The sequence below is a fragment of the Cyprinus carpio genome, chromosome B22 (genome assembly GCF_018340385.1).
Source record: "Cyprinus carpio isolate SPL01 chromosome B22, ASM1834038v1, whole genome shotgun sequence".
NCBI lineage: Eukaryota > Metazoa > Chordata > Actinopteri > Cypriniformes > Cyprinidae > Cyprinus > Cyprinus carpio.
The window spans coordinates 4,246,228-4,318,316 of NC_056618.1; the positions used below are offsets into that span (position 1 = coordinate 4,246,228).

General features: G+C 37.2%; 2 protein-coding genes and 1 pseudogene across 4 annotated transcripts; all 3 read left to right on the plus strand.

Annotated features, from left to right (window-relative positions):
- Window positions 1–882: 882 nt before the first annotated feature.
- Window positions 883–19,997, plus strand: LOC109097078 (golgin subfamily A member 6-like protein 6). Of its 3 annotated transcripts, XM_042749365.1 has the most exons (9): window positions 883–1,034; window positions 1,147–1,294; window positions 1,860–1,936; window positions 2,259–2,318; window positions 2,532–3,059; window positions 3,150–3,725; window positions 4,337–5,665; window positions 18,662–18,903; window positions 19,561–19,997. In XM_042749365.1, the coding sequence occupies exons 1-9, from the start codon at window positions 884–886 to the stop codon at window positions 19,837–19,839; spliced, it is 3,390 nt and encodes a 1,129-aa protein (XP_042605299.1). In that variant the 5' UTR covers window position 883; the 3' UTR covers window positions 19,840–19,997. The 3 variants fall into 3 exon arrangements, with proteins under 3 accessions (XP_042605299.1, XP_042605297.1, XP_042605298.1); XM_042749363.1 differs by having other exon boundaries at window positions 18,662–19,991; XM_042749364.1 differs by having other exon boundaries at window positions 2,541–3,059; window positions 18,662–19,991.
- A 16,688-nt stretch (window positions 19,998–36,685) lies between these two features.
- On the plus strand, window positions 36,686–39,952 carry LOC109047097 (annotated as a pseudogene).
- A 20,129-nt stretch (window positions 39,953–60,081) lies between these two features.
- LOC109074915 (protein NLRC3-like) lies at window positions 60,082–66,009 on the plus strand. The gene is given in 7 exon segments (XM_042749120.1): window positions 60,082–60,169; window positions 60,756–60,866; window positions 62,992–63,096; window positions 63,508–63,592; window positions 63,776–63,971; window positions 64,052–65,134; window positions 65,137–66,009. Coding segments are annotated over 6 exon segments (2,262 nt in total). The 5' UTR covers window positions 60,082–60,169; window positions 60,756–60,822; the 3' UTR covers window positions 65,886–66,009.
- Window positions 66,010–72,089: the final 6,080 nt, after the last annotated feature.

Consider the following 72,089-nt stretch of genomic DNA (forward strand, 5'->3'; position numbering starts at 1 on the left):
AACATGAATTAATTCTCACACTTTAATAGTATTTATAACTCCTAACAGGCTGTGTGACTATGATAAATTATTACCTCAAAATGTACGTCAGTATGTAGTTTTCCCTATTTTAATTTTTTTGCTTTGCTTATTGTTTTGTGTGCAGCTGTTGTCACTCTTGGTGTAGGTTGCCGACCCCTGACCTATAGGATGCATAAGCAATGGTTACAGCCAGCGAGTATAAAAAAGTGTTATGACCATCCATTTCACATTTGCCTTATCTTTCCATCCTTCATAAAAGCATTATCCCAAAGCCCCCCCCCCAAAAAAAAAAAAACACAAATAACACCAATAAGGAATACCTTTTATTTTACTTCTGACTTATGGTAGATGTCAAATAGTATGATTTACGCGTTCAGTACTCACTGGAGAGTAGACTGGAGGATTGTGGCAATAACATGCATGTTGGCACTGTACTCTGTGAGAGTAAAAAGAAAAAATAAGCAGAACAACACTTGCCATTCAAATATGAAATGAAGAAACTCTCTAAAAAGTCTCAAACTACAGCTGATATAAAATAATGTGAACAAGATTTATAAATGTGCTCAAACCTCTCCATAGACGAGTTTCACGCAGGCATTTCCAATCTGCAAGAGAAACAATCAAAATAACTAGCACACACACAAAAGTCTGAGCTCTTTAAACAAAGAGAATAAAAAGCATAACGTTACATGCGAATGTTACTACTTACATCTACCTGACCGTCAATAAGTACATTAGGCCTACAACATATTAAAATTAATTGACATTAGCTAATAATTTAACTTTAAATGTTGCAACGTTGCACGATTGATGAACAATAATAACTAGCGATTATTTAACATGCCTTTAATTCGTGTAATGAATGTACACTGTACTGTCCCCCTGCTGGACACATCAGGAACTACAGGGGGGTAGATCTGCTCCAGGACTGCAGCCTCCTCGTGCAGAGCTCAGCGGGTGGAAACACATCAGCACATTCGGCACATTCGCGATAGAAAAGCGGAGCTTTCACGGTATGGTATTACAACTGTGAAATTACAAAGACAAAATACACATTCTGAGACATGAACTGAAATTAACTGTGAATTGTATTAATATTAAATCGTCCTCTTTTTCACCTCAAAGTTTTGGGGAAGCTGTGCCTCCCCCGCCTCCCCCGACAGGCACCTCTGTTCCCTGTACAGGGAAGCACGACTCATAAAAACTTCTTCCTGCTGGTATTATTTGAGCAACATGGAAAGAAATGCCTGAACGATGAACTCTCAAAATACAGGTATCACATACTCTCTTAATGTTTGTGATATGAAACTTAATTATGAGGTGCAACATTAAATAATGACTTTAGTTCATTTATGAATGTAATAGCTGTAACATTTTCACTTTCATCTTCTGTCCCAGAACAGCAAAAAAAAAAAAAAAAAAAAAAAAAAAAAACTTTCAGTGTTTAAAAGCAGGATTATTGTCTCTTGTGAAGGGTTTTTGGTTTAATAACAGCTGCATAAATTCTGCACGTGGAGATAAAAGTGATTCAACATTTCACAGCATTCTTTCAATCATTTGGATAATTGAGTTCAATCTGTTTTCAGTAATCCAGAGAGTGTCATATTTCTATCACATGAGTGATTATCAGAGTGTGTTTGTTCAGTGATTCACAGCAACAGCTTCATGATTCAAGCTACTGCAGTTAAACAGAAAACTGAACGACAAACAGCAGGCACAAGAGCTATAGAACAGTGATGAATGAATGAACAGAGACTGTGTGAAAATCACTGACATCTCTTAAAGGATGATAAACAGAGACTGTGTTACTGTTTAAAAATTACTGACATCTCTTACAGGACGATAAACAGACACATCAAGAGTCAGAGAAGATCATCAGAACAGAATATTAACATGTCAACCTCAGAAACCACAGGTAAAAATCACAGTCACTTCATTGTTTAAAATGATTCTAAAAGAACATCTTCATTCAATTCTGTCAATAAAAATTTCCATTCCTTGAAGCACTTTATTTACGTCCAGAGGCAATATACATCATATCTAAGGAAATCCATTTATTTTTGCATATTTGGTGAATATAATCAAAATTATTTTCATCTCCTCAACAAACTCCAAACAGATTTATTCTGATGAGACTTCTAAGCATCTCAGACTTTCACTTAGACCACTTCTGCAGTTTTAATAATTTGTTCAGAGATGTTTTCTGTTGGGTGATGAAGGTCTTTTGTTTCATACAGTGATTGTCGTCCACAATCCTCCTTGTAGGAGAAGGCGGAGCCATGAACTACCTCCTCTGTGTGAGTCTTTATACATGAATGTATGTGTCAAAATGATGGGCAATTTATCCCCATCAAAACACAAGTGATTAAATGTATCTTCTGCTGCTGGATTCTGGTTATTTTGATCTGTGTTGTTGGATTAGGGTAAAGATCCTGGCATCATAACATGTTACATATCACATGTGTTACTTTATGATGTGAGGATTGTGAACATTGAATGTCTGATTTGAGACTTTGCAGTGAGGATTGTTCTTCTGGGTTCGAGCGTGTCAGAAAACAGTCTGGTGGGGAACTTCATCTTAGGACGAGCAGCGTTTGACTGTGAAGCTCCTCCAGATGTTGTAGAGAGAGTCAGAGGAAGACTGAAGGACAGAGACGTGATGGTCATCAACAGTCCTCAGCTGCTCCAGAGGAACATCTCAGATCATCAGATCACTCAGACAGTGAGAGAGTGTGTGAATCTGTCTGATCCAGGACCTCATGTGATCGTTCTGCTCCTCAGACATGAGCCGTGTTCAGCAGAAGATCAGGAGCATGTGGAGAAGGTGCTGCTCTCTTTCTCTGAGCAGGTTTATCAACACACCATGGTGCTCACAACACAAGAGCCCACAGAAACCAGTGACATCCTACAGAACATCATTCAGAAATGTGCAAACAGACACTTCATTCTTCAGAGGAGCAGCTCTCCTGATGATCTTCTGCAGATGTTTGAGGACATTGTGAAGATGAATGATGGACGACACCTGGATTGTGCTGAAGGTTCACAGTATTTCACAATGGATGATATTGAGTGATGCTATTTGATGTTTATATAGATACATTAACATTTTTATTTTCTTCTGTTCTCAGTTTCAGAGTGTGTGAAGCTGAATCTGGTTGTGTGCGGGAGTGACGGGACATTGAAATCCTTCATATCAGATCTGATCTTGCAGCACACAGACAGAAGATCAGACATGGAGCTTCGTGTAATAGAGCTTCCAGCTCTGATCCGTCTCTCTGAGGAGGAAGTGATGCGTCAGACTCTACGCTGTGTGTCTCTCTGTGATCCTGGAGTTCATGTGTTCATCCTCATCATCCCTGATGCTCCACTAACTGATGAAGACAGATCAGAAATAGAGGAGATCCAGACGATCTTCAGCTCAAGAATCAACAAACACATCATGATCCTCATAAAGCAGGATTCAGAGCATCAGACAGCAGAACTAAATGAAGAAACACAGTCTGTCATTGAGAGATTTGGAGGACGACATCATTTCATCGACCTGAACACACACGTGTCTGTGTTGATGGAGAGCATTGAGCAGATGCTGGAGGAAAACAGAGGAGAGTTTTTCTCCACAGAGACATTTCTGGATGCGCAGATGCTGAAATTTGAAGAGATGAAGAAGAAAATTCAGTCACTAGAGACACATGTACTGTTACAAGGTAATGAGCAAACATCAGTTTGGGTCTTGAACTACAGAGCATGTTTCGAAATAGATTTTTTATTAAAGTAGAGTTTGATTCTATATTAGAGCTTTATACATTTGTATTTTAAACAAAAGAATTCAACATTTTAAAGTTCGAAAATTCAAAACTCAATTTAAAAATTCAAAGCTTCAGTGTTCCACAGGAAATTAAGATTATTACAAAAGTCAATCTGATAATTTTGGCCAATCACTGAAGTGAAGTGTTCAGTGAATCTTAGTAATTTTACAGTCTGAATCATTTGTGTTTGAAAATAAATCTATGAAATGCTTCAAAATAATTCAGCTTCAAAAAGTTAAAAAAGTAAAAAATGTTTCCTGATCCATATTAAACATGCAGCTCATAGTGAAACTCATTTGTTGTGTTGCATATTTCCTCTAAAATATTTGCACTAAAATGGTAAAATATAAAAAGGCACACCGATATGTCTCTTCTGATAGAGTGGCATGTAAATCTGACTTCCTACATAAATAGCAAGCAGATAGCAGACCTTTTTTATGTTACAGAATCAAATTTTGTCCCGAAAAAGAACTTTAGGCTTTAAAACTAATGCATTTCCTCTGTTACAGGTTCAACAGAGAGAGAAGATGATCTGAGGATTGTGCTGCTGGGAAAAACTGGAGTCGGAAAAAGTGCAACTGGAAACACCGTCTTAGGAAGAAAAGCATTTAAAGCAGAAACATCTCAAGAGTCGATTACTAAAGAGTGTCAGAGAGAAACATCTGAAATCAACGGCAGACACATTACTGTGATCGACACTCCAGGACTGTTTGATACTGAACTCAGTATTGAAGAAACCCAGAGAGAAATCACTAACTGCATCTCCATGATCCTGCCTGGACCACATGTGTTCATCATCGTGCTCAATTTAGGACAACAATTCACTCAAGAAGATGCAGCAGCTGTGGAGATCATCCAGGAGAAGTTTGGAGAGAAATCTTTAATGTTCACCATGGTGCTCTTTACCAGAGGAGACGATCTGGAGAACAAAACCATTGAAGAGTTTCTGGGAAAACCTGGATCTGCTCTGAATCAGCTGATTGAGTCGTGTGGAAACAGATATCATGTGTTCAATAATGAGACTGGAGACCGGACACAGGTTACTGATCTACTGCAGAAGATAGACAACATGCTGAAAGAGAACGGAGGGAGTTACTACTCATGTAAGATGTTCAGAGAGATGGAGAGACAAATACAAGAACAACAGAAGAACATACTGATGGAGAAAGTGGAGCAACTGAACAGAGAAAAAGAAGAACTGATGAACAATCAAAAAGAAGAGATGGAGAGAATGAAGAAGATGATGGAGAAAGAAAGACAGAATCATGACAAAGAGAGAAAAAGAATAGAAGAAGAATTTAAAGAAAGAGAAGAACAATATAGAAGAGAGATTAAAGAAAGAGAGGAACAAGACAGAAAGATACAAGAGGAGATGAAGAGAGAACGAGAGGAATGGGAAAAACAGAAACAACAGGAAAGACAAAGAAGAGAAGAAGATGAGGAGAAATGGAGGAAGAAAGAACAGGAAATCTGGGATGAATATAATAATGTACTTAAACGAGAAAGAGAAAGAAGTCAGAGAGAGAAAGAAGATCTTCAGTTCAGACATGAAGAAGAGAGAGAGAGAATGAAGATGATGATGGAGAAAGAAAGACAGAATCATGACAAAGAGAGAAAGAGAAGAGAAGAAGAGTTTAGAGAGAGAGAAGAACAATATAAAAGAGAGATTAAAGACACAGAGGAACGAGACAGAAAGATGCGAGAGGAGATGAAGAGAGAACGAGAGGAATGGGAGAAACAGAAACAACAGGAACGACAAAGAAGAGAAGAAGAGGAGAAAGAAAGACGTAGATTCTTTGAACTTTATACAGAAACTCCTGAGACTCAGCACAAAACCAGTAAGTCAAAACAATAACCAAACAATTTTGAAATTATTTAGCAAAAAAATACATTTTGGGGTGTAAACAATGCTTTTATTGCACTATAGTTTTTTTCAGCAGTTTATGTGGTTGAAAGAATAATTAAGGATTATTGCTTCTATAGTACACATCATAATACACATCATACATAATTCACTCATATGTACCTGATTTAGAGCTGAGTTTCTGATCATTTGGTAAAGCATGAAGGGTCACCATTTGTCCTTTATGAGCTTTGCATCTGAAAAAAAATAGCACATGCCGTCATCATGAAAATTGTGAAAAATATAGCAGCTAAATATCGGCAGAAAAATATACCTTGATAACCTGGCTTCTCTTGCTTTGCAACATAGTTGACAAGATGGGTGTAACAATATAAACTCCATAATTACGGGAAGAAGGAGGCGGGAACCGGCGAACACTCAAATAAAACTTTAATAACCAAAATAAACATAAAACAGCGTGACAGCCCCTCACGGTCGACTGCCGCGCACAAACAAAAACCAAACCACAAAATAAAGCCCAGGCCTGGTCCTCTCTCGTCCTTGACTGTCGTCGCTCCTCTTTTGTATCCTCCCGATCTCCTCCGTGGGACTCGAGACCGGTGAGTGGAGCAGGTGTAGCTCATTTCCCAATCACTCCACCGCCCTCGCTCCGTTCCCACGGCTCTCGGCCCCGCCCCACTCGTCACATACCCCATCGCCCCTCGCAGGCCGGGGGGTACTCCCGAGACTGCGCTCTACTCCCCCCCCACTTCCCTCCGGGGGGACCGCTCACGGTGGCTGCGGGGACCTGGGGGAAGGACAGACAGACGAGGCGAGAGAAAAGGAGATGGAAGGATGAGGAGCGACAGAGACGATAGAGGGGAGAGAGAAAAAAAAATAAAAAAAATAATCCGGGTCCCAGACACGCTGCCGCTCGGCCCTCCACCAGCTGGGTGAACTCTTCCGCGGTGCCTGGCGGCGGCACTGGACGGCCCTCGGTGGACGGCACGACACTCCTCTGCCGCCCGGTGGACGTTGACGGCTCCTCCGATTTTGGGCAGCCGGCAGGAGTCCCCCCGTTCCCTGCTCCTCCTCATATCTTGGAATGGCAGCAGGCTCCGGCCCCCTGGCGAACGGCGCCGACTCCTCCGCTCCCTCACAGACGGCGCGCCCCTCCACGTCGCGGGCGGCCGGCAACGAGTTCGTCCGTCCCCAGCAACTCACTCCAGCCCACCACCTCGAGCATCCACGGCGCCAGACTGCTACGCCCTGCTCCAGCCCACCGCCTCGAGCGTCCATGGCGGCACATACCTCGCCGCTCCAGCCCACCGCCTCCCGGGTTTCGGCACCAGTGTAACAATATAAAACTCCATAATCATGGGAAGAAGGAGGCGGGAACCGGCGAACACTCAAATAAAACTTTAATAACCAAAATAAACATAAAATAGCGCGACAGCCCCTCACGGTCGACTGCCGCACACAAACAAAAACCAAACCACAAAATAAAGCCCAGGCCTGGTCCTCTCTCGTCCTTCACTGTCGTCGCTCCTCTTTTGTATCCTCAATCCTCCCGATCTCCTCCGTGGGACTCGAGACCGGTGAGTGGAGCAGGTGTCGCTCATTTCCCAATCACTCCACCGGCCTCGCTCCGTTCCCACGGCTCTCGGCCCCGCCCCACTCGTCACAATGGGTTATGACATTTGTGATGTAGAAATCAAGGCCATGTTTATGAGTCTTTGTTAAACTACAGTTTTAATGTGAAAATGGTGTTGACTGATGAATTGGCACATGGTTTGTCTTAAAGCATATTAACAACACCACACAGACATATAAACAACATTAAAACATGATTTTCACTTCAGGGATTCTTTAAATGTCTGAAACATAAAATAAACATTATGTGGTTAAAACATACTGAACAGTTGTTATATACAGTTGTTATATACAGGAGTCTTTTCAGATGCACACTTCACTTCACCTCAACGCCAGGCAAGAGTCAAATAAGCGCAGAAAAGGTACAGGTGACGAGGAGCTTCAGTAGAACTACAGTGAACTGCAGTCAGATGAGATGTTGTCAGGCCAATATGTTAGTAAAAATTTTAGAGTGGCCTTTTATTGTGGCCAGCCTAAGGCACACCTGTGCAATAATCATACTGTCTAATCAGCATCTTGATATGCCACACCTGTGAGGTGGATGGATTATCTCGACAAAGGAGAAGTGCTTACTAACACAGATTTAGACAGATTTGTGAACAATTTTTGAGAGAAATAGCCATTTTGTGTACATAGGAAAAGTCTCCGATCTTTAAGTTCAGCTCATGAAAAATGGGGGCAAAAACAAAAGTGTTGCGTTTATAATTTTCAGTGTATTTAGGTCCTAGGGAATTGAGTGATTTATAAACGAGTAAAAGTATTTTAAAATCAATCCTAAATATCTGGAGGCCAGTGTAAGGACCTGAGGACTGGTGTGATATGCTCAGATTTTCTGGTTCTAGTCAGAATCCTGGCAGCAGCATTCTGGATGAGCTGCAGCTGTGCAAGGGTCTTCTTAGGAAGGCCGGTAAGGAGACCATTACAATAGTCCACCCTGCTGGTGATAAAGGCATGAACAAGTCTTTACTGGAAACCAAACATCTAATTCTTGCAATGTTTTTGAGATGATAGTATGCTGATTTAGTTACTGCTTTGACATGACTACTGAAACTAAGGTCTGTCTCCAGAGTCACACCAAGATTCGTGACTTGATGGTATGCATTCACCTTGAGAATGTCTTTGTTTTGTTACGTCCCAGGACCTTGCTAAGTGGGAGTGTCTCTTTTGTGTATGTGCCTTGTTTATTTTTGTTTTCTCTCTCCTTCTCTCTCAAACGCTGATAAGGACTAACAGGTGGAGTTCAATTAGTTGGTAATTCTGCTGATGACTGCACTATCCTATTGGCCCACTAGAGGAAATGTTTGGAGTTAAAAGGCAGAGCTGAGATGTCTGGAGTGTGGAGACTTGGAGCAAGAGTACCTTCTGCTGACTTTTCTTGTGTTTGGGGTTGAATTGTTGATAGAAATGTGTTAAAGGATTTCTTTTAGTCCTCTTGTGGGAGGACTCGCTCAACCCAAATGTGAGTTTTATTAAGACCAAGATTTATTTTGTTTCTTTTTTTCTCTTTTTTGGGGGGAGGCCGTAGGGAGGTGTTTGACATTTATTTTGTTTATACTTTTTGTTCTGTTTAAGATCAGCAAGGGAGTTAGTGTAATCTTCTGTACTTTCCCCCCCCCCCTTTTTATTTGTTAGGTTAGTTAGGTTGCTTTTGGGAGTTAGTATGTTTTGTTTGTTATGTTGGCCTTGACCCCTCCTGAAATTCTGTTTGCTTCCTTGCGTTCAATCAATTTTATTCTGTTTTGCATCGATCATGCTATTGTGTTTGAGTCAGTAAAGCTCCCTCCATTTCTCCACCACTTTCTTTATCACTCCTTCCCATCCCTAGGACAGTGCTTCCCAAACCTGTCCTGGAGGACCCCCTGCCCTGCATGTTTTGTATGTCTCCCTAATCAGACACACCCAATTTAGTTCTTGCAGTCTCTACTTACGAGCTGATGAGTGGAATCAGGTGTGTTAGATAAGGGAGACGTATAAAAGGTGCAGGGCAGGGGGGCCTCCAGGACAGGTTTGGGAAGCACTGCCCTAGGAGGTATGTAATAAATTGTGTGCTCGTCAGCTTGTTTGTTTTGCTGCTTTCTTTTGGTGGAGGAGAAGACATTGATTATGGATTTAGATTCAATTTCATTTACTCTTTGTCGTACTGTTGAGGTATTTAACAAGTGCCGTAAAGATGACTTGTTACGAGAGGCTGACTTTTTTAATATTTCAGTATCCAGGGACGCATCTAAATGTATTATTAAGACTGAATTGCAAAATGTTTTGTTAGATCAAGGAATTTTACCTGATGAGTCTTGGGAGGGTGGGAGTGGAGACAAGACCCCTGTTATTGGGAGTTCAGATGTAAAGTCACTCCCTGTTCCTGAGATGAAACCAGGTGGGCTTCCATTGCCAGTTAAATTGAAAGAATTATATCTACTGGTTAAAAAGCAGGAATGTGATAATCAGATGTTGCTGTTGCGGGAGCTTGAATTAGAGATTGATTGTGAACGAGAGCATAGGTCGGTTGCTCCACAGATCTTGTCTGATAATGTTCCAGTGACCCCTTTGCCTGGGTGGTCTCCGGCAACATCTGTCTGCTCCAGCTGCTTCAACTCCTGGTGATGGAGCAGGGGGAAGGAGATGTTGATGTTAGCAGGTATATTTTCTGAAACAAAAGTAGATTCCTGTTTCACTACATTTGAACGTGTAGCTGTGAAACTTATGTGGCCAAAAGATATGTGGACTTTACTCCTACAATGTAATTTGGAGGGTAAAGCCCAGTAACTTTGCTCTTCCTTGCCTATTGAACAGTCATTAGATTATTACGTTGTTAAAACTGCCATGCTTCGAGCTTATGAATTGGTAGCTAAGGTATATCGGCAGAAGTTTCGGGGCTATGTGAAAGCAGCCAAACAAATTTTTGTAGAATTTGCCAGAGAGAAGTATAATCTCATTGACGAATGGTGTTCTAGTAAAGTGTCCACATTTGAACAACTTTCAGAGTTAATTCTGGTGGAGGATTTTAAAAGTTGTTTGCCGGAGAATATTGTTGTGCACATAAACGAGAAAAAGGTGATTAAGCTATCTGATGCTGCTGCTATCATGCGATGAATTTGTGCTAATGCACAGAAGTGTTTTTCCTTCTGTGCCCCAGAGTAGAAACCGATCTCCCGCTGATGATTACCATTACTGATTCGGTTCGTGCAGGTCATCCAAAATCAGAGAGTTTCCACAAGCCTGATTCAAAACGTACGGGTGACCAGCGTGTATGTTTTTATTGCCTTGACTCAGGGCATTAATTTCGGAATGCAGGTCTTGGAAGCAGAAAAACTTAATCTACGAAAGCTAAAAGTGTTGCTTTTGTCAACCCTTCTGAGAATAGTGATAGGTAGGGCTGCACGATATGAGGAAAAGCTGCGATGTGCGATAATTGTTTAATATTGCGATAAATATTCAAATGTGAATGTTAGCTATACTGTTCCCATGTCTTAGTGTTTTAATAGGTTCTTTGCGAACATAGAACCTAAACAATGAATAGCCTATTCCCACTGAATAAAGAAATCAAATAGATAATTTTTGACATGCTTTTATTGAACAAATTGCACATAAATGAGGAATTATAACTATAAGAAATTAAGGTCCTTTTTCTCCTGCTCCTTTTTAAATATTTCCTTGTAAACTCAACAAAAAACATCTCTCTTTGAATAATACAAATGTGGGGAAAATAACCTTTATAATTAAATAAATAAATAAAAATTAAAATGGCCATTTAAAATAACTGTAATGGATCTCACTACTACAATCCTTAAGGGCTCATAAAACCAGCAAAAAAATATCTGCCCCTTAGGACAAGTGTCTGCCTTGGTTATCTCTATAGGGCAAGTTCTTGGCCAAGAAAACCAGCATGTTAACTTAGTTAGGTTTCAAACATGTACGTAGACATGTTACCACATTCCCTGAAATGCTGAAGAGCCTCTCTGAGGGAGAACTAGTCGCATGTATACAAAGATACTTCCAAGCAAGTTTGGTCAGCTTAGGGTAGGTGACCTGGTGGAGTTTCCACCAGGCCAAAGGGTCTGCTTCACTGTGAATGATGGGGGAGAACAAGTAGCTGTTAAGTTCAGCTTCAACAGCTTGCTCCAGATGCATGAAAGATGCTGTTGGAGTGGGGCTTGGATTTGTTTTGAGCAAACTGCCCAATGATCGCTTTGTCTTTTTTTCGCTGGGTGGCTCCATGGTCTGGGCCTCTGTGTTCTCAGAAGGTGTCCCTTCCTTCTGTGCTGAGTCTTTCATTTCTGACATGATCCTGCTCTTGATGTCCTCAACTTTTTCAGATCAGGAATGACCTCCCGATCTCAATTCGAACAGCTGAGTCTTTACTCATTTTCAAAAAACATCTAAAGACTCATCTTTTTCGCCTGCACTTAACCAACTAATACTAGTTCTTACCTTTTCTTTTTCTTGTCTATCATATTAATTTAATAAAAAAAAAAAAAACCCTGGCTATGTGTTCTGTACTAGACTGAGACTTGTCATAGCACTAGTATACCATTGTTGTTCTCTTGTTGATCTGATTGTTTCTACTGTTCTCATTTGTAAGTCGCTTTGGATAAAAGCGTCTGCTAAATAATTAAATGTAAATGATGTAGGTGACCTTGAACCTGGGGTCCATGAAGGATGTGATGTCCAGAAGTTCTTGTGTTCCTGGGTCATCATACTTTGTATTCATGTAATCCAGGATTTTCACTTTAATGGACTTGGTTAAATCTGTGTCATCTTCCTTTTCTACCAGAACCAATGTCTTTAAACGATGAAGTACGGGTTTCACATATGAAACACTGACATAGATTTCCCCGGAAAGAGCATCAGTAAATTCCTGCAAAGGGCGTAATGCCAGGTTTACAGACTCTTGTACATCCAGGTCCTGCCAGGAGGGAACCAGATGCCGTGTTTTCCGGTCTGCCGATAGGATATCAGAAATGGCCCGCCGCTGCTCCAAGACCCTCTCAATCATATTTTGCCTTGAGCCCCACCTAGTTGGACATTCTGTGATGAGTGAGTGCTCAGGGAGGTCGTGTTCCTGTTGTGCTTTTTTCAGTGCCGTCTTCTGCTTCCAGCTGTGGGAAAAATGTCCCACCAATTTTTTGCACAGCCCAACAGCACGGTCAATGTGGCTGTCATCCTTAACAGCATTTCCTGGAAAGAAGATAAGAAATAAATTGTTACAAACTATTGAAACTACCAGTAATCATTGTAGCCAATTATTTAATTATTATTGAATTATTTATAATTAATAATAATTTAACTAAATTAAATTAAATTTAATAATAATTAGATAAATGCTGACCATGCAGTGGGGAAATACAACTTAAATTAATATTCTTAACTCTACAAGTGCTCAGTGTTTGCTATTGTTTATTTCAACTTAATAATATTCAGTCAGTTGCCTACATGACATCACATGCTTTTCCCCGCTGAGAACTCAATCTTTGTCAACACAGTGCAATTGACAAAAATTAAATTATGCAATGAAAAGGCAAGCATAATCATCTTATGACTAATATGGTCTGTTGTTCGGGTAATAAAATAATACTTGCAATAGCCTACAATAGTACCATTTATTACATGGCTTGGTTGAATTCTAATGTAGAATGCGGTCTGTTATTTCTTGATAACAGCCGCTGCTAAGTATAACACACCGTTGCCATGAAAAACATAGTGTTGCCATGGGCACACAGGTTTCTAACCGTAGAGACGGAGCATACTATTTTCTTTAGTGGAAGCAATACAATCATTTTTAAATCAATATACTCCTTTTTAAATCAATATTTTGTGTCAAATTATTTATTTGGAAGGTAGCCATGTAATAAGCAGGATAATGTAGAGCGAGGCGGTTGTGGAATCTGGTATCTTCGGTCCAATTTGGTTATCAGGCTCACAAAACCGTCTTTAGTCACTATGTTTATAGGCATCATGTCCTTCGCCAAATAATGATTTATGGCCGCTGTGATTTCTCTGTGGCGTTTAGATGTTGTGTCATAAGGAATCACACTCGCAAAACTCTGAGAAATTGACTGTTGTTGTAGTGATGGCACAGTTTTAGATTTGCTACTCGACGTTTATGGTTTTGTTGTTTGGCTAGTTTTGAATTGTTCGTGTAGGTCTTTATGATTGTATTGCAGGTGGTGATGGAGATTGGTCGTGTTTCCTCTTGAAGTTGCCACCACTGTTCGGCATGTTTTACACAGTACCTGTGTTTGTAACGCATCATCTCTCCTAAATCCAAAATAATTCCATATAGCTGAAGTGCTGTTCTTTTTCACCACAAGGTCTTCGTCAGCCACCACATTTTCCTCAATCTTCTCTCCTTCCTCTGCCATCATATTTGCTAACGGCACAGTGTTGCAACTAAATTGACACCTCACAAATCAATCTGAGTTTAGCTGACACTTCCTGGGGCTTCACCTGATTGGCCAAATAGCATGTCTTCAGGGCTAAACGTGATAGGTCAAACGTTTATTACATGCGCTTGGCGCATGTAATAAACTGTTTTCCCTTTTTTATTGTGTCAGTCTGTCTGTTGCGATGTGTTCATCGCGTGAGTTGATGATGATGAAAATTCAATGTATCGTTCAGCCCTAGTGATAGGTTGAGTTCCGCTTCTGTGTACCAGCCTTTTCTAATGTCTGGTTTTGTCTTTTTTTCTGCTGACTCTGAGTTAAGACCAATTACAATTCTCAGGGACACAGGCACCGATCAGTCTATTAAATTCGAGTGTGTACTGCTGTTCTCTGCTGCAACATATACTTGCTCCGATGTTTTAGTAGGTGGCATTGAACTTGGTTGAGGTAAGTTACCACTGCACACCGTTTGTCTAACCTCTGATCTCATTTCAGGAGTTGTTGTGCTGGGAGTGCATTCAGAGCTGCCTGTGGAGGTAGTTGGTCTTGTGCTGGGCAATGATTGGGCCGTTGGTAGGGTTTTTTCTAGCAAAGATGTTGTCGAGACACTTGAATCTCCAATAAAGTCTGATGTTGCTAGTTTGTTTCCCTCAGTTTTTCCTTCTTGTGCAGTGACTCATGCACAGAACTGGAAGTTTGTAGATGTTACTGACTGGTCAAAATCATTTATGAATTCCTCTCTAGAACTTGAGGAATGCAAGTTATTCGTTACTCCGAGTAATTCAAATTCCGGAGTCTGATGAATTAAATCAAACCAGGGAACTGTGTCCTCTAAGAGTTGGAAGGGAACAGTTAGCAGCTGCCCAAAAATCAGATCAGAGTTTGAGGGACTGTGTTGATGCAGCAGTTGATCTAATTGAAATGCTTAAAGCCAGCGTTGCTTTTTTGGGGGGACAATGGTATTTTAATGCTTCGGTGGAAGTGTAGTATCTCCAATAGAGAGGCTAGCTGGAATGCATTATTTAAGATAGTTTTACCCTCTGGTTACTGAGACCAGGTTTTAATATTGGCTCACGAGAATGTGCTTGCAGGTCATCTGGGTATTAGTAACCCTTTCAAGAGGGTTTCAGAGTATTTCTTCTGGCAGAGTATGAAATCCAGCATTTCAAAGTTTTGTCGGTCTTGTCATGTACAGTATGTCAGGTGGCGGGGAAGTCTAAAGCAATGATTACCCCAGCGCCATTACAACCAATTCTGGTGATGGGAGAACCATTTGACAGATTGATTCTTGATTGTGTCGGCCCGTTGCCGAGGGCTAAATCAGGCCATCAGTATATTCTGATGATGATGTGTGCAGCGACACGGTTCCCTGAAGTGATTCCCCTGCGATCACTTAAAACCAACATTGTCGTAAGGGAGTTAGTGAGATTGTTCTCGGTCTTCGGTTTGCCAAGAGTAATACAGATGGACTTAGGGAATAACTTTACTTCCAAATTGTTTAAAGGCCTATTGACAGGACTTGGGGTAAGTCATGAAACCTCAAGTGTCTACCACCCCCAGTCACAAGGTGCAATTGAGCAGTTCCACCAAATGCTCAAGTCCATGCTTTGTGTGTATTGCCTTGCTTCTGGCAAAGACTGGGTGGAGGGGCTGCCTTTGTTAATGTTTGGAGCATGTGAGTCTCTGCAAGAGTCATTATGGTTTAGGTCAGCTGAACTTGTTTTTGGTCACACAGTTCATGGTCACTTGAAATTGCTCCATGAACAGCTGGTCTCTAAACCTTTGTCACCAGTGACTGTGCAGGAATATGTCAGTTCTTTCCATGCACGTCTTCAGAAGGTTTGTGAGGTAGCTAAAGAACATCTGGCTGTCACACAGGCTAGAATGAAGGTTCGTTATGACGAGAAAAGTGTTTCCCGTAAATTTCAGCCTAGAGATTCTGTGATGGTTCTACTCTCTGTGCCTGGGTCTGCCTTGCAAACCAAGCCTCCTGTAAGGCTACTGGCAAGTTCCTTAGACTGCTCGGGCATCAGAGATTTCTGCTTTTGTGACTCCTGACAACTTCCTGCAATATAAGGTCATGGACTTTGGGATGCGAAACGCACCAGCTACGTTTCAGAGGCTTATGCAGCAAGTATTGTTAGGAGTTACTGATTGTGAGGCTTACTTGGATGATATTGTTGTCTATTCATCTATGTTAAAAGATCATGTTGAAAAGTTCAACTGTGTGTTTGATAGGTTGGCTGCTGCCAATCTAACTCTAAACTTCGCCAGGTGTGATTTTGCCAAGGCTGTTGTTATCTATTTAGGCAAAAAGGTTGGGCAGGGAAAGGTATGTCCTGTGGAGGAGAAAATATCTGCTGTTGTTGAATTTGCCATTCCTACAACCAAAAGAAAACTGCATAGATTCCTGGGGATGACCGGCTACTATAGACGTTTTTGTAAAAAACTTTGCCTCTGTAGTTTCCCCACTTACAGACCTTCTTAGTACCTCTAAGAAATTTGTTTGGACTCCAGAGTGTGCTCATGCTTTCAAAATATATTTTGTGTAATGCACCAGTGTTGTCTGCTCCAAATTTTGGCCTCCCGTTCAAATTACAGGTGGATGCTCTTAGAAGTTTTCAAGGTGCCAACAGAGGTTTAGCACTATTGAAAAGGAGGCATTGGAACTGTTACTAGCGTTGCAGTACTTTGAAGTGTACTTGGGAGGTAACTGTAACCTAATCATTGTTTACACTGACCATAACCCTCTTGTTTTTCTGTCACAAATGGCTAATTCGAAACAGAGATAGTGATAGTCCAGGAATACCATCTTGATATTTGCCATAAGGCTCAGAGAATGTTGTGGCTGATGCCCTGTCCAGGGTCCATTCAGTGGAAAGTTAGTGGCTTATTGATTTTTGAGGTTAGGTTCAGAAACTTGTAGTGTGCCTACCTTTGGAGTGTCTGTTTTGTGTATGTGCTTTGTTTTTGTTTTCTCTCTCCTTCTCGCTCCAACACTGATAAGAACTAACAGGTGGAGTTCAATTAGTTGATGATTCTGCTGATGACTGCACTATCCTGATTGGCCCACTAGAGGAAATGTTTGGAGTTAAAAGGCAGGGCTGAGATGTCTGGAGTGTGGAGACTTGGAGCAAGAGTACCAAGTTGATAGAAATTTGACTTGTTGATAGAAATTTGTTAAAGGATTTCTTTTAATCCTCTTGTGGGAGGACTCAGTCAACCCAAATGTGAGTTATTTTCTTATTTTGTTAAGACCAAGATTTATTTTATTTATTTTTTCCCAAAGCCGTAGGGAGATGGTTGCTGTCTGACCTCTGCATAACTTGGGGATGTGCTAATCGCCTTCCTGATATTACTGATCTTCTCAGAAAAGAAGGATGCAAACTAATTGCATTTGTTGTCAGAGGGCATTTCACTGGGAATCTGACTTGGGGGCTTTGTCAGTCTGTCAACAGTAACAAAAAGAGTGCTAGTGTTGTTTAAGTTCCTGTTTATAAGGTTTGAGAAGAAGATCTGTCTAGCTGTGGCTAGTTTCACATTAAAAGCATGAAGGCTGTCTTTATAGATGCTACAGTGATTTTTAAGTTCCGTCTTCTGCCACATCCACTCAGCTTTTCTGCATTGACTTTTGACATACTCTGCATTGACATACTCTGTACTGTTGTTGATTTTCTCCAAGCTGATTTCTGTCTGCCAGTCTTCTTGCTGACTTTCACAGGAGCAATGCCATCAATTACATTTTTTAACTTTTGAGTTAAAGGAATCAAGGAGAAGATCAAAAGAGTCTGTAGAAATGTTTGGTGTTAAAGACAGTCAATCTGACTTGACTGAATTGACTTGATATAGCCTCCATAAATAGCACACTAGTGTTCTCATTTATCCATCTCTTCTGACAGAGACAGATCTAGATTCAGTGGTAGCAGAGATCAATATATCAAAAAAATAAATAAATACAGAAGTGATCAGATAGTGCTACGTACTTAATAACAATGGATTAAATGTTTAGACCTCTACTAATGAGTAAATCTAGAGTGTGTCCACGATTGTGTGTGGGTCCATGCACATGCTGATTCAGGTCAAAAGTGTTTAAAACAGTTATCATTTATTTTGTAGTTTTGTTTTCTGCATTATCTATATGAATATTAAAATCCCCTGCAATAGCAAAACAGTCAAACTCTGAGGAAATCATTGATAGCATTTCTGTGAACTCTTCAACAAAGGCTGGAGAGCATTTTGGAGGCTTGTAAATAATGATAAACAGAATACGTGAAGCACCTTTCAGCACAATCCCTAGATATTCATAAGACAAGTACTGACCAAATGACGCTTGCATTGATAGACATTTTTAAATAGAGCAGCTACACCTCCACCTCTCCTAACAGTCTAATGAAAGTAAAGTTAGGAGGGGATGTTTCATTGAGGACTGTTGCACTGCAGCTGTCTTCTAGCCATGTTTCATTTAGAAACATAAAATCCAAGTTGTTTGTGGTTATTAAGTCATTGATTAGAAATTATTTATTTTTAAGTAAGCGAATATTTAAAAATGCTAATTTGAAGGCATTGCATTTTGTCTCAACAGCAATATTAGTGTGATGCATAATAGGCCGCAGATTAGATGAGTTAGCCCTTCGGCTTGAGAAGGTCTTAGACTTTCTATCACGTGATAAAACAGAAATAGAGAAAGCTACAGGCACACTGGGTTCCCGCTCATTCTGTAAACATGTATCATTTACATGAAGGGTAGTAGACTGTAGATTTAGGATTTTCGGGTTCATCCCAACTCCGTTGAATCCAAGGTACTTGTACTTTGTCACTGCTATGCTGCAGTCTTCAACATCCTCATCACCTTTTCTTACGAACTACAGAGCTGGACTTACTTGTTAACACTTGTTGGTCAGGGTCCCAAATTTAATTAATTGTTGTTAATCTGTAAACTCTTTTATTGTCATTTTCAGATGATGAAGATTCCGCATCAGATCCAGGAGGTTTAAGAATCTTGCTGTTTGGGAGAACAGGAAGGGGAAAGTCTACAACAGGAAACACTATCCTCGGAAACAGAAGGTTCCAAAGTAGACACAGTTCGCGTTTGGTGACCACTGTTTGTCAGAAGGGAGTTGGTGAAGCTGATGGTCGATCAGTAGCTGTTATTGATACTCCAGGACTCTTTGACCCCTCACTGACAAAAGAACAAGTCGTGGAAGAAATAATGAAATGTGTTTCACTGTCAGCACCTGGACCACATGCGTTCATCATTGTGCTGAGTGTGGGAAAAATGACTCCAGAGGAGAAAGACACTTTACACATGATAAAGATGATCTTTGGCTCAAAAGCAGCAGATTTCTGCATTGTTCTCTTCACTCGAGGAGATGATCTGAGAGGACAAACAATACAGCAATATGTAGAGAGATGTGATGAACTCAAGAAACTGATCAGTGACTGTGGAAACAGATTCCTGGTTTTTAACAACACAAGAATACGAGATCGGACACAAGTTACTCAGCTGTTCAGTATGATAGAAGAGATGAATCATGGTCAATATTTCACTAATGAGATGTTTGAGAAGGCAGCGATCTCCATTGAACAGAGAATGGAAATGATAGAGGAGAATGAAAGAAAAAATCAGGCTCAATTTGAAGAATTAGAAGCCAAATATGACAGGGAAGACATGAGTATGAGAATGAGACTAGAGGAGAAAAAACAATGGACAGATGAGGAAAGAGAGAGACTGAAGAACAAGTTCAGAGAAAAAGAGGAAACATTCAGGAGAGAGTTTGAGGAGAAAGAAAAATCAGATCAGAAGAAACGAGAGACGGAGGATCAGAAACGATCAGAAGACGAGAAACAGCAAATAGATGAATATCATCTGAGAATAGAGGAGATGAAGAGAGAGATAGAAGATCAGAGAATACATTATGAAGAAGAGCTAAAAGAAAGAGAAGAAGAAGATAGAAAGAGAGAGGAAGAATATAAACAAGAGCAAGAAAAGATGAGAAATGAGCAGGAACACATCATGACAGAGTTAAGAAAAAAAAAAGGAAGAGGAAATAAAAAAGAGAGATTCAGAGGAACAAATGAGGAAGGAACAAGAAGAGAAAGAGAGAGAAGTATGGAAGAGAAAAATAAAAGATGCTGAAAATGACAAAGAGACTCAAGAACAAATTAAACGACAGCAGAGAGAATGGGAGGATGAGAAGAAACGACAGATGAGAGAACGAGAGGAAGAGGAAAGAGAGAGAAAAGAAAAACATGAGAAACAGCTGAGAGAAAAACAAGAAGAACTGGAGAACAAGAGAAAGAAATTTCAAAGAAAGAGAGATGAAGAAGAACAGATGATAGAGGAGGAGAGAGAGAAACAGAAAAGAGGGAGGGAACATAAGAAGAAAGAATATGTAGAAAAGATAAATGAAATGAAAAGACATTATGAGCAGCTGGAGCGAGAGAGAAAAGAGGAGTGGAGGAGAAGAAAACAAGAGAATGAAGAGAGACGAGTGGAGAAGAGAAAGAGATGGGAGAAAATGATGGAAGATGTGAAACGAGAGCAAGAGGAGGAGATCAAGAGAAGAGAAAGAGAGGAGAGAGAAGGAATAGACAGAGAAGAAAGAGAGTGTGATGAAATGAAACAGAAACATGAAGAGGAAATAGAGAAGATAAAGAAGAAACATCAAGATGAAGCCAGAAAACAAAGAGAAGAACTGAATGATTTTTTAATGAGGAGAGAGGGGCGGGTTGTTGATGTTATCAAGGACAGACTTGAACAACTAAATGAAATTAAAAGTTTAAGAAAGGAGCTACAAGAAAAATGTCACATTATGTGAAACATGAAACGGGTGCAGTGACTTTGGTTTTCAAAAAACACAATGGACCAACACCAGCAGATGACATTGCACCCCAAATCATCACAGACTGTGGAAACTTAACACTGAACTTCAAGAAACTTGGGCTATGAGCTTCTTCACCCTTCCTCCAGACTCTAGGACCTTGGTTTCCAAATGAAATACAAAACTTGCTCTCATCTGAAAAGACGACTTTGGACCACTGGGCAACAGTCCAGTTCTTCTTCTCCTTAGCCCAGGTAAGACGCCACTGATGTTTTCTGTGGTTCAGCGAATTCCTTGACACGTCTGTGTGTGGTGGCTCTTGATGCCTTGACCCCAGCCTCAGTCCATTCCTTGTGAAGTTCACTCAAATTCTTGAATCGATTTTGCTTGACAATCCTCATAAGGCTGCGGTTCTCTCGGTTGGTTGTGCATGTTTTTTTTCCACACTTTTTCCTTCCACTCAACTTTCTTTTGACATGCTTGGATACAGCACTCTGTGAACAGCCAGCTTCTATGGCAATGAATGTTTGTGGCTTGCCCTCCTTGTGAAGGGTGTCAATGATTGTCTTCTGGACAACTGTCAGATCAGCAGTCTTCCCTGTGATTGTGTAGCCTAGTGAACCAAACTGAGAGACCATTTTGAAGGCTCAGGAAACAACTCAGGTGTTTTGAGTTGATTAGCAGATTGGCATGTCACCATATTCTAATTTATTGAGATAGTGAATTGGTGGTTTTTTGTTAAATGTGAGCCAAAATCATCACAATTAAAAGAACCTACTTCTTCACTACTTCAGTCTGTGTGCATTGAATTTATTTAATACACAAGTTTCACATTTTGAGTTGAATTACTGAAATAAATGAACTTCAAAATTCATGTTTTTAATATGAGTGCGTGCAATGTAAGCTATAGAACAAAACATTCAAGTATCACCTTTTTATGTTTTCCACAGAACTTATTTCACTGATAAAATTGAGAAACCGCATTATAAAAGCCCACGGTGAATTAGTCTTGTAGGTTTTGACGCCATATCTGCAGCACTGCATTAAAGCAGCTGTCTGTAGTTTTTAATACAGCATTATAACACAGCGTGTGTTTAACATGTATACAGTATTGTCTACATTTAGACTCATATGAAAGCAGACCTTTTATGATCACTAATAGGGATTTTTAGGTTGAATTAATGTATAATGCAAAACAGTAACTCTAATATACATATATGTTGAGTTTTTATATTTGGATAGGGTCATATTATTTGGGCTGGTTTTGTTACACAGACCTCAGAACTCTGTCCAGCAGAGCGTTTTAGTATAAAGTCAATTCAATGCCACATATATTTACAGAGGATCTTCAGCTCAAGAATCAACAAACCCATCATGATCCTCATAAAGCAGAATTCAGAGCATCAGACAGCAGAACTAAATGAAGAAACACAGTCTGTCATTGAGAGATTTGGAGGATGACATCATTTCATTGACCTGAACACACAAGTGTCTGTGTTGATGGAGAAATTAGAGCAGACGGTTGAGGAAAATAGTGGTGTTTTCTCCACAGAGACACTGTTATAGATACAGATGGAGAAACTGAAGGAATTTGAAGAAATGAAGAGGAGAATCCATTCATAATCATCAGACATGGTTTCAGTCACAAGGTAATGATCAGAAAATCTGCATGGATTAAACAAAATTCACTCAAGAAGAACAAACAGCAGTGAGGATCATTCAAGAGATGTTTGGTGAAAACTCATTAATGTATATCATAGTGATCTTCACTAGAGGAGACTTTCTAAAGAGGAAAACCATAGATTGTTTTTTGGGAAACCCTGGATCTTCCCTTAAAAACTTGATTGAAGTGTGTGGAAACAGATTCCATGTGTTCAATAATAAAGAGACTGGAGACCGAACACAGGTTACTGATCTACTGCAGAAGATAGACAACATGGTGAAAGAGAACGGAGGGAGTTACTACTCATGTAAGATGTTCAGAGAGATGGAGAGAGAAATACAAGAACAACAGAAGAACATACTGATGAAGAAAGTGGAGCAAATGAAAGCAGAAAAAGAAGAATTGATGGAGAAACAGAAAGAAGAGAAAAAAGAAGATGAAGATCGAGGAACATCATGACAAAGAGAGAAAGAAAAGAGAAGAAGAATTTATTATCCAGTCGGACTCGGGCCGAGAATTCTCATAAGCTGTTGAACAAGGGCCAGGCCCATGCAGGGCTCTATTCGTTCCCTCGTTTCAATTAAAAGTTCCCCCCAGCTCGGCAGGCCCCCAAACTGCCCGGGCCCATATGCACCTGCATACCCTGCATATAAGACGCTACGCCATTGCATGCACCCAAACTTCCACTTCCACGCTCATCGCAGCAGGTGCCGGCAGAGATAAAAACATGTTGTTGTTTTTTTAGCACCTTTAACCTATTACCGGGCAGAATATTAATAACCAATGGAATATTTCACTGCGCTCATGTCGTTGTGTTGAAAACATGATGATCATTTAAAATGTAGCCTAATGGAATTCCCATTGGATGATCCATCAAAAATCTTTTACAGAGATATAAATAAATAAATGAGTTAGTTTGCCAGATAAAAATACAATTAGGCTACGTGTAAAATGTCATTGTTAACTGTGTCTGATATAAAAACTACTCTAGTCATAGTGCTATAAAATGATAATTAGCAAATAACACATATACTGAATTTCCGTTATGTTTTGTTTATTTTTAGTAAAATCAAATGTGACCTTGTTGTTTGTAACTATGACAATGTCTGCCTTGAGACCACACAAAACACTTCCACTACGAGAGAAAGCGGCAGCCGCACTGCGATTCCTGGATGTCATCATCTCCATATGATTATCTCCACAAAATGATCTCGTGGCCACAGCATATTATCACGCTCCCACGAGTAAATATGACATTCCTGAAAAGAATGAAATTATTCCTTATGAAATTATATCTTTGTGAAGCCAAACACTCAGGAACTCTCGCAATGATTTGATCAGATAGGAAGATCTGGAAGAAAGAACATTTGCTCTTCGGTCCCTTCAGCCATCCTTCCCCCCTGGACACATGGTCCAAGTCACTAAAAGTTGACAGAGAAATGCCAAGAACTCAAGTTGCTATGCTCACATAAAACATTTACTATATCTTCAGGATTCATGATCATAAACTTTTCATGTTTGGTGTCATTTTAAAGGTCTCTGTACGATTGGTAAATTGGTCTCGATTTCACAGTAGTCACTTGTATTATAAGAAAGATTGAAAACTTTTCTAGAATTGTGTTCTGCTGAGGAGGGGGTGTGCTCCCCTTTAGGGGTCTGTGAGAATGTTTATCTCCAGCCAGGTGTGACCTTTCATCACCGAACCTAACAACCAAATGGCCTTTTTTGTTTGTACAACTGATTTGAAGATTTCTTTGTTGTCTGTATACAAGGGAAGTGACAAAACACTTCTTTGCGATTCTGTAGCCAGAAAGCTTGTAGTATGGACTGTGTCCACACACTCTATATTATGTATTTTCCTGAAGTCAGGTATGCATCCTTTACTCCTATGTAGATTGGCATAATACATTATTTACCTGACTGATAATAAATTGTTATATTTGACTCATTCTGATGTCTTCTGAAATCATTTTTCAAGTAGATTAATGTGTAGTGGTATTTTCTGCAAATCTGCATTCAGGACAGATCATACTGAAGCACCAATGGATGAACCATGGGGAACACCATTAGGGGCTTCTGATTTCTGTCACTGGCTTAACACGATGCATCTCTGGTAATAGAGAAAAATACACTTTTTGTTATGAGCATGCAGGGGGCAGCTCACTTAAAGTTATTATAATCAACCTGCATCCTCTGAGTAAGTTCAGGACTGATGAGTTTGTGTTCATGGGTTCACTATCAGCTGAGAGTAATTCCTGTGCGATACCTGGTCCCTAATGAACGAATAATTGAAAGTATGGGATTTCCAGAATACTGAAATATCTAAATTAATAAACGATCGATATCTGTGATCAACATTTGATAGAAATATTGCCCAAATTTAATTGTCACATGAAATTGGAGTCAGATTCTACACGGAGCTAGACTAAAATTCAAACTAAATCCTGATAAATTCAGAAACACAAGTAAAAGACTGAATACGCATTAAACCTTCAACCAGGCCGCTGGATTGAGCTTCTTGGGCTGGTGGGTGGATTCTTACATTCCCAAAAAATAAATATCTTGTGGCCCTGATGTATTATCACGATTACATGAGTAATATGTTGTGGCCACTACAAAACCAGCCTAAGTGAACCGAACATGTCTGCTCCAGTTACTGTAAAAGCATTGTTTGACTTTTCTGAGATCATCTACTCTTCCTTGTGGATAACCTTTGACCTACTTTCTGTACGATCTGAATTTCTGCAAATTGAATTTGATGTTCCAAATTTCTTCTTCATTTTGAAAACTTGAAGCTTTATTTTTAAAGGGGTCATATGATGCTTTTTTAAAGATCATTATTTTGTGTATTTGGTGTAACAGAATATGTTGACATGCTTCAATGTTAAAAAAACACATTATTTTTCAAATACTGTACATTATTGTAGGTCCTCTATGCTCTGCCTCTCTCAAACGCGTCGTTTTCTACAAAGTCCCTCCTTCTGACAAGCACATGTCTGCTCTGATTGACCAACTGACCCAGTATATTGTGACTGGCCAGTCACCGCAAGCACTCGTCGGAAATGTAACGCCCTTTTCCATAATCACAAGCTTCATCTTTCAAAATAAATGTAAAGACAGTTAATAATTTCCTTAGTTTTACCATCAGTTCAAGCCCGAAAGAGGAACAGAGTCTCGTGACAGACAGTGATGAAGCTCATATGTGTTTGCAGTACACAAGCCACGGACGGTTAAGACAGCTGACTCCACTTTGTGACCCCCCCCTCTCTCTCTCTCTCTCTCTCACACGCGCGCACGCCGCGCAAAACTCCACATTTGAACATTCAATAGCAAATACTAAAACTAATAACAAAACATACTTACAGTAGCTGATTCAGGGGTGCCAGATTGTCGTAGCAAAGTCAGAATGACCTCCTCTCCTAGGTTCACGAAACGGTCGTCTATAAAATGCATTGCTGTTCTGTTGTAAGTAATCTTAAATATTCCTAAATGGATCTACTTTCAGAAGGCCAAATAAAGTGCTTTTGCTTTCACCTAGATACACACAGAATCTCCCTGACATGACTGCTTCAACAATAACTGGGATTACTGAAAGTCAAGTCAAGTCAAGTCACCTTTATTTATATAGCGCTTTAAACAAAAATGATTGCGTCAAAGCAACTGAACAACATTAATTATGAAAACAGTGTGTCAATAATGCAAAATGACAGTTAAAGGCAGTTCATCATTGAATTCAGTGATGTCATCATGCAGCTCAGTCCAGTTTAAATAGTATCTCTGCAATAATTTGCAATCAAGTCAACGATATCGCTGTAAATGAAGTGTCCCCAACTAAGCAAGCCAGAGGCGACAGCAGCAAGGAACCAAAACTCCATCAGTGAGAGAATGGAGAAAAAAAAAACCTTGGGAGAAACCAGGCTCAGTTGGGGGGCCAGTTCTCCTCTGACCAGACGAAACCAGCAGTTCAATTCCAGGCTGCAGCAAAGTCAGATTGTGCAGAAGAAATCATCTGTTTCCTGTGGTCTTGTCCCGGTGGTCGTCTGAGACAAGGTCTTTACAGGGGATCTGTCTCTGGGGCTCTAGTTGTCCTGGTCTCCGCTGTCTTTCAGGGCTGTAGAGGTCCTTTCTAGGTGCTGATCCACCATCTGGGCTGGATACATACTGGATCCGGGTGACTGCAGTGACCCTCTGACTTGGATACAGACTGGATCTGGTGGATACGGTGACCTCAGAATAAGAGAGAAACAGACTAATATTAGCGTAGATGCCATTCTTCTAATGATGTAGCAAGTGCATCGGGTGTTATGGGAAGTGTTCACGGTTCCGGTTTACCTAATTAATGCAGCCTAAAAATCCTTTAACGGATTTGGATATTAGAAGCATATTAGTGTGTTATGTGTAAGCCAGGTTAAAGAGATTCTTTAACCCTCTGGAGTTGATTAACGCGTATACGCGTTATGAGACATTTTGTCCTGATAACCCCGAAAAGAACTTAAATTACACTTTCAGTTTTGATCGTAGAAATAAGAGCAATACATTGATTGAATCTGTAAAGGGTCTACTTTTTTTGTATACAGACATAATAACAAGAAAACTTTGTGCATTTATAAAATAAAGATAACAAACAAGGAGTGCTGTCTGCAGCCTTTGTCTGCGGTGATCTTCATTTACAAACGCGTCATTAAAATGAACTGTAACTCAGTGAATACTCAACGAAGAGACATGAGAGAGATATCTATAGAAAGCTTGACAAGTGCTGCTGAAAACAAATATTCTGTGATAAAGTAATCAATATGCAAAAAAACAATGCGATGTCTGTCTTTCACGTCTCCCTTCATTATCTTCTAATGTGACCACGCCCTTTTGAGATGATAATGTTTCACTGAAGCGCGCGGCTTGAATACGCCCACACAACAGAAGACAACGCAGCAAGACTGTTCAAGGTTTTTTATTTTACTGTTTGCTTCTCGATGAGAGGAATAAGACATAATTCACCCCAAAAAGATGTGATGTGGATTACCTCAGGATTTGAGATTTGGATTTCCTCAGAAAAAAAAAGATTGAAGTGCTTTATTCAGCAGAGATCATAAACACGAGTAAGTCTCTTTTTATTTATTAATATACTTGTATTAGGTTTCACATACTGTAATGTGTAAACATTTTACTAGTTAGACTTTTTCCAAACTATAATTCCTGACTAAATGTATAATCAAGTGAAACATTATGAAGTTTCAATAACAATATACACTACTATACCATTCAAAAGCTTGATGTAAATAATATAAATGTAACAAATAAATGTAAATGTAACAGATGTAACAAACAATGCTGTTCTTTCAATTTATCCCCCTAAAAAACCTGAAAAAAATATTCTCAGCTCTTTTCAACATTCATGATAGTTGACGTCTTCTCGCATATGACTTTTACCAACAAAAAGTGTCTTAGAAAATTTTAATCAATATATTGTTTTCTGTAAGTGAGTAAACAAGATGATTTTCACATAATTTAGAAAAAAAAGTTCTAGGCTACAAGCTCCAGTTCTCAAAAGTCCCAGGAACCAATGTTCTGTATGTGTTTTATTGCCTTGTTCAAGTGATTTAACATTTTTAGTTTTTAACTAACCACGCATAAAATTTTTTTTTCTCAAAAACACAATCATGTACATACATGCTGCTCACATATTATTATAGCCCAGTTTGTGCTGATTACAGTGAGATTAGACTTTAGCCATTTAGATATTTATAAGAAACTGAAAAAAGCACAAATGTCAGGGAATGACAAAAGGTCCAGGCCCCCAAAATACCCTTAGACCTCAGAGGGTTAACTATGGCACAGTAATATAGTAATAATTTACTACTTTTTCCTGTTTTTGTTTCTCCATTTTTTCCTGATCATTTGGAATGAGAATTAAAATAAAACCACACATGCAAATAAGTTCAAACATCCATTCAATATCTATTATTTCCTGAATATTACTGAAGAACTGATAAAAAAGTAGGCTACTGTTCACATATGTTTTACTACTATACTGTATAGTATAGTAATATAGTAATAATTTAGTACTTCCTCCTGTTTTATTGTCAGCTTCCTCTTTTCTGATCAGTTGGAATGAGGATAAAAAGACACACACACACACACACACACACAAAACATGCAAATAAGTTCAAACATCAATTCAGTATCTACTATTTCCTGAATATTCTGAAATTCGAGATGGCCGCCCACTGATGACGTCATAATATGCAAATTAGATGAGTATATTTACACCGCACATAAACTTTCGATCATGCCCAACATTTTTTAAATTTACAGTAGATCTCTATCTTTAAGCCCTTTCAAGCCAAAGCTTTTGAAATCTTGATGTCAAAACTGGCTCCTAAAGGGTTAAGAGGATCCTCAGTCCATGTTTTTTGCGCTGCAAGTGTCTAAAAAGACAAAGCATATTCCGCCGCAGTTTTCCTTCCCTGGGTCAGTGTTAACAGAGGCATAGCAATGGGGCAAGCAAGACAGGCAAATGCATAGGGCCCCGCATTTTAAGGGGGACTCCAATGGCCGACCATTTAAACCAACAGGAATGTGAATATAAATAGCTAAAACAAGCAGCGACATCTCTCCATCCTAGAGCCCTGCACGGGCAAATTTACGCCCTAACCCGGCCCTGGCCCGAGATGCTCAGACCCTATAGTCCGGACGGACATGTCTGACATCTTATCAGAATTACCGGCCTGAGTACGACCCGAGCTAGTCTCCCCCCACCCCCCTCCCAAAACAGCTTATACTACTGTTCCAGCAATTAAAACAGTTCAGTTTTATATGTAATGGCAAAGTGATTATATTTTGGTTCGTTTTTTATTAAGTTAATTTAGAAAAAGGTTTGGAGCATTTTTTTGTTTGTTAAATATACATTTTTATTTTAAGTAACGACTAAGCGGCCAGCGGCAGACAGTGAGCCTATGATTGATCAATTTAGCTTTCTTAAATCATCATGACTTGCCTAAAAAAAATCTATAGATATATAACAGTTCAAGCATATAACAATTTTTAAACATTAAACCTAGATAAATGTACGCTGTATCCAATATTTTGCAAGCTAAAGCTCTTTGCAGGATATTTATGCGCCAGCGCAATCACTTGAATTTTTTTTCTCAGTGAATACACCATCATTTTTGCTAATAAAGGTAAGAGTAATACATCATTCGTAACTGTATAGTGTCTTCTTTTATTTGTGTGCACTCACAATATCAACAAAATGTTAACGTTGTGCTTTTATAAAAAAAAGTAAACAAACATGATGCACATTCTTTCTTGTCTTTAACAGAAACTCCACGAATACCTGCCTCACAGACATGATAAATATACATATTAAATTACTACTTAATGAAATTAAACAAATCAAAACTCCTTCATTATACAGGTGCTGGTCATATAATTAGAATATCATCAAAAAGTTGATTTATTTCACTAATTCCATTCAAAAAGTGAAACTTGTATATTATATTTATTCATTACACACAGACTGATATATTTCAAATGTTTATTTCTTTTAATTTTAATACTTATAACTGACAACTAAGGAAAATCCCAAATTCAGTATCTCAGAAAATTAGAATATTACTTAAGACCAATACAAAGAAAGGATTTTTAGAAATCTTGGCCAACTGAAAAGTATGAACATGAAAAGTATGAGCATGTACAGCACTCAGTACTTAGTTGGGGCTCCTTTTGCCTGAATTACTGCAGCAATGCAGCGTGGCATGGAGTCGATCAGTCTGTGGCACTGCTCAGGTGTTATGAGAGCCCAGGTTGCTCTGATAGTGGCCTTCAGCTTTACTGCATTCTTGGGTCTGGCATGTTGCATCTTCCTCTTCACAATACCACATAGATTTTCTATGGGGTTAAGGTCAGGCGAGTTTGCTGGCCAATTAAGAACAGGGATACCATGGTCCTTAAATCAGGTACTGGTATCTTTGGCACTGTGTGCAGGTGCCAAGTCCTGTTTGAAAATGAAATCTGCATCTCCATAAAGTTGGTCAGCAGCAGGAAGCATGAATTGCTCTAAAACTTCCTGGTATACAGCTGCGTAGACCTTGGACCTCAGAAAACACAGTGGACCAACACCAGCAGATGACATGGCACCCCAAACCATCACTGACTGTGGAAACTTTACACTGGACCTCAAGCAACATGGATTGTGTGCCTCTCCTCTCTTCCTCCAGACTCTGGGACCCTGATTTCCAAAGGAAATGCAAAATTTACTTTCATCAGAGAACATAACTTTGGACCACTCAGCAGCAGTCCAGTCCTTTTTGTCTTTAGCCCAGGCGAGACGCTTCTGATGCTATCTGTTGTTCAAGAGTGGCTTGACACAAGGAATGCGACAGCTGAAACCCATGTCTTGCATATGTCTGTGCGTAATGGTTCTTGAACCACTGACTCCAGCTGCAGTCCACTCTTTGTGAATCTCCCCCACATTTTTGAATGGGTTTTGTTTCACAATCCTCTCCAGGGTGTGGTTATCCCTATTGCTTGTACACTTTTTTCTACCAAATCTTCTCCTTCCCTTCGCCTCTCTATTAATGTGCTTGGACACAGAGCTCTGTGAACAGCCAGCCTCTTTTGCAATGACCTTTTGTGTCTTGCCCTCCTTGTGCAAGGTGTCAATGGTCGTCTTTCGGACAACTGTCAAGTCAGCAGTCTTCCTCATGATTGTGTAGCCTACAGAACTAGACTGAGAGACCATTTAAAGGCCTTTGCAGGTGTTTTGAGTTAATTAGCTGATTAGAGTGTGGCACCAGGTGTCTTCAATATTGAACCTTTTCATAATATTCTAATTTTCTGAGATACTGAATTTGGGATTTTCCTTAGTTGTCAGTTATGATCATCAAAATGAAAAGAAATAAACATTTGAAATATATCAGTCTGTGTGTAATGAATGAATATAATATACAAGTTTTACTTTTTGAATGGAATTAGTGAAATAAATAAACTTTTTGATGATATTCTAATTATATGACAAACAGCTGTAATCATAATCCGTAAAGATGCACTTCTCTCTAAAGACGTGTCTATTGAGTTGGTGAGTCAGGATCGGCAACTTCATCCTTGCGACACAGACTCAGAAAACACTAGTTTATTAGTAAATAATTCAAGTATCTCCTTACTGTTTCCCCCTGACACATTAATGGTGATTATTTTTGCCGATGCTTAGTGGCAAGCTTCACCCCTGATTTCCACTGCGCACGTCTGCGGCGCATTATGGCTCCGAGGAGGTTTTGTTACGTCCTCCACGCAGTGCCAACTCACACCAGAAGCGGATCAGAAGCGCAGCGGTAGGATTCGCGAGACCATGTGATTTGCCTGTTCAACACTACAGTCTATGGTCCAACATAGTTTTTCTTGATTTTTCTGTGTTCTAACATGGTTGGCTAAATGTTAATGTTTTGCCCGGTTTAATTCTGTTTATTCCACTCCTACAACTCCTGCAATTAAACGCCACACCACATCCTTTTTTAATTGTCCTTGTAAAAAGGATCTGTGGTGTCATATAATAATGTGAGGCTTTTTAACTTTGAGGATGAACCTCTCGTCATCTATTTCTGGCCTCCTAGCATGAATATAGTAATGTGAAATACGATTGGGAGTCTACACGGGGTGTTTATTTTGAAATGTACATGATTTTTTGACTTTTATTTTGTACTGTATTTGCTGTGCGGTTTGGATGCGGCATGTGTCAAAAATAGACTAGGCGCCTATCTTTAGCAACGCGGCACAGAGAGCCGTTTCTGGGACACTTTTAAAAAGTGCCGCGGCGCATCTGGTGTAAACACAAGCATTGACTAAAGTGGCCGCGATCAGCTTCGGTAGCCGCAACGTGTCTCGCTAAGAGAAATGCACAGGCTGCAAATACATGGTTTGAGTGTGCACATCCGAGTGAGAGAGCGTGAGTCCTGTTTTGTGCAGTATATACTATTAGTTGTGTTTTGTCCACATTTTATATGTTGTATAATTATATCATTTGGTAACAAAGATAAATTAAAAAAAATAATAAAGTATTTTAGAAGGGCCTCACTGATTAATTTTGCCGGGGGGCCCCACTTCATGTAGGTAGGCCTCTGAGTGTTAGCAACTGTTCATCTGCACTCCGACCATCTCACTAAAGAAAGATTATGAATGTGGGAAAAGGAGATTGGTCTTCACTCTAGTGCTCTACTGGTGAGGAGTGAACAAACAAAGGAAATCCTCCCCTCCTCTGTTGCATACAGAGCTGGGCCGGGGTTTCCCAATAACGATTGATCTGAGAGTTTAAGAGCGTTTTCTACAAGTCATTTTATGATCGTTCGTTATTGTTTCACTTGCGTTACCCAAAAATGCACTTAACACAATCGCAGGTAGCTGTGCTTTAAGTGCTACTTAGGAGTCGCTATCCGTTTGTCAAGTGCTGAAATGTCACCTTATAGAATGGCTCTTAATTGTAGTACACGATCGTTTATTGACGTTAACCTAATGCTGCGTTCCAGACAGACAACTTGGATATATAACTATACTATAATACAATACAATATTATATTATATTACAGTGTATAATATTATACTTTACATAATAATATATAATGTACTTTATATACAGTATAGAGAGAGAGAGAGAGAGAGAGAGAGACGTTATTTCTGGATCTAATACATAGCTGGTTTTCGTGCACTTCAGCAAGTCATTGACTTATTTTTTCCCCCAGTCTTTGAAGCATTTCTTACATTACTTCTTTTATTCATTTTTTATCAGTCATTTAATTTAGATGTGTATTTCTATTTTTTTCTGCCCCTTTTAATTATTTCATTTATAAATAAAATAAAAAAAAAGAAAGAAAACAAGTAATAAAGTGTAAAGTACAATCAAATCCTTATATTATAATCACATTGCACTTGAATCAAGTTAAAGGTGTAATCTGCCGATTGTCCTGCAGGTGACCGCATAAATCTGTCTTCTTACGATGCACTTCACTTTACGATTACTCCAGAGCACTCGTAGATCTATGATGATTTTCAAGTGCTACTTAAGTTACGATGCTTTTGGGAAACAGACCATAATATTAAGATCAGTCGTACGATCGTTTTTACAAACTTCTTAGGCTTACGAAGCTTTTGGAAAACTCAGCCCTGGTTGTTGTTTAACGAACAGGGTGCATTGGTGAAGAAATCCGTTGCACTGAGTCCAGTAACAGAGCACAAGACAAAGGGGCAGGCAGCAATCCAACAAGAGAGAGAGAGAGAGAGAGAGAGAGAGAGAGAGAGGAAGGCAAAGTAATAACAAAATCCAGTTCAAAGAAAACAGGAATAACGCCCAGAAATGTGCTTTTGTTTATATTCCACCATTTAGGTGCTCCCCTGAAACCCAAATATCCACCTATTTTCTGAACGCAAAATACATTAAAACATGAGTAAAAGGAGTCTGCACCTTTGTCATCAATATCAAGTGGTGGAGAAGAGAAAATTACTGCTAGACCTCCTTCAAAACTCTATAAATAAAAGCTTATAAACTCATAAAAATCTCATGTCCATAAAGAAAAAAGATTTTATAAAGGTTTTTTTTTTTTTTTTTTTTTTTCGAATTTTACATGCACATGGTGGGATACATTCAGAAATGGCATCAAACAATGGCTTGGCTTGCAAGGTGAGTATCAGAGAATAGTAGAACCATACAAACGTTGTCTAGAAATCCAGTTTGACAGTGTTCCCCAAGAAACTGGGTTTCATCAAAGACGATAAGATGTGCATTCTATTAACAAAAATCATAATCAGGATCGGAATCACGTTTATTGCCAAGTACTGTATGTATGCATATACAGGGAATTTGTCTTGGTAAATTGGTGCTTGACAAAGACAAAAGAAAAACAAGAAAATAAATAATAGAACAACGAGGTAAACAATTTTAAAATAAGACAAGTAAAAGCTATACAATAAGAGCAGAAAAAATTAGGAAGATACAAATATAAAATACAAAATAAACATTAACTCTACATTTGTGCAGAATATGGTCCTTTTGCTGGTTTATCCTGGTCCTTTGACAGCACATGACCAACATAAACCAGAATCCCAGCGTCAAAACATACCCAGCAAACATTTGGACGTTTATTGACCATTGAAAAGACGTCCCTCCGACACGTCCCGTCATGGTTGAAAAATAGTTCCAAAATTAAAGTTGAACAGACATCTTTGACGTCATCTGGCCGTGAATTCCACGTCTTTTCTGCACATCCCTGGACGTCTAAATGTGTCATCTTCAGGATGTGTAAATGTGTTGCTGCATAGTTTATGTGTATATATATAAGCCTGCATATAAAATAATCACACACCCATTGTGTAACATCGTGAAAGGCAATCAATTATGTCTTGAGGTTTAACACATCTTGACAAAGGTTCAAGATCGGTCCAGTCAGACCTCAACGTCCATATACCGTTTTAATCACATGTACATCACAAACAAGAACACATTATTTGTGGACATAAGCAAATTCAGCACATTTTAAAACATTTTATTCATCATTGTTTCCATGAGCAAATAATATCGGGCTAGGTTGTTATGCAACAGCTGTGCCTTAAATATTTTAACATTCCTATTTTTAAAGCCCAATTAATTAAAAATTATATATATATATATATATATATATATATATATATATATATATATATTCTCCATTCGATATTGTGCTTGAATTCATTAGGCTAAACAAAATATTTTATTCGTGTCTCGCTAAGAGAAATGCACAGAAAAGGAGATTGGTCTCCACTCTAGTGCTCTACTGGTGAGGAGTGAACAAACAAAGGAAATCCTCCCCTCCTCTGTTTAACGAACAGGTTGCATTGGTGAAGAAATCCCTTGCACTGAGTCCAGTAACAGAGCACAGGTCAAAGTCAAAGGGCAGGCAGCAATCCAACAAGAGAGAGAGAGAGGCAGGCAAGGTAATAACAAAACCCAGCATATGCTGGATTTTTTCAACAGGGGCAGTCGGAGTTGTGTGTGTTATGAACCAATTAATGAAAAGCTTTTGAATGAAAACAAAATGGCCCTGGTGCCTGCTTGCTTCACACCCGTGACTAAATCTGATTGGTTGTCATGCATAAAGCGTGCGGTGCACGTCTGAACTTCCATTTACTACAGTAGTTTTGATGTGCTCTGATGTGGGTTAATGTGAATTAAAATCCAAATTACAACTGTTAAATCACATAGAGCGATTCTGTCTCTTCAGAGGATTTGGATGAAACAACTCGATTCATATGGATACTTTTGCCACGTTTTAATTAACTTTTTGAAACGTGAACCTGTTCGATGGACACAAATCTCTCCGGTTTCATTCAAATATCTCAGGTTTTGTTTCGAAGATGAATGCTAGTTGAAACAACGAGGGCATAAGTAGCCTACTAATTGTTGACAGAGTTAGAAATGTATTTTTGTACAAACTATTAAATTAAATAGAAAATGTATGTGTCACATGTTTATTTTTACCCAGCTTCTTCAAGCTTTAAGTCATTTAACTGTCATGTGTACAAGTATCATATACAAAATACAATGAAAAGTTTTCTTGAAAGCTTCTCCACAGACTACAGACAAGACAGAATACAATAAGGTGCCGTTCTATTATTCAACAGTATAGCGCCACCCTCTGGATGAATCACACAAAGACACGAAACATCTTCCTAAAGCGCGTCTGCAGCAACGACGCAGAATCTGAATAGTCATGAGCTGCTATATAACACTTACAGAAGAAACCACATCTTCCATATTTCATTTCAAGTTTAAATTAGTAAAATAAATGGACGCAGAAAGATCAATTGTAATAAATTTAAAATAATTTCACTTCAATAAACAGTCTATAAAAATGATGCCTCTGCAGGCGGGGCGCAGGTCATTTCTCGTCTATCAGTGTTTCTCTTTCGATTCTGATTTGTGTTGCTGTTAAAATGGCATCTGGTAAGAATCAAATTGGATATAAATTAATGCAGAAACGTTTCCTCAATGATTTATGAATGATTTATGAAATATTAGTCAACAGAAGACAGTTGTTTACTTAATTTAGTATGTTAAATAATATTTCACTGCGCTCTTATATTAATGTTTAATCGTGTCATTGAACACCAGGAAGAAACTAAACTTCTGCGTGAGGTTTCTTTTATTAACCTACGATTTTTTTTTTTTTACTCTTATCTTTTTTTTTTTTTTTTTTTACTTGTGGCAATAGCCTGATTATTAATATTTTATGTGGGCTATAGATCATAATCAAAACTCAAAATCATAATTTCACTAATCAAATTTGTGTTGATCTTTGTAATGTTCTACACTCAGTCAGTTCAATTAGTAATTGCAAATATGGTTAAGTCACAGCTTCTCACTGCACAAATGTTTTTATTTTTATTTTTTTATCATTTATAATGGCTAAACAATCTGTTCTCTCTCTCTTTTTGTGCGTTTGTTTCTTTTCTTTAGCAGCAGCAGGTAGACACAGTCCATTTCATGATCGTCCTAACAGTAAGTAAATGAAATCACTGGCAGTAATATCAAGATGTGTTAAACATTTATGAGTTGTAATATTGTGTTGTAACTGTTAAACTAGCCTATAGTTTACTAAAAAATGAAAATGATTAGTCTCAGCGTCAGTTTTTACTTTCACAGCGGATCGACTGAGATTAATTTTGGTCATTATATTTTGGATTTGTATGTGATCCCTTGACTATGTTCCTTTCGTATTGTCTGTGTAAGCATTAATTAATAAAGATAAAAAAAAGTGCACTTCACTTTGGGACAGCTGTCCAGTGTGACGCGGCTCATCTCGTTGGATTCGCCTCGCGGTGATGACGTCATCGCTCCCGCGCGCTTCACTGGGAGTTTTCTGAGGTGAGTAACGTTAGTTCGCTATTTCACGTAATTGTAAAATACACTTTACACCGTTTGTTTGAGCAACATTTTAACATAATCATATCTGAATTATTTTCATCAGGTTCGGTGCTCTTTATGTGTCTGCTAACACTAATATAAAGAGAGTTATACATTTTAAATCGATCGTCATCATCAGTTGTCTGTCTCTCTTCACATAGAAAACGGTAAGATGTAGCGAATTACTTTGTTGTTATGAATGCAGTAAATAAAATTAGAAATGTGTTCAGATGCATAAGGACAAATCACAATGTTTGATAAAGATGTGTTTCTATCAGCAAACACTCAGAATAAAGTGATGATCTGCTGCTGATCCGTTCATGTCTTGAACTTGTTTAATGAGTGTTTATGTAGTCTTTCTTAACAAAGTATACATCAACATGGAGAGACTCATCTCTGTGTCAACAAATGCACCACAGCTCCCTCTGAAAGGTACCTGATTTTCAGCGAGAAATCCCAATATTACACGTCAGCTGATGAACCATGTAAGAAATCCTCTTTGTCTTTTCATGATAATAGATCCTGTTTTCACCTCATTCTTTATACTGATGACTTCAGATCTGATTTCATTGACACATTAAGATCATTTTCCATAATTGCTGTAGGCCCATCCACAGACTTACACTGTGAACTTGTGTTTCAAACAAAAGATCATTTTATTGCTGTCAACAGACTTAAGCAAACAACATATGTTTATTCTTTATTTTTTTTTATTCTTACATTGTTTATATTTGGTATCTTTTAATTGTATGTGTTTTTTTCTATATTTCTCTGCCTGAATATTAATGAGAGAAAAGATTGATAATAATAAATAATGGATTTATTGATTATTATTATTTTATTTTATTTTTTTCAGCCTACAAGTACAAGGATCAAAGCATCAGGAAGAAGAGACAGAGTTTATTGAAGGACAGAGAGAACATGAGAGATCCAGAACCCTGCAGAATCAAACACACTGAAGAACAAACAGGTTGCTGTTTATTCTTCATCTTTTTTTATCAGAGAGGCTGAAGAACCATTAGGTTATAACACATTTCAGTTGTTTAGTGTCTGTAGAATGAAAAAACATAAACCAATTGTTATTGTCTGCTGAAACATGGCATTGCACTCGTCTTGAAGGGCTGCCCTCAGGTCATTGAGGTTCTGGGGTGCAGGGTTACAACCCTCTACACCACGACTCCACTGATCTCATAGGTTTTCTATGGGATTCAGGTCTGGAGAAAGTGCAGGCCATTCAATTTAAAGCACCCTAGCCTCCAGCAGCCGTTCCCTGATGATGTGACCTCGATGAGCTGGGGCATTGTCATCCTTGCAGGTCGTCTAGCTGCTGTTTCGAATGGTCTGACGTGACACTCGTGTGCCTGGAGTTGAGTGGCATTCATAATCTGGTTCCACAGGGCACTGTTCACAATGAAGCAGTCATCAGCATGGGATGTGGTCAAAGGACATCCACTTCTATGCCTTTCTGTGACTCTTCCAGTCTCTCTGTTGTAACCTGCTGATGACACTCTGTCACACTTTAAGCTCAACTTCCCTCTGAGAACATCCCATTTGAAGCCTCTAAGATCACTCAGAAGTTCCTCCATGTGCGGCAGAGGATGACTGTCAACAATGAGTGCCTTATTTGGCTCAATCAGATCAACACAGAGACAAATTGTACCTCCTTTCCTTAGGGCCACGACAATAGGTGAAATCCAAGGAGAAGAATTGATTTTCTTAATTTTGCCCTTTTGCAATAGTGAGTTCAGTTCTGCAGAAACAGCTTGTCGGACAGAGAACGCAGTCTGCGTAACTTTTCGTGTACCGAGGCAGGATCCAGTTTGACTGTAGACTTATGGACGCAATACAGCACGCTATCTTGCATCAGGCCATGAGCCCTCTGTAGCATTAATGCCAGCAAATATTTCTTGAACATTTTCCGGCAAGTAACAAGAGGAATCACAGGCTCTACACTGCATGGCAGAAAAGGTGCAGACGTAGGCACGGAAACCTTTGTTGAAATTTAGTAGTTGAAATCTAGTACTCAGTAACTGCACAAGTAAATCCCCTTAACTCTTTATTCAACACATGCTACATTTTACAGGACAGGCTTCTTCTTACAGAATACTAAGTAGCACCTCTACACTTAAGCAATAAACTACAAAACACCACATATGCTAGCCTATGCGTACAGTCAAACGTGTAGCCTCTCAAAGTATCTGTATTGCAATTTTTTACTTTTATTTCAGACCAGATGGTGGAGAATGAGGAGAGTGAAGAGCAGAAGCATCATCATGCCACAACGAGAAAAAAAACTCGCACACAGACCAAAAGAGTTTCTTTACTGAAAAGAAGAGACAAGAAAAGTTTCACCTGCACTCAGTGTGGAAAGAGTTTTACATACAAACACAACCTCAGTGTTCACATGAGGATCCACACTGGAGAGAAACCGTTCACATGTGATCAGTGCGGGAAGAGATTCACACACAAAGTAACCCTTCAGGAACACATGATCATCCACACTGGAGAGAAACTGCATGAATGTGATCAGTGCGGAAAAACATTTTCATGGGCTTCAGTCCTGAAGGAGCACATGAAAGTTCATTCAAAGGAGAAACCACATTCATGTTCCTCATGTGGCAAGAGTTTTTCACGGCTGTACAATTTAAAAGTTCATCAGAAGAGACACACTGGTGTGAAAGATCACATGTGCTTTGAGTGTGAGAAGACTTTTACTACGGTTGAACAACTGAAGCTGCACAAGAGGATCCACACTGGAGAGAAACCTTACATGTGTTCACACTGTGAGAAGAGATTCATTCAGTCAGCACATCTGAAAAGACATGAGAGGATCCACACCGGAGAGAAACCATATCACTGCACTGCATGTGGGAAGAGTTTCCGTCATTCATCAACTTTTTGTAAGCATATGAAAAACAAACACAGTAAGTAGATCATAGATCCAGCACTTTTTAAGTCTTAGGTTTCAACCTTGCCAAACGTGGCACTCTAATGCATTGAGTAATAAAATCTGTCCTAACCAGCGACAGGACAAAGAAACAACTTCTAAAGTTTTCACTGTAAATAAAGTTCAAGATCAGCAGTTTCATCTGTGAGATCCAGATCAACTCAAAGATGGACAAGATCTGATAGTTTCACTGTTGTATAACATAACACTTTATTACAGGTTTCATTTTATGTTCAGTTCTCTTATAATGCGCATGTATCAATTTTTTAAAGTTTAAGCTTTTATGAAAGAAAGAAGATTTTTAAGTTCAAACTGTTGTTCAGAATGCATTCTTTTTAACTTGTTTTTATTCTTCCACTTATAGTGTAGTTAGAAAATGCAGATGTCAGATATATTGCTGTAACTTTGCTGTTGGCCGTTTCTTCAGTTTTATTTTCGGGAGATAATTTGGTTTTCTTGTAAGTCCATAAAAATCTGTATGGTTTGTTTCCACTTTTACTCATGTTTTGTTGTCTGCTGATTTGAATTGTGTAATTTTGGTTACATTTAAAAGCCGTATTAGCTGCATTTTGTGGTTTCTTCCTAAACTTTTTCACATCATCCAGCAGATAAACTGTAAAAAGCCGGACTAATGTAGCTGGCTGGTTATGGAAGCAATCGTCTAGTGATTATTATCACCAAAAGAGAGCACTGCCAGCTTCACTGATTAAATTACATGATTACATTTTTGTATTGTGGATTCGTAAAGTAATAATTTTGTTATATTATGCTCCGTTTGCTAGTTGCAGTATTTACTACTTACTGTTTCATTGTGTGATTTTTGCTGAACTGTATTTAAACTAGGGTCAGTTTGACCCACAAACATCGCTCATAATTATTATGAATTCTAATATTAGTATATGGAAGTTGAAACCCACAACAATTAAAAACAAAAAACATACAAAATATATTGTCCTTGTATTTTAATTTATAGATAATCACAAGTGAGACTTCAATGATATTTTTCCGAACTTACGAATGACTGCAGCAACCGTACCCTGGTGAAGACGTCATTTAGTCAGCGGCAGCACGTTTGTTGTGTCTTCTGTGAGTTGTGCAGTTAAGATATTTCTCGTATTTACACATCAATAAAAGGAGTTTAGAGGTACAGTTTGATTAAACAACCTCATACGATGTCATTTCTGAATTGTTTCTACCAGACACAGCATTTGTCTTTTTCCGGGGTCTGCAGACTGATTTAGTTCACAGACATCGGACAAATGTTAAAAGATCAGCTGGCATCTCGGATTTGTTGACTGGAACAAGTAGCCTATGATCTGATCTTTGGCAGCTGGGATTTCTTGACTAGAAGATTTCTTGCAAAGAGAGGAGACTTTTTTTGACAACAACTGTAAGATATAATTCTTCTTTCTTTTATGATTGTTTGGTAGGCCTACACCTGATTTACTGATATGTTAAAACCAAAGTCTTTAGTTTTTGTTTATCTTTAGTTAGCTTACTATCAGACAGTTGTAGCCAGGGCTTGACATTAACTTTTTTGGACACCAGCCACTATGGCTAGTGGTTTTCTAAATTTACTAGCCACACAGCATTTTCACTGGCCACAATATTGTTTTTGGGAAATTACGTTTTATATGACTTAATACTGTATACAAAAACTTTTTTAAAATTGATTTTCCATATAATTTTTGACCTATTTAAAGGGCATTTTCCCCTAACCGTATTAAATGCATGCATCATCTTTTATGTCAAATTCTTACATTTTGTTAATAATTTCACTTAATATAATAAGACACTATGGGGCTTTTCCAGTCCAATTAAATGTAAATTAAAGTGTCAACAAAACTGATCTTTCCACTGCAGAGGAAACAGAAGGGACTGGAGTCGCATTCAAATGCATTTACAGACAGTTCAGTGGAGCTAAAATATAGCACAAATCAAGGGCTTAGGTTTGATTTTTGACATTTGGTGGGGACAAAACCCAAGTACTTCCCCCACCAGGTTCATGTTCACCTAAAGTCTTCATTTTTATAGCTTATGTTTGCCAACATATTCATAAACTAAACAGTTTTTTTTTTATTATTGTTGTTGTTGTTGTTAATAGTATGTTTAATGGACAATAATTACACAATTTTATTTTGTGAACCAACAACATCAGCATCAGAGTGCTGGGTACATGAAAAAATACTATAGTAAATTATAGTAAATACTGTAGTATTTTTGAACCATACTATAGTAAAGTGTATTATACTGTATATATTACAGTATTTATAACACTCCATAATGAATGCTACAGCATACTGTAGTATTAACTATAGAGAACTGATAAACTAATAAATACTGTAGTATACTTTTAGTTTTACTACAGCGAACTGTAGTGTACTTGTAGTATAATATAAAACATAAACTTCGTACAGTATTGGAAAAGTAGGCTAATTTGTCACGCATCACTTTATTTTAATATTAATCGACTTGGACCCAAATGTTTCTGAAAGAATATTCTGCTGCTGCTTTAGTAACGAACACAACTTTATGCGCATCCTGATGGACAGATAAACCGCACGTTCTATTTAAGTGTTGTTTTTTTTTATTTGCGGATATTTAAGCATTTTATATTAATGACTTGACCCAGAAATGTTGTCTGAAAGAATTTTCGGCTGCTTTATAACTCCAGCTCACACCTCGCGTTTCATGTCGCATACTGATTACAGATAAACCGCATGAATTCGACCCTGAATCATGAATCATTCAGTACCGAAATATGCTGTGTGTTAAATGGACATAATTAACACAATTTATTTTGTGAACTATGTTCATGTGGATCAAAATGCATTTTTATTGAACCATATATAAGAACTAGTGTACTTGTTTTTATACTTGTATCTAATTCACAGTATTTCATTTCGTGGTTTTAAGGGAAATCTACAGCAGGGTTTATCTTATTTCCTTTAGAGAACTGATATATCTGTAACGCACTGTAGTCTACTTTAGTTTCCTTACAGGAATGCTGGTGTACTTGTAGTATATATAAAATGATAAACTTATTTACAGTATTGGAAAAAGTAGGCTAATTTGTCACGCATCTCTTCATTTTGAATATTGGAGTATTTAAACCGCCAGTAGATGCATCCTGATGCAGCAATTCAGCTCAATTTAATACAAGTAACAGTATATTGTATTAATCAGAATTAATCTATTAATGGCGACCCAAAATGTTGTTTAGCAAACATGCAAAGTGATTAAACTACTTCCAAGTTTCAGTGGTAAGACCAGCGTATTAGTTAATGAATATTTAACTCTTTGCCTTCAAACGATTCGTTCCTACAGAACGGCTGATTTCAAGAATGAAGCAAGTGCCTATCTTTATGAATGCACCACTGAATCACTGACTCAAATGATTCAAAATTCAAAAATGTGAATCATTCAGTAACGAAACACTGCTGTGTGTTGCTGAGAGAAGCGCAACTATCCTGCTGTGATCTTTGTTTGGAACTATTTTCATTAACCAAATCGAGCAAAAACATGTCAACGTTGACAGTAATTCCTTTCAATAGATTCAAATTCAAATATTTGAACTAATATATATATTAACTAGGCTACTTGTTTTAATTCTTGTATAATTCAAATTTTCAATCGTGGTTTTCAGGGAAAACTTCACAGGGTTTGTTTCATTTTCCTTTACTGCGCGCCTCTGATATGCACGCACTTTCACCGGCCTTCCGTAGAAGATCTGCGTGCTTGCGGGATTTAAAAAACGGTCATTCCATTTTAAACTGGCTAAGTGACTCTGTTAACTTGTTTATCAATCTCTTTATTAAATATGATTTTGGAGGGATTTGATTTGCCTGAAGAGAACAAGTTGTTAAGAGCGAGTTTTTTGTTTACGGTCATCAAAAGAAGAACCGGTCCCGCTGTACAAAACCGTAGGCCTACACTTCAGCGGCAAGAAATTAATGTAATGATATTCTACTTTAAGTCAAGTTATTTATTTATTAAATATATAAATATAGTTTATAAACAAAACCGTTGTGTTGAACTCATTTTATTTGGTGCTGACGAAATCTCGGGCGACCCAAAATTGTTAGCTGGGAAGTTTGTTGATTTAACCTTTCCAACAGTATATCACTGATAAGACCATTAATAGTGGATCATGTATTGAGTGACTAAACAACTTACATCTTACATTATGTTAACATTTCCTCATGTTCTGAAACTGACAAAAAAAAAAAAAAATGTAAAGTTAGCCTAAATAAAAAATTGAATCTTGCTGCATCTTGTGACACGCTTGAACACTGACGAATTTTCTTTAAATAAAGTCCATTTATCCTGCCTTAATCGATGGACTTGAACTGACTCTTTTCAAAATGTAAATGTCTTTTTACTATATAAACATATGAACTCAGTAACTGAGACAGAACATCTCTTGGACACAATCTGCCCATACCTGCAATGATACGAGGTTCTCCTCCCTCATCAGTAATCACCAAACATTGAACTAGCCCTTAAGAAGAGTGAAGTCTGCAGAGGACAGAGTTTATTGAAAGTACAGTGAAACCACGAGAGATCCGAGAACCGCTGCAGAATCAAACACCTGAAGAACAAACAGGTTTGTGTTTATTCCTTTATTCGTCATTAACAGGCTGTAGAACCATTAACGTTAATGTTTAAATATAATTTAGAAACTCGTTAGCCACTTTCATCAGCAGAGCCAGCTTCAACACTCAAACACAGCAGTAATTATGCCTCTAACAGAGGGCCACGGAACGTCATAGATAAACTTAGAAAATCTGTACACGTGGATTATATGCGTGAATAGTTTGTGGTGTTTAGGCCCAACCAGTGACTCTGTTCACATCATGGGCCAGGTGTCCATTGCAGAGAATCATGACCTGTGACAAAAGATACTGACACACTCATAAGAATACACAGCTTCCTCAAGGTTTATGTGGTGCATCCTCCCACATCTAATCAGGTGCTTTCCCAAAACATACAGATATGGTGTGTGTTTTCTCAGAGAGAGGTCCAGACAATATCCAGACTTCTTCATTCTTTAATGTTTAAAGATGAAAAGCAAGGCAAATGCTTTTAACTGTAGCTTGGTCGCATAGAATAAGAGGCCCTGATGACCCCTAGTTTGACCTAAACTGTCGAAGAAGGTTTTAAACACAATTATATGTTTCGGTGTATGGTGAATGCCTTCTTCCGGAGACCTTCTGATTTCTGGTCTATCGCTGGTGTTAGCCAGTTGTACCGGAAAAGACTTAGTAAACTATACTTTTGTCATGAGCATGCATGAGCTTTCTTTACTTAATGATTGGAATTCATTTTACATACACGTTTTATGCTCAAATCAGACGTTTATGAAGCAGTTTGTGGATCCGGAGAAGAGTTTGCGGGAAGGTCTGTTTTACCGCGGCAAAATTACTAAGAGTTGACTCGTGATATTCTGCCGAACTTTCATATAAATGAGGCCTGAAGGAGTTGGTTTTAGCAGAAGTTTCACATATGTTCACACCCTCTCATTATAACAAAACAAAAGCGGGAGGCACTATGCAAATAAAAAGATTTATTGTGGAGTTTAATCAAATCCATTGATTCAGTCGTCAGTTTTTACACACTTAAACTGACTGACAGCCTTTAGTAATAAAAGGAAGTGCTATTTACGTGCTTTCGAAAATGTTTTTGTTTTTCAAGAAACAAAGATTGTTCCTACAACTGACCTCTTCGCAAAGACACACACCAAGTTTGTTACCAGTGCTATTTCCGACAAACTTGAGGTGCTAAAACTTTCAAAAAACAAAAAATGTTCTTATGCATATAGAACAAAGATTGTCAAAGGTAACGTCTTTAATAGGGATGAAACGATATTGGATTTTGCTGATATTTTCTAATGAAGTCTAATGAGACTACATTGAAGGCTTTGAAAGTAGCTATAAATCAACTATAAATAAATCACAGCTTTTTTTTTCCCAAAAGAGATGCAGTGGTAACCTGAACATTTTATTTGAAGATATAAAATCTTTTAAAGTTCCTTGTAGGTTTCTTTTTTGTTTTTTTTATAATCTGTTCAAAAAAAAAAAAAAAAAAAAAAAAATCTATTACGCATTAATTATTAAATTGTTGTATATAAAAGAGAATTTACAGGTGTCATGTTTGTGATTTTTTATTCATGCAAGCTATAGCTCCTGACATTTGAATCCAAACACATTCGTGATTTTATTACATCAATTACTGCTTTATTTAATCAGAAACACAATCTTAACATTATTTGTGTATTTTGCTTTCATTTTTAGTACAAGTAAAGATCTACTTTTAACTAGTGAGTTTTTTTTTGGCTTTTCTTACAAGTATCGTCCATTCTGTATCCTACTTGTATTCTCAAATTAAATGCGAGGACGGCTAAATATTTGCCGAAATATGATTGTGCAATTTCTACTACGGTGCAGCACTGAATTTTCAGCATCATGACTTAAGTCCTCAGGGTCACATATCCTTTCCGAACTCATATCTTATTCTGATTTATTATCCTGGCTGACGTGGGTTGTGTGCTGGCTATTTTTGTTAAACCTGTGTTGAAATAAAATAAAAGTTTAAAGAACAGAACAATATTCAAGATAGAAATCTTTTCTAACAATATCACTTTTTATCCATTTAACACATTCTGGCAGAATAAAAGTATTCAAAGAGTATGGTTTAAAAAGAAAATGATGTTTTGATTGTTAATAAACACTGTCTTTTTAACTTTTTTATTTAATCAAAGAATCCTGAAAAAATATCAAAGTTCCCAAACAATATTATAGCAAACCATTTTTGTTTTTTTTTAACATTGAATTAAGAAATCAGCATATTAGAACTGATTTCTGAAGATGCATGTTACACCGGGAGTCTTGAGTAATTGGATGCCTATATTCGCTTTGTTTTCACTGGAATGAATTCTATTTAAAGTATACTAAACAAATCATCCAACACCTAATTCCTAACTATTTTCTAATCTCTAAGCTACATTAATTTACAGTTGCTAAATATTATTAAATGGAAATTATTGAGATATATATCAAAATATGTCCAGGTTCACTTCTCTCCCCTGCTTAGGGGCGCTAGTTAGTTTCACGCCATTTTCTCGGTCAGTCCCATTGAGGTTCTGGATTGGTTAAAGTTTTATTTGACCTTTTAAAACAGTTTTTTACAACGTACTTTACAAGAAGATTTCATGTGTGCATTGACAGAAAAGACCTGAATACACATAAAAGAGATAAGTAGGCCTAGTACAATAAGTTTCATAACCAGTTTTATATAGTTTAAATACACAATGAAAAATGAGGAAAGAACCATAATACAAATGTGTTTTGACTACTTTTTAAAATGCATAACTTTTGACAACGTTTAATTCACAGGGCGAAATAATTCGTAGCAACTCAACTCAGTGAGCGTAGAATATTTGTGATGCACAGGAACACAGTTTAGAGCGAGAGGAGAGACACTTTTAAGTGCGCGCACGTCTCTCCGGGCGAGAGGCACAGCATTTTATCTGAGCGCCGCACCGGTTTGTCACGAGCAAAGGACATCGCATGCGAGCAGAAAGATTCACTCTCAGCAGCATTATATTTATGTGCTTTATCGTTCTACAGTAATTGCACTCCTCGACATTGTCCTTAAAATAACGCCGAGACAAGGCTAGAGACATGTTTTTTATGAAGCTGATTTCTTGAACTTAGAGAGCCAATTTTTTTTAGATATGATGAATTATGCACAGAAGCTGCTATAAAACCTAGTATGGAGCGATGCAGTCGTCAACACAAATTTAAAGACATCCGTACGCATTTAGGCAAGGCAAGGCAAGCAATTTATCTATATCCACATTTCGGGTACCATGGAATTCAATGCTTTACATAAAAGAAGTAACATACTCATAAAAAAAACACAATAACATAAAACAACAATAAAACAGGAACTTAAAACTTTTAAAATGCGTTAGAAATTGATTTCAAACTTAATTTTAAAAGTTAAAATAGCAATGATTATGCATAAAATAGAGTGCATCAGTTCGACATTGCACAGTTCTCATCAGTAATAATCAGCTAAACAGATGAGTTTTGAGTCTGGAATTTCAATGTGACTAATGTTTATATCACAATCTGATCTCTTCTGGAAGCAGATTCCAACTGCGGCGCTGCATAATACTAAAGCGATTCCCCTTTTTTTTTTTGAACCCTTCTGGGAAGGCTTGAGGACAACCATTACAATAGCCACCCTCGGGTGATAAAGGCATGACACAAGTTTCTCCCAAGTCTTGACTGGAAACAAAACATCTAATTCTTGCAATGTTTTTTAGGTTTGTAGTATGCTGAATGTAGTTTACTGCTTGACATGACTACTGGAAACCAAGTCTGTCTGCAGAATTACACCAAGATTCCTGACTTGATTTTTAGGTTGTTGGACCCTAGATCAAGGTAATGCATTCACCTTGAAAACTTCTCTTTGTTTCCAAAATGCATGACTTGTCATTTTTTTCCTTTGTTTAACTGAAGAAAGTTCTGGCACATCCAACTGTAAATTTCAGCATGCATGGCCGAGTAAGTCATGGGCTGCGTAGTCTTTGGCGATAAGGCTAGGTAAATCTGTGTCATCAGCATAGCTGTGATTAGGACAATTTGTGTTTATTTCTCTTATCCTGACTTAGTGGAGGCATTGACAGGTGTCAAAACAAATCGTTGTGCCCAGAATTGAGCCCTTGTGGGTACTCTGTCATGTTCATGGCGTCCACTTAGTACTTATCTCTCCTATACTCACATAATAACCTCTCCCTCTAAGTAGACCTGACCAATTTGAGTACCACCCAGAATAGCCTGACCTCCAGTTTTCTAGTTCTCTAGTAGTATGTTTTTGGAACAGTGTCAACACGCACTGAGATCTACTGTAGTAGTCCAGCACTGATAATTTGCCAGAATCAGAATTTAAGCGAATATCATTTAGTATCTGCCTGTAATGGCTCGGTGCAGATTTTGAAAATTTTCCAGGTATCCATTTGAGTTTAAGTATATGTTATTTTGAAAACAATGAATGAAAAATGTGTTCTAAGTGAATACCCTACTAAAAGGTACTTAGCAAATACAGATGGCAAGGATCTATTGATAAAGCAACTCACTAGACAGTTGATCACCCTAACACCAGCATACTTATTGTGTCCTGCTTTACAATGAAACACAAGCTTATTGCACCAGTTCCCTGACATAACATATTTTTAATTGTGACCTATTTAACTATGCATCATTTTATTTTGAAACAACTTGAAAAGCAACAAACAATAACAATACAGCAAAAAACCAATTCTACCGATCATCTGAGCTCCTCTTTAAACATAATAATTATTTCATCATATCTTCAGCTTATTCAGTACTGCATTCTTATTGAACCACTGTAGCAGAAGGTTTGTGTCAGATGTGACAATTAAAATGCAACTTTTGAATTGGGACTGTCTTAAATGTTGCTATATGGCATCAATTAAGCTACGAAAGCCATGTCATTGGGGCAACTTTAATTTTTTTTTAAATATAGATAACCGATTATATTTCATAATAAATCAATTTTTTGACTGGTGCCGTGCCCTGTACACATCCCTAAACACTGCAAGTTTATTCTTTCTTATAGGCAAGCCATAGCCGGCCATGACACATGAGAGAATCCACACTGGAGAGAAACCATGTGGGAGAGTTTCATATAAAACCATCCCTTAAAGAGCACTGAACTCCACTCGTTTCTAGACGCTTCATCCAGAAGCGCGGCGTCTCAACTTTTTGTTCTTGTTGTCTTATGGAGACCGTTCATTGCACTAAAATGGAGTTCCACTCATTTAAGTGTATTTTTCCAGGCCTTCATTTACGTTATATACCTAGTGAACGGTTCAAATATGATGATTTTGTGAAGTGCAACATAACTTAAATTTCAGAAAACATGATCCAGGCCTCTCACTTCTCCGCTGGAAGAAAGACCAAAATAAATCACATGTATGTGTTTCAGATACTGTTTTTCTGGCAATTAAAAAAGGCCAGAGATCATTATGAACTCAAACAATTATCTCAAAATTTTACAACCTACTGTTTGAGAAAGAGATTCATTCTCTCATTCGTTACAACGTGAGTTAACAGTTTGATTTCTCCTTTTCTTCCTAAATTCTAGCTGCACACCCTTTCTGTGTACAGGAACCTGTTTCTAAGTAAATTTCAACCTGGTTTACTTGTATAAAGAAACCCTTTTAAAAGTTATTTAAAAAGTCCTAATTTGGACCTGTTTCAGATAGGTCTTCTGCATGTCTGGTGATGTAGATAAATATCATTGATGGAGTAGTGGATTCACTTCACTTTAGGACCCTACTCCATTACTGTGAAATGAGCTCAGTATGAGATTCAGTTGGAGGTTGGACCTTAAAACACTGGACTAATTGAAATCAATAAACGGAGCAACAGAAATGGCTGTATATGAATGATGTTCTGATGGTAGATTCCGAGACAGACAAGCTGGACAATCAGACTGGCTCTCTGCCAACACAAACAGCACAATAAAAGACACACTGGCGGTTTCTGACTACAGACGTCCCTTCATCTGCATCATCATGATCTCATCCCAATCCATGACAGCAGACTCAACATCTGACTCATTGAATTCTTTCACCCATGTCGTTCAGCAGAGCTGAGATTAAGCTGATATTAGTGTTTATTGACTGACTATCTCAGTTTGATCTGTTTATTTCCTCAGACTCTGAACACTGTTGGTGGTTCTACTGAAGCTGTGACTATTGGTCCCTCTCTGCGCTGGTGGGGCGTGGCTACTTTGATTTGTCGTCTGGTTTGACTCAGATCCAGAAGCGCTGAACAGATCGAGCACATAGTCACACATCATTACCATGCTAATGAGGTCATTCTTCATAAGTATATTGCATCTCATGAATATTTGTGAGATTTATAAAATTTATTCCTTTATGTGTCTTTTTGTCCAGGAAGTATTGACAATCTAAAGCAAATGCTGGACTTTAACGGTTTCTTCAAGTGTGTTTTTAGTGTCTTTGTCATAAAACTTTTAATTATTCATTCGACTGTGTGTTCTTTAGTGCTATTATAAGACAGCTTCTCTAATTATTCACACAGCATGTGTTGATTTTCTCTGCGACGAGCTTCATTGTGATGACTAGTACATACACTGGAGAGAAACTTTCCTGGAATCGAAGGAATGGTGTTGTTCTTTGTAATCAGAGTTCGGCCCAAACGAGAGTCATTCACTCGTGGAGCCTTTTACCGTTTTTACAGCTCCATGACAACCGGTCAAAAGACTTAGAAACAACCTGCAGAATAAGCCCTTAAAAGTTATAGAGGTGCAGCAACGCGTTCATATTTATGTTTTTGATGCAGATGCAAACGGCTGTGCATTAATTGTTCTTTTAACTCGATGCGGCGTGAATGAGACTGTGTGTAACCCAAGCTGTGTGTGTTGTCCTGTCTCCTCTTCCTCCACCGTCGCAGTCATAACCACACCACATTGTTTTTTTAGCGTTTTTTTTTTTTTGAACTGTGGATAGACTGAACTCAGAGCTGATACAGTGTGTTTTCATGACCCTTATTAAAATCACCCGTCACACCTCACTAGTCCCAGATTAGCACACTTGTGTTCCAGGAGAGTTTCACTAAACAGTGCTTGGTCATGGAAATTGTCCTTCGTTTCACAAAACAGCCTCAAAATAGTTCTTCATATTATTGAAACGTCAAATATAGTTAGCCTTATTAGCTTTGAGAGACATTAGAGAACATATCTGTGTCTGTTTTTTAATTCACTGGAAAAAAAAATGTAGGGTAATGACTCACATCTATATTTTTTTAATCTGAGCCAATGAAAAATAAATAACTTGCCCTAAACAATATTAATGTTTATGAAAACTATTTTATAAAACCTGGCACAAAGTATATATTTCTTTTTGAAAAAAAGTCAATTCATTTAAATTTTGTTTTTATAGACATAAAAAAAATATTGTTTAGGGCAAGTTATTTATTTTTCATTGGCTCAAGTTAAACAAATATAGATGTGAATCATTACCCAAATTTATTTTAATTGGATGAATAAAACATTTTCCAGTGTAATTTCCAAGTTAAATCTATATCAGTCGTTTTATTTTTTCCAATTTGTTAAACTAGAAAATTAAGAAAAAAAGCAAACAAATAAAAGGAACATTCATGCAATTTTCAGTTTTATTTTAATTAAATTCCAAATTAATTAATTAATTTAAAAACAAAAAAAAAATTGTTTTTTTTTTTTTTTTTTTTTTGAAAAATTTCTTATTTTAAAATATGAAAATAGACTAGCATTAACAGTTTAGAATCAAAACAATACAGCATCAAAACTATATGGTGTTTTATTCCTCTCTGAGTTCACAATACCTGGCAGAACTGAATTTTAGGAGCTAACTCACCTTTTTGCCGAGTTTGAGCATAGTGGGACACGGCCACTGAAGCAAAAAATATAAAGTGCTTTTCAAACACTTAGTCCCAGGAGCAGTGGCATAAAATCAGTCTGAAAAATGGACATAGAAGGCCTGAGATCGGTTGGTTCATCCGTTACAAAGTTTTCTTCAGATGATTCGCACTCTAGATGGGTTAGAATGTGGACTTGATCAACACACTGAGGACTCTTACTGGAGTCTGTTCCTGTCAGCTGCAATTCCTAACAAGAGGAAGAAAGAAACGATCCATAAGACTTTATCAAGTCAGTTAGATAATGCTGGTTGTCATATACTCAAGATCATATGCTGCGTTTCAACACTGTGTTCTGCTCAGAGCTGTTCATGTCCTTGGAGCGGGAACTGTGTGTTTCTATGGCAACACTATCGATGTCTAAATTAATCTGCAGCAGTCCGGTACAGTCACGTGATACAAGTAGAAGCTCTCAGAAAATTATACACACCTGGTTTACTGTAAGAAGAGCTGGCCTTTGGGTGATGTCAGGCTTGTCCTTCACAACTTTTCTGTGAAGAGCAAACATTAAAGTTACAGTCTTTATGAGGGCATCTGACTTAAGTGTTTACATTTAATTGTGCAGTGTAGCTATCAATAAAGTGATGCTCCTCAGAACAGGTCTCAGTTAACACACATGACATACAGCTGATCTGGAGCTCTGCTGTGAGGAGCCAGAAGTGTACAGTTTAGTGCATAAAGTCATTTAAATATATGTACACGCCTGATGTGAACAACAACATTGTTTCATTCTTGAATAACTTCCATGTTTGAACACAGAGACAGGGTTTCACAGACAGGGCTTAGCTTAAACCAGGACTAGGACTTGGTTAAATTAGGATATTTAAATAACTAATATAAAAATGCCTTAAGAACTTCACTGGTGTGCATCTTGAGACACGACAATGACACTGACATATTTTAAGATGTGCCAGTACAAGATATTATCAGTTAAGACAGCTTGAACATGTATTTTAGTCTGAAACTTGTCTGTGAAACCAGGGATAATGTTTATATACCGTTAGCTGTGCTCCTCTTTTCAGTTATGAGGGCCATACTTACACTTCCAAAGCATCCTCTCTTCCATTTCTTCCTCCTTCAAAAACAAGAAAAGGGCTAATGTTAAGAGGGCTCTGAACCTAGATAGAACAGAAGTATATTCATGTATTTATAGCGTTAATTACTTTAAACTTACTTAACTTTATCCGGGGTTCAAGCGCAGTTTTGTCCGCTGCAGGCGCGTGAGGAAACTAACTTAGCTAACAGATGAGAAATGTCCCAAAGACCAATTTTCGCCGAAGTTTATAAGGGGTTCAATCTCTCGAGGAAGGGAAAGGGAAGAGCCAAAAAAGGTAATTTGCAGAAAATAACGTCCTAACTGATCTAAAACAAAGTTAAGGGACTCGCAGCAGCAGTGTGAGGAGGCGTGGTCATGACATAAACTAAATAATATGAGTTCATCTAACCTGATATTTTACATCCCTCAAAACAAATATATCTTACTTGAGCTCTTAATGAAAAATATTTACATTCATCAATGTTTTGAACTAAAAAATAAAAAATACTCAAAAAATAAAACAAATAATGGTAAATTAAATTGAAAGACAAATTATTAATTGGATGAAGTACTGCTTGAAAAACTTTTTTCAGTGTATATCTGGCCTCTTATAGTTATCTTCCTTTCCCCAATAACAATCATGAACTCTTTAATCCAAATTTGACCTTTGTTTGGTTGTTCAACACATCTCTCTCTAAGCACAGATCTTTTGTAATATCATGTTGGGGCCAAATTTTAATACTTTGCTTCACAATGGTAAGGTACTGCCTACATTTCTGCTATACTCATTGAATATCTGTCCATGTGAGAACAGATAAAGATAGATCTCTCTCATCTCTCACACTTTTTACAGTCTAATGATTGAGATTCGAGTCTCAATCAAGATCTTTCTTCTGTGTTCCTGGGGTTTTCTCTTCATCATATCCAGCAATGTCTCTGTCTATGCATTGTCTGGGAAAATACATTTTATTATTATTATTATTATTATTTGTTGTGGATTCTTCTAAAATAGATATATATAGCACTTAACTTATCCACTTCTCTTTTGTTTTCTGATTCTGATGCAGGATTTTGAGGACAGTGTAAAGACAGGAATATTAGATATATCAAAATATTAGAGAATAAATTACATTGAGAGTAAATAAGACAGCTGTGATATTAAAATTTTATAAAATACATAAATTATAACTAAATATTTGATTGTAAAATGATAAAAATGTTAATTTCAGCTGTAAATAAGAGGTAAAGTGCTGTTTTGTCTTTTTCAAACCCATAAGTTTATGAGTTACAGTCTCAGTTTTTCTCTTTTAATAGAATACATTTACATTTGGTAATTTAGCAGATGCTTTTATTCAAAGCGACTTACAAATGAGGACAATGGAAGCAATCAAAATCAACAAAAGGGCAATGATATGCAAGTGGTATAACAAGTCTCAGTTACCTTAACGTAGTACATGTAGCAAGTTTTTTTTTTATTATATAATAAAAGAAAACGGGTAGAATAGAAAAAGAACAGAGCAAGCTAGTGTTAGAGGCCTTTTTGCTTTTGTCAATTGTATAATACATAAAAGAAAATAGATAGAATACAAAAAAAAGAAAAGAGCAGTTAGTGTTTATTTATATTTATTTTGAGAAAACAAGTTAGTAAATGAATAGAGTGCAAGTCTAAATGGGGCAAGTTTTTTTAAAGAATATAATTAGAATAGAGAGTGCTAAAGTTAGAGGGTCAAATAAAGATGGAAGAGACGTGTTTTTAGCCGATTCTTGAAGATTAAAGATTAGTTGGGGAGCTCATTCCACCAGGAGGGAACATTTAATTTATAAGTCTGTGAAAGTGACTTTGTGCCTCTTTGGGATGGCACAATCAAGCGATGTTTACTTGCAGAACGCAAGCTTCTACAGGACACATACGTCTAAAGTAATGAATTTAGGTAAAGGGGTGGCAGAGCCAGTGGTCTTTTTGTAGGCAAACATCAATGCCTTGAATTTTATGTGAGCAGATATATTTGTAGCCAGTGCAAACTGATAAACATATATACATAATAAATATACACAGAACACACATATAATTATGTAAAAAAAAAAAAAAAAAAAAAAAAAAAAGTTTTTTTCTTTTTAATAGCCATTAGATTCAAATCTATTTAAATCTTAAATGACAGATTGTGAAAAGCACATATATCTACATCACAGCGACCTGTAAAACTGAACAGAGATGATAAATTCAGAAAATAAGATGAAAATAACTGGGCATTTTCTATTTGTATGTAGAAACTGAAAGTTCATTATAATTAATTGAGTTCTGAACTAATTCAATGAATTATACATTCCATATATCTTAATTATTCATCATAACCTACAGAATAACTGAATGAAATCATTCAATCTGAATGCATAGACTATTGCTGTAATGAAAGAAATGTAATGAAATTTCTTCAAATAAAAACAGGACTGTATATAATTCTGTTATATAGCATATAATCATTACCTTTCAGATTGATATGTTTGGATTGGATTATTTGATATGATTTGTCTGTCAGAAGATTGAGAGGGAGAATATGAAGAAACAGCAGGTGGCGCTAGTGCACTGTTTTAGTTTGGGATCTGCTGTTAGAAGGAAGAAGAAGGAGAAAGCAGGTGTGTGTTTGTGCTTCACATTCCTGTCCAGTTTGTGGCGCTGCTGCACGAGATCTGTTGTTTACCTGGACTTTGATTTTCTCCAAGATGAAGTCGTGTCAGGTGACAAACATCAATCGTGAAGATCGCACAGGTGTTTAACAGCGATCACAAACCGAAAGTGTTTTAAAGACTTCTGGATTCTGTTTCCTGCAGCACAAGATCGTCTGAACTGCTGCAAGTAAGTCTGAATACTTTCACCATTACACTTATTTAGGAGAATGATGAACGCATTTCAGAGCTGTGTGAAGCGTGATTTGTTAAGTTATAACTTGTACCTGTCTGTCGCCGAAGAAACAAACCACCGAGAAGAAGAAAGATATTAAAACAAACCGTTTAAAGACGATCGACGTGTGTTAAAACATTTTTACAAGTCTGTAAAAATATCTGTAAAAAATATAGGCTAGCAGTCAGAATAATTCTTAAATTGTTGTTTTATTTCCTCCTTTTTCTATTTTAAGTCGTGAGACTGAAAGTATTCTGTGGTCAAATCAAACCTGTTCTTCTGGATAGACAGGTTGATAAACACGAGCAAAACAAATGTTCTTTTAAACTTCTTAATGCTCCGATAGTAATGCCCAGCAAACATGCCCACGCGGGCCCACTGCGGGTTTTCTGTGGGACGGTGTGGGCAGAGCAAACCCACACTAAACCCACGTGGGCCCCATGTGGGTTAGCCCATGTGGGGCCCACAGCAGTTTTGCCCATTGTGGGCCCTATGTGGGGTTTCGTGTGGGCAAGCCCACTGTGGGCTTGCCCACACTAAACCTGCTTGGGGCCCCTGTGGGTTAGCCCATGTGGGGCCCATAGCAGTTTGGTCATTTGGGGCCCTATGGGGATTTTCTGTGGGCAACGCACTGTGCCCAAAAAAAAAAAAAAAAAAAAAAAAAACACCCTGGGCCCCATGGTTTTTTTTTTTTTTTACAAGCAAATGTTGCACTAAAATTAGATTTCTGTGATGATGACAGTAAAATGAAATGAATGTAAAATGGATGAAATTAAAATGAAAGCAATTTGTCCACAACAAAAATATAATATATTGGTGTGTGTGTGTTATGTGTATATTTATTATGTATATATAAATACACACACATGCATTAGTTTGGATGCGATTAATAGCGATTAATGTTTGACAGCACTATAGCCATTGATTGCATAATATATATATATATATATATATATATATATATATATATATATATATATATATATATATATATCTTATATATATATATATAATATATATACACACATTTTTGTTTACATAATATATGTATGTGTAGTGTGTATTTAAAAATGTATATATAAAATACACACACATACAACCTATATATATATATATACAGAGCTGGGTAGTAACGGATTACATGTAATCTGGATTACGTAATCAGATTCCAAAACTCAAGTATTTGTAATTAGAGTAAACTACTTTTTAAAAATACTTGTAATCAGACTACAGTTACTTTTTTATGGATTACATGATTACATATTATTTACACAATGGTAATAAGTTGTGGTAACAATTCATTGATTCTCCTAAGTTTCCTTTTTTTTAACATTTCTCTTTTTTTTCTATTAAACCTGCCGCTTATATAGATTTGAGATTCTTTGAGTTTTTCCGGCGGAGAGGGACAGGGGTGTCAGAATCGCTATATGATCAATAATTTCTACAAGCTTAAATTGAGTACTAACATATACCTAGCAGTGATATTGCTTTGAATTTCATGTTTTTCAATATTGGTTTTTGTAATGTAGCTGTTTTCTAAATTTACTTAATTCTAAGTAAATATGCTTTAAAATCCTAAATTGTGATTTTATTTTATTCAGTGTTACTAGCAAACACTAACAGCAAGGTACATTAGTGTTAGTATATTGTAAATATTAACTGTCCATACATTGCACTTGAAAAAGAAGCTATTGTGGCTCTTGTTGGTGAATTAAATATATATTTTTGGAATATATTTTTTCTTTGTATCTGTCAAAAGATTAGGCTAATTCAAATATATGTGATATCTAATAAGGGTTAGCACAAATGTAATCCAAATGTAATCCAAAAGTAATCAGATTACGTTACCAAAAATGTGTAATCTAAGAGATTATATTACTGACTACAAATTTTGTCATGTAATCTGTAATCAGTAACTGATTACAATTCATAAGTAATCTACCCAGCTCTGTTTATATATATATTACTGTACATATAAAAAATATTTACATGTATATACATTTATATATTTATATTCTTATATTTTATATATAAATATATTTCATATATATAAACATAACATATTTTTATTAAATATATACATGCATGTGTTTGAATTTATATACATTTACATTTGGTAATTTAGCAGATGCTTTTATTCAAAGCGACTTACAAATGAGGACAATGGAAGCAATCAAAATCAACAAAAGGGCAATGATATGCAAGTGGTATAACAAGCCTCAGTTACCTTAACGTAGTACATGTAGCAAGTTTTTTTTTATTATATAATAAAAAGAAAACAGGTAGAATAGAAAAAGAACAGAGCAAGCTAGTGTTAGAGGCCTTTTTGCTTTTGTCAATTGTATAATAAATAAAAAGAAAATAGATAGAATACAAAAAGAAAAGAGCAGTTAGTGTTATTTATTTATTTTGAGAAAACAAGTTAGTAAATGAATAAAGTGCAAGTCTAAATGGGGCAATTTTTTTAAAGAATATAATTAGAATAGAGAGTGCTAGAGTTTAGAGGGTCAAAATAAAAAGATGGAAGAGACGTACGTGTTTTTTAGCCGATTCTTGAAGATTAAAGATTAGTTGGGGAGCTCATTCCACCAGGACCAGGGAACATTTAATTTATAAGTCTGTGAAAGTGACTTTGTGCCTCTTTGGGATGGCACAATCAAGCGATGTTCACTTGCAGAACGCAAGCTTCTACAGGACACATACGTCTAAAGTAATGAATTTAGGTAAAGGGGTGCAGAGCCAGTGGTCGTTTTGTAGGCAAACATCAATGCCTTGAATTTTATGTGAGCAGATATTTGTAGCCAGTGCAAACTGATAAACATATATACATAATAAATATACACAGAACACACATATATATTATGTAAAAAAAAAAAAAAAAAAAAAAAAAAAAAGTTTTTCTCTTTTAATAGACATTAGATTCAAATCTATTTAAATCTTAAATGACAGATTGTGAAAAGCACATTTATCTACATCACAGCGACCTGTAAAACTGAACAGAGATGATAAATTCAGAAAATAAGATGAAAATAACTGGGCATTTTCTATTTGTATGTAGAAACCGAAAGTTCATTATAATTAATTGACTTCTGAACTGATTCAATGAATCATACATTCGATATAACTTAATTATTCATCATAACTTACAGACTAACTGAATAAATAATTTAATCTGAATTCATAGACTATTGCTGTAATGAAATTTCTTCAAATAAAAACAGGACTGTGTATAATTCTGTTATATAGCATATAATCATTACCTTTCAGATTTATATGTTTTTGGATTTGGATATTCTGTCATTATTCAACTAATGAGTTGTCAAATGTAGCAGAAGGAGGTGACTGGAGCAGATTGAGAGGAGAATATGAAGAAACAGCAGGTGGCGCTAGTGCACTGTTTTAGTTTGGGATCTGCTGTTAGAAGGAAGAAGAAGGAGAAAGCAGGTGTGTTTGTGCTTCACATTCCTGTCCAGTTGGTGGCGCTGCTGCACGAGATCTGTTGTTAACTGGACTTTGATTTTTCTCCAAGATGAAGTCGTGTCAGGTGACAAACATCAATCGTGAAGATTCGCACAGGTGTTTAACAGCGATCACAAACCGAAAGTGTTTTAAAGACTTCTGGATTCTGTTCCTGCAGCACAAGATCTTCTGAACTACTGCAAGTAAGTCTGAATACTTTCACCATTACACTTATTTAGGAGAATGATGAACCCATTTCAGAGCTGTATGAAGCGTGATTTGTTAAGTTATAACTTATACCTGTCTGTCACAGAAGTAACAAACCTCCGAGAAGAAGAGAGGTATTAAAACAAACCGTTTAAAGACGATCGACGTGTGTTAAAACATTTTTACAAGTCTGTAAAAATATCTGTAAAAAATATAGGCTAGCAGTCAGAATAATTCTTAAATTGTTTTTGTTTTATTTCCTCCTTTTTCTATTTTAAGTCGCGAGACTGAAAGTATTCTGTGGTCAAATCAAACCTGTTCTTCTGGATAGACAGGTTGATAAACACGAGCAAAACAAATGTTCTTTTAAACTTCTTAATGCTCCGATAGTAAAGCTTAATGTGTATGTAAATAAAGACGTGTGTTGTGAATGATCTGAAGAGATTATTACATGGCAGTATATTTGTAGCATATTTTATTTTTATATTGATTGCTTGATAACTCAAAGATCCAGCACTAGTTATTTTCTTCATCATTTCTTCCTCTGAACTCTCATGATCTTGATCTCATTGTCATGTCCAGGTCATGATGAGCATCTGATCGTCTTCAGAGACACAAAGATCTCAGTGTTGAGCTGTTCATCTGCAGTATGTCAGAGAAGAGAGGAGAGATGAGTCTCTCACAGAAACAGAGGTAAGACTGAGTCTGCTTTCAGAGAAAACAACAACAACACTCTTCAACAAGCAGTGTTTTCTTTCACTGTTGTCGTGTCTAATGATTTACAAAACAAAGTAGAACTTCCTATAAATGTGTTTAGATTGTCTTGGGTTAAAAACAGCTTGAAACTTGTTAAATGTCTAATATACAGGAATATTTAGCCCAGTTAAATGTTTTATTTATCATATATGAAAAATCCTGTACAACCCCAGAATTAAAATGTTTTTTGTTTCAGGTTGCACATTTAGTGGATAGAAAATGTAAATAATCATTGCAAACTGAAGTATCTTTTGCTGTAAAGTTTTAAATGAACTAAAATGAGTAATGGATTTTAATGACTATACAGGAGCGCTCTTTGCTCCATAGCATTGAATGGCTCAACATATTATGCTTAAGCCTTTAAATATAATGTTTTATTTATTTTATATTATACTCAAACAAACAGAAGGAATCTCAGTGATTTAACTCTGGAGCCGGGTCTGTAATTATTTAACATAACACGCTGAATGTGGCTTAAGTTTGCCTCGTATAACAAGTCTGTCTGTGATCATGGGCATCACTGCATTAATAAAACATGTACTAATACTACAGCAATAAATATTATGTATAGCAGTCAGAACATTGTTTATTTTTTGGCTCCGGAAAGATACTGTTTGAATTCTATTTCTTCACTTTAATCTCTTCTTTCATTTCAAATTGACTTTAAACTAGCATCAATGTGTAACGTGACTTTATGATGTTATGAGAGGCAATATCCAGTGAATTCCAGAATCTGAACCAAAAATATCTGCACACAGAATCTGAACTGTAACAAAGGTTTTCAGATAAACCTTTTTCTTTATTTGCCAAATATTATACAGAACACCAAGTTTGTTGTGTCTGTTTGTAAGGGTCCACAATTTGGCCAAAAGTGGCTTCACTTGAGTGATGAAATGAATTTGTAGCAAAAACCTCATTAAATGTTCCCTTTGCTGGACAACAGGTTTGTAAACCGGCTCAAACCCATGCATGCATTGCTACTGTGGTATATTTATTAATCGCACAGACTGATTTTTTTTAATAGCACGTTCAATATATGTCACACTGTACAGCCCTGGTGTGTAATCTCTAGATATGAAGTCAGAAGATGTGTGTTCCAGCTTTCATTAAAGAGGAATTCTTGCTTGTAGAGCATTCAAGACATGATACAGTAGTGTCCCAAATCAAAAAGATCCCGCTTGGCTGTAAATCTGTCATTTGTTTTAGATGACCGGTTTACATGGTCTTGAAGTATGATGTAGATGAATTTGATTTTGATTAGTGGGTTGATATAATGGAAGGGCTGCATTAGAAGTGTATGTGCTGAGAAACTGAATGATGCTGAAGCTGTAAATAATGAAAGGATGGTTGAGTGTTGAAGCTGGGGTCAGTGCCACTATTGCTAGAGAAGATATAAATGAGAGAAGTGAGATGACTTAGACTGAGGAGAATGTAGCTGAATGTGGCACAATGGTAGAAATGAAGCTCGTGTGTAACGTGAGGATGCTACTGCTGTGACACGAGAGAGCCTGGACTCTACTGTGATGGAAAGGGACTTATACTGTCCTCTTTTTTACATTGCGGTATATATTGTGGTTTCTTTTTTGAATTTATGAAATTGATTGTATCAAAGTTTTCAAAATGTTCCCACGCTCTTCTTTGTGTCATCAGTGTAAGATCAGGCTCACATGTGTCCAGCTCTGTGTCTGTGAAGAGTGACTGTTCAAAGAATGAACCACTGAGATTCAGTGAAGAAACACCATCAGCTACTGAAAGGTATTTCATGTGTTTTGTTACAACATAGCGTTAGCTAATTTCTCCACTAGGATATTTGTGATAAAGTAAATAACACAATAAATCACAGAGTTTCTGCTTCTTTCTTCACTGAACTGTGTCTAGAGCTTCTTTACAGTAATACAGATACACAGACAGACACTAGAGAGCATAAATTCAATAATGAATGTGACAATCAAACATAAATGTGTCCATCTATCTACAGAAATAACCATTTACAACATTGAACCTTTTCAAATGAGACTGAAGGAGCTCCTGTAGTAAAGTGTTTTGTTCTTTGTGTCATTAGTGTAAGATCAGACTCACATGTGTCCAGCTCTGTGTCTGTGAAGAGTGACCGGTCAAAGGATGAACCACTGAGATTCAGTGAAGAAACACCATCAGCTACTGAAAGGTATTTCATGTGTTTTGTATTATGTTAATAGCTAATTTCTCCACTGGGATATTTGTGATAGAAATTAAATAAAAGCATAAATCAAAGAACAATATCTGCTTTCCTTTTTCTGTCTGGAGCTTCTTTCCAGTAATACAATTACACAAGCAGCAGCAAGAAGGCATAAATTCACCATAGAGACATGAAAATGTCCTTCCATCTTTCTGTTATTAGTGTCAATAGTTCTCTCCTTATAGGACAGAAAAACTTAAATTTGTACTTGAGTAGAACCTTCTCTTTAACAGAATTAACTTATAGCTGCAGCATTAACAGCTGATGCTTGCTCTTTGTGTTCGATAAAGAAAAATGTAGCAAAAGATTTGTCTAATATATTGCCTTAACCACATTTAATTTTATTCACCATTTTAACAGTCTGCATTATGAGACATTAGATTCAGACTTCCAGATTAACAGAAACCACAAGAATTTCACAGACAAACTCCTAGGAATCTTCCAGGTAGAAAAATAATATTTTCATTAATGATTATTTATAACAAATAAATTGGTTACTGGGCAATGTTTCTTGTTTCTTTTACACATATTTTTAATTACTGATTATATAATTTGGACCAAATATGGATGTGGATTTGGTTCAATTTTGTTCTTTTGTCTTTGTTTTTTTGTTTTGCTTTGTTTGTAGGATCTTGAGAGCAAAATAATCACATTTCTAAAGAAAGAACTGGAAAAGTTTAAGAAAATATTACAAAAAGAGGACATGCAATACTTTGTGAAGGACTTTAATGAGAACAGATGCAGTATGAAAGAAGCAGCTCTTGATCTCACACTCTACTTCCTGAGAGAGATGAAGCAAGATGAAGCTGCTGATACTCTAGAAAGTATGAGACTCATAATCATAATCATAAATGTAGAAGAGAAAATGAGATTTAAAAAAATCTGTATTTTTGTTTCTGTTTAGATGAGCTGGTCTTCATTCATCAGCTAAAGTGTAGCCTAAAGAAGAAGTATCAATGTGTGTTTGAAGGAATTGCAAAGCAAGGTGACTCTACACTTCTGAAGAACATCTACACAGATCTCTATATCACTCAGGGTTGTAGTGAACAGGTCAATACTGAACATGAGGTGAGACAGATTGAAGTTGCTTCCAGACGTCATGAATCACAGGAGATACAGGTTGAGTGCACAAATTTGTTTGAAGCACCTGAAGAAGACAAGCAGATCAGAACTGTACTGACAAAAGGAGTTGCTGGCATCGGAAAATCAGTCTCTGTGCAGAAGTTTGTTCTGGATTGGGCCGAAGGAAAAGAAAATCAAGATATCAGCTTCATATTTCCTCTTCCATTTAGAGAGATGAACTTAAAGAAGCAAGAAAAACTAAGTTTGATGGACATTATAACTCAGTTTTTCCCAGAGACAAAAGGACTGAAGCTTACAAGAAGAAATCAATTCAAAGTCTTGTTCATTCTTGATGGATTGGATGAATTTCGTCTTCCTGTAAACTTTAAGGATAATGAGACATGGTCTGATGTATCATCAGCAGCCTCTCTGGATGTTCTCCTGACGAACCTCATCAAGGGAAGTCTGCTTCCTTCTGCTCTAATCTGGATCACCAGCAGACCAGCAGCTGCCAGTAAGATTCCTCCTGACTGTATCGACCGGCTGACAGAGATACGAGGATTCAATGATGCACAAAAGGAGGAGTATTTCAGAAAAAGATTCACGGATGAGAATCAGGCCAAAGAAATCATTGATCATGTTAAACAATCAAAGAGTCTCTTTATCATGTCCCACATCCCAGTCTTCTGCTGGATTTCAGCCACTGTTCTCCAGAACATTTTAGAGGAGAAAAGAAATAATGTTGTGAAAAACAATCAGGCTGATGATGCCTCCAAAACACTGCAGGAGTCAAACACTGAAGACACTCCTAAGACTCTGACACAAATGTACACACACTTCCTCAGATTTCAGATCCAGCAGAGCAGACGAAAGTATGATGGAGAACATACACCAGGTGTTTCCTGGGATAAAGATGCCATCTTCACTGGAAACTGGCATTTGATCAGCTGGAAAGAAACAATGTGATCTTCTATGACACAGATCTGGAAGCCTGTGGTATTGATGTCTATAAGGCATCAGTGTATTCAGGCATGTGTACCCAGATCTTTAAGGAGGAAACAGGGATCGTTCTTGGTACCATGTACTGCTTCGTTCACTTGAGCATTCAAGAGTTTATTGCAGCTCTTTATGCACATCTGTTTCTAGACATCAACAAGAAGAAAAGTATATTTGTTCGTGAGTCTACAAAACAGAAAAAGAAAAGTAAAAACATGATTGATTTGCTCAAGACTGCAGTGGACAAGGCACTAGAGAGTGATAATGGACACCTGGATCTTTTTCTTCGATTCTTTCTTGGTTTGTCACTCCAGTCTAATCAGAGACTCTTACAGGGTCTGTTAACACAGAAAAACAGAAATGATCAGAGCAAAAAGGAAATGGTTCAGTACATCAAGCAGAAATTAGAATCTAATCTGTCTCCAGAGAGATCCATCAATCTGTTCTACTGTCTGAATGAACTGAACGACCAAACTCTGGTGAAAGATATTCAGACCCACCTTAGCAAAGGAAGTCTCTCATCTGCTGGTCTTTCACCTGCCCAGTGGTCTGCTTTGGTCTTTGTGTTGTTGACATCAGAGGAGGAGCTGGAGGAGTTTGAGCTTCAGAAATTCAAGAAATCAGACGAGTGTCTCATTAGATTATCAGCAGTCATCAAAACCTCCAAAAGAGCTCTGTAAGTTATTTAATATATTTTGTCATGTTTTGTTCTCATCTTAAAATTACATTAATCTACATTGATACATAGCAGGCTTGGACACCCCTGATTTATAGTGATAATTAACCGTATACCAGTTATAAGTAGGGGTGGGAATCACCAGAGACCTCACGATAAGATATTATCACGAGACATTATTATTGTGATTTTAAATATATTGTGATATTCTGTGATATATTGCGATATTTCAGTGCTTGAGAGTAAATTACTGTTAAATTTAAATTAAATTAAATAAAACATGTAGTCTTACATCTAGGGATGTACCAAAATGAAAATTCTGGGCTGAAACGGAAACCGAAAATTCTGGAAGCACTTCGCTGAAAACCAAAAATGCTTTGTAATGATTATTTATTATTTTATTAAATAATATACATTTATTTTGTAAGACTTTTTAAATTTAACTCAATTTTAATGATACTGAATAAAAAAAAAAAAACACAAGGTAATAAAATAACCACACTTTTCCTGAAAGCAACACAATAAAACTGGACAGAATTTATGTTAATATTGGTAACACTTTATAATAAGGTCCATAAAGTTAACTACTTTAATTTACAATCTAAGAATTTATTAATCTTAGTTCAAATTAATTTTAACATTTACTAATTCATTATTAAAATCAACAGTTGTGCAAGTTAACAGTTAATGCGCCCTTAATTAACATGAAATAACAAATCTGTCTAAATCTGTGTTAGTGAGCACTTCTACTTAGCCGAGATAATCCATCCACCTCACAGGTGTGGCATATCAAGATGCTGATTAGACAGCGTGATTATTGCACAGGTGTGACTTAAGGCCCTTTCACACTGTGATTCCGGAAAATACACGGGTAATGTGTCCCGGCAATTGTTCCTGGGTCGCTAGATTTTGCCCCTTTCACACTGCCAGTGATTACCACTGCCACTGTTCACACACAAGCCATAAAGGTCCCATAAAAACATGTGACATCAGGATGTGACGTGTAATGTATGAGTCGAAAACGCTAGGCACGTTAACTTTCACTTAAGATGGCGAACGATCTAAGCTTCAGCACAGTTTGCACATATTTTTTTTGTCACGAAAATTGATCTGCCTCCAAAACACCTGGTAAAAGAGTCACGTGATAACATGCGTCATCATGACACACCCTTTACGGAATTAGTTCTGGCTTTTGTTCACACAGCGCTCGTTCCGGGACTGAACCCGGCGATGTTACTAGGTCCCCAACCCGGGATCGATCCTGGGACGTGTTTGCCTTCACACAGAAGGCGACCCGGCAATTTACCGGGTCCAACGTGCAGTGTGAAAGGGGCTTTAGGCTGGCCACAATAAAAGGGCACTCTAAAATGTGCAGTTTTACTGTATTGATGGTCCGCAGTGCTACACGTCTCCTTCTGATAACTTTCCGCGATCTCGTCATCTTTATTTTACTAACTTACTGCATGCTGAAGGCGACCCAGCTGACCTCACCAGAAAAAAACTCAACACCACCATCTAGTGGATTGTCAAGAAATTGATTTTATTATTCTACCAAATAGTATACTAAAATATCAATACTTGCAGTCCATGTATCGATTCAGTATTGCTGCGGAAAACATCGCGATACTATACTGTATCGACCCCCCCCCCACACCTAGTTATATGTATATATCTCTTTTAGGGTTAAATCAAAACAAAATTTCTATTTTTTTCTTTAAAAACTGCAGTCTTTTGGAATTAAAGTGCAGTGCTGTTTTATTAGATTTACATGGGTTTTATGTAAAAATATCTCTTTTCAGCAAAACAAGCTGTTAGCTGCAGAAGAAACACATCATGTTATTATAAAACACATTGTTCTATAGTTATTTCTACTCCAATATGCTGTTTAACTTCTTAAACTTCTGCTATAAAGGAGATATACTCTTGCATAACCTCAATGCATAGATTATTAACCTCCACATCTCCACCTCAAGAAACTCATCAAGATAGAGCAGCACTTTTAAATATATAACTCATTGCCATTAATGATATAAGCCTATTATTCATTTACATATTTTATTCAGGGCTCTAGAGTGCGACCTAATTTCTCAATGGTGCGACTAAAAAAAATCAGAGGTTGCACCAGTGCGACCAGCCGTTCGAGGGAAATAAAAGTCTCCGCGACTCTGAAAGTCTCCCTGTGGTTCAACAACAGACACTAGAGCCCTGCATTTCTGCATGGGCCAATTTTCACGTCATAGTTCAGACGCGGGCCGGGCCTCCCGCCTGTTTTAGACTTCTGCTTACTTTTATATTTTAGACATCCATCAGTTAGTATAGAAAAAAAATTGCCGCGCTGGTGGAAACAACACGAGATCATGCTGCCACGACTGTCAAGAGCGACTCGATGGTGTTTAGTGTCCCGCAGCAGCAGCGCAGCTGAACAGTTCTGCGTTCAAATACACACAATAGGCTCAAGCTTGCCGCAAAGCACCGGCAAAAGTAACTACCATAAATATGACGGGGAAACAGTAAGGAGATATTTGAATTATTTACTAATAAACTAGTGTTTTCTGAGTCTGTGTCGCAAGGATGAAGTCCGAGCCTGACTCGCCACCTCCTTTAGAGAGAAGTGCATTTTTACGGATTATGATTATAATGAAATAATTTTTGTTTTCGATTTGTTTTATTTCGTTAAGTAGTCATTTAAAGCTTTCTATAGATTTATCATGTCTATAGATTTATTTATCATGTCCATTTATCATGTCTATAGATATATTTATAATTTAGGCATGTTTTCACTGAGTGTCGGTTCATTATTTTTTGTACTCCTGTTAAAGACGACACGTCAGAAAGCGCAACGTTTTGTTGATATTGTGAGTGCACACAAATAAAGTAGACCCTTTGCAGTTATGAATGATGTATTACTCTTACCTTTATGAGCCAAAAATGACGGTGTATCCACTGAAAAAATGCAAGTGATCAAGCCGGCGTCTCCATGTCCTGAAGCGTCTCCGCACAAACTATTGGATATACACTACCGGTCAAAAGTTTATGCTCATCAAGGCTGCATTTATTTGTTCAAAAATACAGGAAAAAATAATTATATTGTGAAATATTATTATGATGTAAAATAATTTTTTTTTCTTTTTTAATAAACATTAAAATATCTTTTATTCCGGTGATTCAAAGCTGAATTTTCAGCATCATTACTCCAGTCTTCAGTGTCCTATAATCCTTCAGAATTGTGAATAATATGCTGATTTATTATCAGTGCTTACTGTTCAGTGTCCTATAATCCTTCAGAAAGCTGCTTAATATTTTTTTAAAACCTGTGATACTTTTTTTCAGTATTCTTTGATGAATAAAAAGTTAAAAAGATTTTCTAACAATATACACTACCGTTCAAAAGTTTGGGGTCAGTAGATTATTATTATTTTTATTTTTTTTTAAAGAAATTAAAACTTTTATTCAAAACTTTTATTATAAAACTTTTTATTCTTTTATTCATCCGAGGGGCATGTGACTGCAATGGAGGATAGTCCATAAGACATTGAGCCATGAGATGTTCAGTTTGAAGCCCTTAAAACATTTAATTTAGATTTTCTTTTTATTTCATTTATCTTGAGATGTTTTAAATTTAATTTTCAGCTCAGTGAAGCACTTTAAGCACCAACACTTTTTCAGTAAGTTACCTTTCTTGTAGAATTGTGCTTCAAATAAAGAACTTTATGTTGACCAGATTGTTAGTTAATCATTTATAAGTCAATATTGTCTATATGGACAGCGATTTAAAAAAAAAAAAAGTGAACTTGTAAAACTGTGGTGTTAAATGCGATGCGGTCAAAAATTTGGGTGCACCTAACTTTTGTGCTGGTGCACCTTAGAAAAAAGTTAGGCGCACCAGTGCAACCAGTGCAAAAAGTTAGTCTAGAGCCCTGTTATTATGTTTTATTCAAGCATGCTAGTTGTTTTATGTAGGAAATTTGAATCAATACAATTCTAATATATATGCTGTATATTTACTGTTCATGTAAAAATAATTGCCATAAATGTATTTTTTGTATTTAACAAATGTATTACATGTATCTAACTCTGTGATTTGATTTATTTCTCTTTTAGGCTAAATGATTGTGGCTTAACAGACAAAAGCTGTTCACCTCTGGCTACAGTTCTTGGATCAGATACCAATCTGAAAGAGCTCAACATAAACAATAATAATCTGCAGGATTCAGGAGTGGAGCTCCTCTGCACTGGCCTGAAGAATATTAATTGCAAACTAGCGATACTGAGGTAAGTTTTGTGACAATCATTAGTGTTTTCTAAAAATTTAGATCCAACTGTTAACATGGACCTAGATCATTTGCCACATAATTGAGGACAGAACTACTTCAGCTCAGTGAAATTTGCAGGCTTTAATTCCAGCATGAACTCTGGAATTACCAGGGCCCTCATTTTATCAACATGCATAACGCAAGTGTGTAATGAGTGCGTAAGAACAGTTTCACGCAAAGTGTGGGATCTACCAACTTGTACTTAAACGTAGGAATGGGTGTAAATAAAAGCACATCTCTGAGCATGCTTGAGCAGAGATTCAGTGCTAGAATGGAAATACTACAAAAAGAAAAGCTGCTGTGTGTTTCCTGTGTCCTTTAATTGCAAATACTAAATTTATAAATTAATAGTTCAAGTTAGATAAGTTATTTAGTCTTGTTTATCCCCCCAGGAAACATGAATAAATATGTTTTTGTTTATATAGTAAATGCATCTTGATTATTTTAACTAAAAACAAGACAAAAATACTTAGTAAGATAAGCCTTTTTTTGTCGTGCAGCTGGGAAGTAATTCTGAGAGCACAGAGTGGCTTCTCAGTCAGTTCTGCTTTTTCTTTTTCCATGATTTCGGTGAGGACATTATACATTCACATGATTTATACAGGGAGGGTGTTGTCACCATATATGGTTTATTGGAGGCGTTTCTGATGCAAATGACCACAGAACCTCGTTTTTTAAGTCTAGATCTAGGCACGATGAGTAGACGAGGATCACTGGATCTCAATGTTCTTCACACCGAGTGAATCAGATCGCTGCTCTACTGCAGGATAAACACTGTACACTCAACACACTGATGTACATTTATTTCAATGTTACAAGGACATTTTTAAATTCTTGCTGCTGGGGTGTTTTTTGTGTGTCTTGTATAAGAACTGCTGACTGAAAAAAAACGTGAATTTGGTAATGTGGTGGCCATCATCATCATCAGCAGTATTTGTCAACTGTCAGCTAAAACATACTGGTAAATATTCAGATTAAAACTGAAGTGTTTTCTCTTTATGCAGTCTGAAGAAAAACTGTATCACAGAAGGAGGGTGTCATGTTCTGGCTGCAGCTCTAAATTCAAACCCTTCAAAATCTGACAGAGCTGGATCTGAGCAGGAATCAAACTAGGAGATCTGGAGTGACAGAAATCTCCAGTCTGTCTGAGAATTCACAGACATCACTACAGATACTCAGGTCTGAATTTGGTTAATCTAAACATGAATCAATGTAAAGCTCCAGATGGTCTGTAAACTGGTGCTGTGTCACAAGGAATGGGTCAGTAATGTGAAATTGGTGTAGATGGTTTTATACATTTATAAATATTGACAAACAGATTGATTTTGAGATGATGGGATAGGGAAATGTTAAATATCTAATGGTTGTAATACATGTTTTTTATGTATGTATTTTTCTTTTATTTATTTTATTCATTCATTCGTTCATTAGTTTGATCTTTCTGAAGACTTTCAGACTGCAGTATCACTGAAGAAGGTTGATTAGTTTGATCTTTCTGAAGAAAATTAAAACTGCAAAAAATTAAAAATTGAATTTGTTGTAGTTTTACGTTCACCCAGTATATAACTTTTTACCCAGTCTTTACTGTGAAAAGAGTCCACCAGCTCTGAGGTCAACATTGAATAGTGCATCTTTTTATTTTCTTCATTCTAGAACATGGTACTTGTGTGACAATCTGTGTTCACTAATGAAGAAAACATCCTTTTCTAATAGACTTTCAGACTGCATTATCAGTGAAGAAGGATTATAAAGCTCTGTGTTCAGCTCTGAGATCAAACCCTTCACACCTGATAGAGCTGGATCTCACAGGAAATGATCCTGACCATCAGGAGTGTGTCAGCTCAGTGATTACTACAGGATCAGTAGTTTGGTGCCGATCGATATTACATTTAGGT

Excerpts from the sequence above, each read along its gene's own strand:
- LOC109097078 (XM_042749363.1), top strand. The coding sequence starts at position 884 with ATGTACACTGTACTGTCCCCCTGCTGGACACATCAGGAACTACAGGGG. Across the intron at positions 3,726-4,336 it reads GACACATGTACTGTTACAAG|GTTCAACAGAGAGAGAAGAT; the intron begins GTAATGAGCAAA and ends CCTCTGTTACAG. Across the intron at positions 5,666-18,661 it reads TGAGACTCAGCACAAAACCA|ATGATGAAGATTCCGCATCA; the intron begins GTAAGTCAAAAC and ends TGTCATTTTCAG.